This window comes from Hydra vulgaris, chromosome 01 (assembly GCF_038396675.1).
Source record: "Hydra vulgaris chromosome 01, alternate assembly HydraT2T_AEP".
NCBI lineage: Eukaryota > Metazoa > Cnidaria > Hydrozoa > Anthoathecata > Hydridae > Hydra > Hydra vulgaris.
The window spans coordinates 60112447-60184535 of NC_088920.1; the positions used below are offsets into that span (position 1 = coordinate 60112447).

At 29.0% G+C, this 72089-nt stretch overlaps 4 protein-coding genes across 5 annotated transcripts; all 4 read left to right on the forward strand.

Moving 5' to 3' along the window:
• The first annotated feature begins 6921 nt into the window (after positions 1–6921).
• On the forward strand, positions 6922–8918 carry LOC136075486 (uncharacterized). The gene is made up of 2 exons (XM_065788841.1): positions 6922–7176; positions 7274–8918. Exons 1-2 carry the CDS (start codon positions 6980–6982, stop codon positions 8907–8909), a joined length of 1833 nt encoding a protein of 610 aa, XP_065644913.1. The 5' UTR covers positions 6922–6979; the 3' UTR covers positions 8910–8918.
• A 158-nt stretch (positions 8919–9076) lies between these two features.
• LOC136074590 (52 kDa repressor of the inhibitor of the protein kinase-like) lies at positions 9077–10318 on the forward strand. The gene has a single exon (XM_065786925.1). The coding sequence runs from the start codon at positions 9077–9079 to the stop codon at positions 10316–10318; it is 1242 nt and encodes a 413-aa protein (XP_065642997.1).
• A 13996-nt stretch (positions 10319–24314) lies between these two features.
• LOC136075487 (uncharacterized) lies at positions 24315–26244 on the forward strand. Its single transcript, XM_065788844.1, has 2 exons — positions 24315–24767; positions 24915–26244. The coding sequence occupies exons 1-2, from the start codon at positions 24433–24435 to the stop codon at positions 25267–25269; spliced, it is 690 nt and encodes a 229-aa protein (XP_065644916.1). The 5' UTR covers positions 24315–24432; the 3' UTR covers positions 25270–26244.
• A 640-nt stretch (positions 26245–26884) lies between these two features.
• Positions 26885–41853, forward strand: LOC136072813 (uncharacterized). Of its 2 annotated transcripts, XM_065788842.1 has the most exons (6): positions 26885–27086; positions 30296–33574; positions 33644–33712; positions 40392–40697; positions 40890–41012; positions 41240–41853. In XM_065788842.1, exon 2 carries the CDS (start codon positions 31023–31025, stop codon positions 32040–32042), a length of 1020 nt encoding a protein of 339 aa, XP_065644914.1. In that variant the 5' UTR covers positions 26885–27086; positions 30296–31022; the 3' UTR covers positions 32043–33574; positions 33644–33712; positions 40392–40697; positions 40890–41012; positions 41240–41853. The 2 variants fall into 2 exon arrangements, with proteins under 2 accessions (XP_065644914.1, XP_065644915.1); XM_065788843.1 differs by lacking the exons at positions 26885–27086; positions 33644–33712 and having other exon boundaries at positions 29795–33574.
• The last annotated feature ends 30236 nt before the right edge of the window (positions 41854–72089 follow it).

The window sequence follows — 72089 nt, forward strand, 5'->3', positions numbered from 1 at the left end:
TGTTTGCAACACAACTTTGTTATTTGTCTAAAAAATTACTTAAAATGCAACAGGTGTTCATTTATAAACACTCTTAAATGAGCCCATGAGATGCATAGTGGTATAAGTCACTTTTTTCAATATTTTGAGTTATTGCCACCAATGGTTAGCATTTTGTTTATTCAATTACATGGCAGAGTGGTATAAGTCTAATGATATCAATAATGATGCTGGAACTGTTTTTTGTTATGCTCCTCACTAAACAGATGTTTTTGTTCACAGTCATAGTGATATTAGTCAGACTTCTCAAAACTAGATAAGAGTGACTTATACCACTATACATCAAGTATGGCTCAAGTATGCCACTATTCTTTTTGTAAACTTACAAGAAATATTCAACCCCAAAATTTTAAAATTACAAATAAATTTAACCAAAAAATCTATTAACGTAAACTAAATTTTTTGACTTTGATTTTTGACTTTTGAAATTACGAAATTCGCCAAGATTTATTATTTAAAAACAATATTATTTGATTATTTTTACTACCAAGTCCTCTACGTCTTGAACCTAAAAAGAAATGTTTAGCAAAAGTATAGTGTTGTTTTAAATCGTAACGATCGGATGGTTTAACGTAGTAAGATTAATTTTCTTATCTTACAATACAGTTTACACACAAATTATATTTTATGTTTAAGCATTAAGTTTACAAAATGTATAGTTTTTAAATAAAATGTTGACAACTTTGGGTAAAAATTTCATTGAGACACTTTTGCAGAAAAATATGTTTGAGCGATACTATATCAATTAGATCTTTTTTGTAACTTTTAAAGTAAAATTTATTATCGTACAAAAACATTTTTGTAGAATAAAAAGTACCTTATGTACGCAGTATCACACGTCCTCTACGTGAAAACTAATCGTATTTAAGTATTTTTATATTAGTTTATTAACACATTAAAATATATAAAAATTTAAATTCTGTTGTTACTAGTTAGAGTCGAAACTCTAACTATTGCGCCGCAATAAATTAATTTCTAACCGTTGCGCCACGATTTATTGCGCCGCGGCTGCAATGTTTCTCCATATTTGTATAATAAGAGAAGCATTTTTTTTTTCCTTTTTTTTTTCATACTTACTATTATCAAAATTCTGTTTATTTTCTTCATCATATTTGATTTCTAAGAGTGCTTGACACATTGCATTCGCTTTAATTTCAAAATATATTCAAATCGTTTTTTTTATGAATTAATGAATTTTTTAATACCCTCTGGAGGTACATCATCTTTTATAGATGATAATTTAGGAAACTGATTAAAAACTGTATTTAATAGATATGGCGGGAAAAGTTCAAAATGTTTATATGTACCAAAAACCTTCGTTTACTGATTTTCTAGTACCCATGGATAATTGCATTGGTTCAGATGAGTTGCGTCTGAATTATTGTTTGAAGAATTTAAAAGGGTCTTCAAATCATAAAAAATAAATAAAGCAATTGGATCAAATAAATAGAAATGTTATGGTTGATTGTTTATCCAATTATACGATTTGTACGTGAAATCCCAAAATCATTTGAAAAATCACAATATACGTTAGGACTTTATATTGACCTATCAAAAGCTTTTGATACTGTCGATCACCAAATTTTAATTAAATCTTTAATTAAATCAAACATTAAATCTTAAACACTATGGAATAAAAAACAAAGTTTTAAAATGGTTTGAAAGTTATTTGTTAAATCGTAAATAATTTGTTTAGAGTAATGACGGTTATCACACCACGTCTTTCTATAAAATGTGGAGTCCCACAAAGCTCAATTCTTGGACCACTCCTTTTCCAAATTTATATTAATGATTTAAATAAAGCCTTTCAACTAACAAGTATTATGTTTGCAGATGATACTAACTTATTCCTATCTAAAAGTGATATCTTTGAACTCTTTAAAACAAAGAACAAAGAACTTAGAAATTTATTGAGTTGGTTTTAGTGTGATAATTTAACTCTAAATACTAAAAAAAATAAAATGGACCTTATTCCATTCGCTTTCCAAGAAGCGGTTTAGCCATTAAACTTAGCTCAAAGTTTTATTGATCAAATTGAAAAATTTGATCGATAAAAGTTTTATCGATCAAATTAAAAGGGACTCCAAAATAAAATTTTTAGGTGTTTGCCTTGATGAAATTATCACTTGGAATCATCATATCGATTACGTAAGCACTAAAATTTTAAAAAACATGGGACTTTGTATAAAGCATGAATCTAGCTCAATAAAAAAATTTTAATCAAACTATATTATTTCATTTTTACACAGTTATTTGAATTATGCTAATATTGTCTGGGGCAGTACAGAAAAAAGTAAGTTGCAACGTCTTTATCGCCTTCAGAAACATGCAGTTTGTTTAATTTGCTAAACAAATCGCTTTTTTCACAAAATATACGAGATAAATATATAAATGTTTTATGCTTTGTATACATGTGGAAAAAATGACTTGTCCCTATCTGTCTGCAAAGATATTTTTCCTCCGAAATCCATCAACAAATACAATTTGAGAAATACTGATTTTTAAATGAACCTTTTTGTCAAACTTTAATTAACTTTGTATTGCTTACCGGCCTCACACCTTTGAAATAAAACTGTTTTGCCAAATTTTGATTTTAAATTACCCATTACTTTTTGCCTTCTTTTCATTTGTTATTGTTAATAATATGAATTAATAACTTTGTTTTTACTTATTTATATTCATAAAATATTTATCCTTACTCGTTTTTGTTGATTTTTATATTTTTTATTTAACATTTTTTAATATTTTGGTACGTATACGTTTATACAAAATATTGGTGAGTAGATCCGCGTGAGATCTCTTTTTTGACTATATACTATATATACTTTGGAAATTTGTAAAAGTTAAATATTATTGTTGTTACCTTTGTTGAATGCTTGTTTGAACTTATTTAAGGTTCTTACTACAAGATCCTTTGATTTTCTTACAGATACCTTGTTTTATATTTATCATATCATTTATCGAAAATTTGTGAAAATTTATTATTTTTACTTTTAGCAATATATATTTGTAATAGGACCAACTAATGTAAAAAAAATTCATTAAATCTCTTGAAAGTATTTGCCAAATTAAAGGCATCTTTTTTGACAACTATTGATAAAGAGGCGTTTTGTTTAAGTAGCAACATTTGTCATACAATGTTTTGATTTTAAAACATTGTATGACACTATCATTTAATGCTTCAAAATAGGGGTGTACCGGGTTGGATATTTTGAATTCTAGCCGGAAGCGGGTATGCCGGATTCAAGATTGAAAGTAAGGCTTCCAATACCGGACCAAAAATTAAGTACGGTTTTTCGGCATTAGATTTAGTGAAAACCGATATACAGGTATTAATACCGGTATTTACAAATACTCAAAAAAACATTAAATAAAACCCAAAGCTACAAATAAACGCTTCCAAAACTTTATTGTTTAAGTTAAAATAATATATAAAATAAATTCATTTGAAAAAAAAACAAAAAAACAAAACATAAAAAAATCATTTTTTATTAAAATACGCCGGTAAAAAACTATTCAAGGTTTCGTCACGTAGAGATAATCATATTTTCGTACATAACATTCCCGATGAAGAGAAAGCCCGTTCAGCTTCTACGCTCGTTGGGGAATAGTTAAAATATAATCGTATACCAACTTCAAATTGGTACCACATGACTGTCTTCCAAATATAGAAATTTCTTTTTGTATCATTTTTTGTCAAATCGTTAATATTTCGATTTGTTTTTGGTACTGTTTTCATTTTCATCTCATTATTTATGGCCATGCCCAAGTACCCTTATAATGTCAAACACAAAGGTTCGTCTTTGCACATTATGGTATGTTCGTCAAGTGTTTCAGATGACAATTCTGTAGTTTCAGCTTGGACGGATGAGAGTCACTGGATGAGATGCACAACTAATTTTACCATTGCAGTTTTAGTTAGCCGATCAACGATATCTGAACCAAAATTATTTTTGGCTTGATCTCCTTTATGAAGAGATTTTTCGACAAAAGATAAATTTGTGCGTCTTTCTTTCATTCTTTTAAATTAAAGAGGTATTCACATTGTTACTTAATGGTCCTAAAATACACCTCAACTTTAAAACGTTGTTCGCTTTTTTTAATGAGCTTATCTACTTGTAATTGATTTAATTAATTTATCTAATGGGGAGCACAAAAAAGACATTTTTAACAATTTTTAAACATATAAAAATGTCATTTTAATTACCATGCCCACTGGAACAGACTAATCAAAAAGTGTACTGGACTCATATTTATTTAAAGAGGTATGCTAGACAAGCTGGAAAGATATGTTAGACAAGCTGAAAAATTAATACGGAGCCGAAAAGTGTTTTGAATAGTGTTTCTAGTATAACTATTTTAAAGCCGCCATTTTAACAGTAAGTTAAAATGACGGCTTCGCGATTTGAAAATAGGAAGTTTTAAATTGTGGTTTGAAAGCTTTTAAAAGCTGTAATTTGATAAATTACTTTCTTAAAAGTTGGTTCGATTGATTTCTAACAACTGTTTTCCCAAACTTAATTTAAAGTTACCTAAATTCATTTTCACAAAAACTAGATCTAGATTTGTTTAGAAATATGCTCTTCAATTACAAAAGTATAAGTAATAACCCACATTATTAGTATCAAAAGAAGTTCATAAAACTATCTGCTGAATTAAATTTTATATTACGTATATGCATATACAACTTACCTAATTTGCTCAAGTTCAATTCCTATTATATTCTTCTTTTTTTCTCGCCCTCTTTCTTAAGCTATAGATTTATTACGTTTCTAAAAACGTTATTTTGACCAGGAACTTATTTAAAAATTTTAAGATGTCATTTAATTGCATAAGTATTTTTGCGGATATGAAACAGATTACTTGCTTTTGCTATTTGTTGCAGCAATATTTTAAATATAAAAATATAAAATATGTGTTTCTAACTCCGGCAAATATTCTAACAATTGTTAATCTAATCTAGAAATTTATTAATTCTTATAAATAATAATTATAAAATATAAACTAGACATTTATTAATTCAATTCTAATTTAGACATTTTACAATTGTTACTTCAAAATACACAACATAAAAAGTAACTATAAACTAACTATAAATAAGACTTACTAATTTTTTAGAACTTTTTTTATTATTTGATTACTTATGACGTTTTTAAAAATTTTTAATAGGACAATTTTTTTTATAAAGGGAAGTGTGATTAGATAAGTTTAAGCTAAGATATTTACGCGGTATTTTATCAAAAACTATGTTCTCCTGCGTAGAATTATAATTTCTCGCACGTTACTTATGCAATTTAAAGTCATACGTAAATTGGATTGGGGTTGCTAGCAGACTTTCTGAAAGCGTTTGCTTGTGAAACGACAAGATCTGTGTAGATTTTTCCAAGGTTATCTAAAAAAAAATACAAAAAAGATTTGCGCTGTAATAGTTATATAGACATATATTTAACATATATATTTATAACAAAAAGGTAACTAAATATTAAAAAAACTTTGTATCTAAGAAAGCTTTTTTTTATTTCTATCATCTAAGTTCTCTTCGATGATATTTTTTCGCTTAGGTATTTTAACTAATTATTAATAGAATTTAATATTTTAAAATATAAATGTCTCTTGTTTAATACTTTGATTACTCAATTTTTAAAAAGGCTTTCAAAATCTTAGAAAGACTTTTTTTTATCCATTTTTATAATGAAAGTTTTCTTCGCTTATAGCTCTTTAAATATATATTTTCACGCTTATAAGTCTCTAAAAACCGAAACTTGGTTTGGTGAGACTTCGTGTGTGTCAAAACACACAAGAGGTCTCACCGAACAATTTCTGTCCGATGAGAAAAATAACTGAAATACCGGTATATACCGGTACTGAGAGCTCGGTATCGGTATTGAAAAAATAACCGGTATGTCGGGATGCTGGTTTTCGGTATACCGATATTGGATGCTCTAAACCTAAAATCTATTTCATTAATTTGATTCTTATTTCATTTAAATCTAATATGTTCTTTTTATTTGTTTGTTATAAAAAGTTTCTTTAAACTTTTAGTAGTAGTTTCATTTATTTCGCCGTTCAGAATATATACAACGTACAAATATAACAAAAGAAAATGGCTGGAGCAAGAAGAAGGCATCAATTAGCCTTATCACCGAGCCCCATTACAATCGTATTTTACAAGCCCGTAAAATATTTTAAAATCTTTACAAACGTTAAGTATAAGAAGTTAAGAAACAAAAAAGTGCTAAAAATTAAGAATAAACTTAGTTGAGAAAGATATAAAATGTATAAATATCAGGGGCGGATCCAGGGTGTCGCGAATGATGCGCATGCATCAGTCTTTTTTCAACGCTAAATTTAAGTGTATCTCTTTTTCACTTTTTTTTCTTAATAAAAAGTAAAAGTAGAAATTGGAATCTGGTATTCACAAAAAATAAAATACTTGTTTTTAACTCGAAAAAAATTCATTTAAACTCGATTTTATTTTATCTCTATAGTTACTTATGCGTTACTTATACAAAATTCCTGCGTTTTGGAGCAACTGATGCAATTGTTCTTCATTAAATACAAATGCGATTGGTTTAAAAAAAAAAAAGTACGTTTTAACCAATCATATTTGTACTTTTTCACATATTTTTCCGATCACTTTGTAGCAACTGATGCAATTGTACTCTAAATCATTAATGATTGGTTAAAAAACAGTTTAAACCAATCACTATTTAATAAAATAACAATTGCATCAGTTGCTACAAAACTTCCGCAAAAAACTTTACAAAAAAGATAAGAAATGTTATTTATAACCAATCAAATTTGTAGAAAGTTTAGAACAATTGCATCAGTTGCTCCAAATCGTTCAAATTTTACAAAATTCTGATATGCCACCTTATAAACGTTCTTCGCTCGTAACTTTCGTCGTTGGACTTTGCTTGTAAACTAAAGTTAAAAAAAAATGAATTTTTTAGTCTCAAATGCAATTAAGGCTAGACATTTGCCAAATATTCGCAAATATAAAAACCAGTTGACTGAAGAATTGAAAGTTTTAAATAATAAGAGTCCAGTTCAGCCACATAGTCAGGCTTCTGAAAATACTGAAATGGATCGTTTTATACCAAAGCAAGAAGATACTAAAGATTATGTTGCTTTAAGGTAAAACCCTATTATTAAAGTTAATGGTATTTTATATTTTCAGCTAGTATTTAATATAAACTGAGCTTGTTTTAGTATACTTTTTATTTTATTTAAGGTCATCTGAAGATGGAAATTGCCTCTACAGTTCAGCTTCTCTTTTAAGCAATTCGTCTCTGAAGACAGTTAATGTATTGAGGCTTCTAACTTCGATTGAATTGTTTGAAAAAGTTTCCTACTATGCGAGGTACTCCCTTTTTGTTAAACAGGTTGAAAACAATAATTTTTCTAATCTTTCCAGTGTTCTAGTAGCCTGTGTTTCTTTTGAATGTTCAGATCAATTTAAATTAATTAACAGTGAATCAGCTTCTGAAATTATAATAATGGAAGCATTGATCAACTGCCGAGCTAACAAGTTTTCTTTATTTTTATGTCTAATTGCTTTGTCATCAGTTTTAAATATTCCTATTAGATCAATTTATCCTGATTTTGGCTTAGAAAAATTCAAAAAACTTTTTAATACACTTATTTTTCCATTTCGTTCAATTAAAAATCAAGATCAAAATGTTTTAAATATTTTATGGTGTAATACTGATATTATGTCAGTGATGCAAAATAATAACTGGACACCGAACCATTTTGTACCAATTATTAAAAAGCCTAAACTAATTTCTAGCAATAATAAGAATTTGGCTATAAAAAACGATGCTACTTATCCTTTACACTTTTTTAGTCCTCAAACTGAAACAAATAAAAAAAAAAAACTTGATTCTGCAAAACATGTCAAAATTCAATCTAAAATTAACTTTAAAAAAGACAATGCTTTCATAGAGTTGCCTTTTGAACCTTCTGTAGATTCAAAAATAGTTAAGTCATTAGACTCCAACTCAGTTATTATTCCTTCATATAATGAATTAAATTCTTTGTATGATGTTTCAACATATCTTGTTCGAGGTAAACTTTTAATCGCTGGCAAAGATGATTCTTATTTGTTAGATATGGTAAACAAAGTATTTTGTCCTAATTCTATGTTTGTTTTTCCAATATCTTTTAATACAAAAAGATCATTTAAATTTGAATGGCTCAGCCAGTTTTCTTGGTTAGCTTATTCTAGCAAAGAAGATGGAGCTTACTGTCTTCCTTGTACTTTGCTAGGTGCTAGTATTCCAAATAAGTCTGGAGTATTAAATTTAGTTTTCAAGCCCCATCAAGAGTGGGGTAATGCTGTTCGTGATTATAGAAAGCATGAGGAAAATTGTGTTTTACATGAAAAATCTATGCTTTCATTTAATGCATTGCTTTCACGTTGCAATTCCAAAAGTAATGTTATTGAGGTTGATTTAAATAATTCTTGTTTGAAACTTCTTTCTGATAACCGAAAAAAATTAGTTCCAATAATTAAAACAATAATATTTCTTGGTAGAAACGATCTAGCATTTCGTGGACATCGTGATGATAGCAAATATCATCCTGATATTGGGGAATCTTCTACACAAAAAGTTGGAGTTGGTAACTTCATAGAGCTTTTAAATTTTCGTGTTGATGCTGGTGATCAAATATTAGCTAATCATCTTTCTTCAAGTCCAAAAAATGCAACCTATATATCAAAAACTACCCAAAACCAACTTATTGATTCTTGTGGGAAAGCAATTGAGGAAGTTTTAATAAAAAATGTCAAGCATTCAATTTTTTTTCAATTCTTTGTGATGAAGCAGTTGACTGTTCAAATACTGAACAAATGTCACTTGTTTTAAGATATGTAAATTCAAATAATGAGATTTGCGAGGATTTCTTAAGATTTATTGATTGCAAGACTGGTACATCTGGTCTTAGTCTATCTCTAAATGTACTTAATGCACTTCAAGAGTTTGGACTTGATATTCAAAATTGTAGAGGCCAAGGGTATGACGGTGCGGGTTGTATGGCAGGTGAGTATAAAGGAGTTGCTTCTCGAATAAAAGCTCTTAATCATAAAGCTATATTTGTTCATTGTGCAAGCCATAGACTTAGTTTAGTAGTAGCAGCTGCATGCCAAGTTCAAAAAGTAAAAAATCTTCTTGGCCAAGTAAAAGAAATTTCTTATTTTTTTAACTTATCTCCTAAACGTAGTAACTGTCTCAAAAAATATTTAAGTCCAAATCAAGAAAAAATAATAGATACTTGTCGAACAAGATGGGTTCAAAAGCTGAGAGGTGTTGATGTTTTTTTTGATAGTTTTATACCTATTATTCATGCTTTAGAGGAGATGGGGTTAAATGAGTCAAAGGAATATAACAGTGAAACTGCTTCCAAATCCTCTTCTTTTTTAAGATTATTAACAGATTACTCTTTTATTGTAAGTTTAGTTATTACAAAACAATTAATGGATTTTTTTTATGCAATTACTGTAACTCTTCAAACTAAATCTTTTGACATATCCCAGCAGTGTTTTGAAATAACTAATCTAAAAAATCTGTTATTAGAAATTAAAAATAAAATTGATATATATCACACTGAATGGTACGCTATCGCTCTTAGTTTGGCCAAAACTCTTGATATACAAGAAGTGAGACCTAGATTGTGTAATGTCCAGGTTTACCGGGATAATTATCCAACAAATACAGTTTGTGACTATTTTAAACATAGCATTACTTCTCCATTAATTGAACATCTTATTAATGAGCTAGATAATAGGTTTCCAGAAAATGGCATGTTTGTTTATAAAGGTCTAGCAGCAGTTCCTTCAACTGTACTATCCAGAATACAAGTTAAAAAACCATGGAAATCTGATTTTTATGAATTTTTAAATTTCTATTCATCTGATATGCCTCATTTTACTTCAATACATGCTGAGTTAGATTTATGGGAATTATTTTGGAAAAACCAGTTAAATATTCCTTCAACTGTTGCTGGTACTTTAAAGTCCATTGACATGAGAGGTTTTCCAAATATAAGGACAGCATTTATAATTTTAGGAACAATTCCAATAACAACTTGTGAATGTGAAAGAAGTATTTCAGTTATACGTAGGCTAAAAACATACTCCAGAAGTAATATGATTGAGTCTCGCTTTAACTCTTTAGCATTAATGTCCATACATCAAGAAATTTTTCCAGATGTTGAAAGAGTCATTGACATTTTTTCAAAGTCAGGTGTAAGACGTTTAGACTTAGCTTTTATTTAGTAGTGTACTAACTTTTATTTTACTTTTTCCTAATTTGATTTTTACTAATATTGTGTGTGTGTGTGTGTGTGTGTGTGTGTGTGTGTGTGTGTGTGTGTGTGTGTGTGTGTGTGTGTGTGTGTGTGTGTGTGTGTGTGTGTGTATATGTATATGTATCTGTATATATATATATATATATATATATAAATATATATATATATATATAATATATATATATATATATATATATATATATATATATATATATATATATATATATATATATATTTAAAATATAGAACTTCAATAAAAAAATATAACAAAAATTATTATAACAAAAAACAGTTTAAAATTAAAAAAAAAAGAATCCAGAGGGCTAACCTTAGGCAAGATTAATAATATAATATAATATAAGATTAATAATATAAAATAAAGATAAAATCCAGAAATGGAGGAATAACCTTTATTATTATATTCCTAGTTACTTAACCCAATATTACTTAACGTTAATAAATAACCTAATATTACTTTACATGACGTGCCTATCAAGAAAAGGAAAGAATCCAGAAATGGAGGGCTAACCTTAGGCAACATTACTTTACATGACGTGCCTATCAAGAAAAGGAAAGAATCCAGAAATGGAGGGCTAACCTTAGGCAACATTACTTTACATGACGTGCCTATCAAGAAAAGGAAATAATCCAGAAACGGAGGGCTAACCTTGGGCAAAATGACAGTATACAGATGAAGTGCAAAGTTCAATGGTTTACCTTCTCGTTGGTGCACTTTGTTAAGTAAATTAGGCTTAAAGATACATGTCTAATTTATAAACAAAATAGCCAAGGCAACATTTGTTAAAATTTCTGCTAAGAATGGATACTGCAAAAGCAATACAAAATTTAGTTATTATTCATTAATATGAACAGCGACGCCACTCCTAAAAAAAGCTGCCTGAGGCGTGTCCGCCCCATCCTCGCTGCGCCTTTTAATGTTTCTCTACTTTTTATATTGACTATATTTAACCCTAGAAAAATTGTGGGGAGGGTGGGGGTAAATCAACAAAAAAATTTTGCATTACCCATTTAAAATGCTAGATCCGCCCCTGAATATATATGTGTATATATACATACACACATACGCACATGACTCATACACACATACATATATATATATATACATATATATATATATATATATATATATATATATATATATATATATATATATATATATATATATATATATATATACACATGTTGCCTTGTATTGTTGTTTTTATAATAAAATGAATAAAATTCCATCCACAACAACATAAAATATATAAAAGTGTCAAAAGTAAAATAAATATAAGATAATTTACAAAAAGATACTGCATGTTTAGATTAAATGAAATAAGAAAATAAAACTTTTTAAACGTCAAGACTAAATATTCAAAAGTAAACATTTTTAAAGAAGTGTGATAAAGACATTGATATTCTTATTAATAATAGTCGATCTTCTTATTATTTTTAGTTTTTTGGTCGTTAACTTGTTAAAGTTCTTTAAGTTAATGTATCATTATAAATTTATTTTGATAACTTCTAAAAAAGACTGGCAATATTTAGAATATTACATTCCATATTTACTAAATGATATTTTAAATTAGCTTTGAATTGCGGAAGTGTTTGTTTTTTATTATGAACAATCTGTTTAAAACTTTTCCATAAAAAAGGTCCCCGATACTGAATGGAATAAAAACATAACTTTAGATTAAATTTTGGAGTTACAAAATTGTTTCCATAAAATCTGGTGGGGTATTTATGGCTTATTTTACTAAAATATTGATTAAATATTGTTGGAGATAGTTCGTGTTTTATTTTATACCTGAATTGTAAGACTAGATATATATTAATTTTGTACACGTTTATTGATCCAATCGAATGGCTCGCAAGGCTCGCAACTCGCAACTTCAAGAAATCCTTACATATGTGATTACTGCAAATAAAATTAGTCGAAGCTACAGCTAAAATCATTTTATTTTTTTGCTTGGGGATCGTCTATAAATAACGTAACGCAAACTTCATAATAAACAAAACAAAAATGATCAAAAGTTTTTCCTCACAGACTCCTAATTTAAATAAAAAATCGAAATAACCCATTAAGTTTAATGAAACTCGCCGCGTAAAAAAGCCTAATATCTCCTACTTCTGCTTTTTAAATATATTTTGCGTTCTGTAATTTATGGACAATCCCTTGTTGTATTTCCTGTGGAGACTTGCTCAAAGTGGTGATATTTTGATATAAAAATAAAAAGAATTTATTGGTTTTAGTACATCGACTTTAGTGCATCTCATAGCCTCCTCCTATAAAGAAGTACTGCTACATCCATCATCTTATAACCTGCTGCTGCAAGGGAGTGTTGTTACATTGACTATCTTACAGCCTACTGCTACAAGGGAGTGCTGCTACATCGACTGAGGGTTAAGGGCATAGGGAAGCAATCCTTTTTTTCTTTTTTTCTTTCAATTACAATTTTAATGTTTGAAGACCCTCCACTGAAAAGAGAGCGCAACAATCGAAAAAATAAAATTATTTTGGACGGCTTAACTGTAGCTTTACTTAAAATTACATTGTGTTTGTTAAGAATTAATTAACTTGTATTTTTTTTACCTAAATTTACCTATAATTCTACATTGCCCTATAGGACACATGTCTTAAAAAAAATGTAAAAAATAAATTCCGACATTCCGGCCTGAAATATTATAATTCCGGCACATCCATATTTCAAACTAATTAAATCATTGACAGTCAATGAAATTTTGTACGCCAAAGTAGTCTTATAAAATTTTCATTATTATTCTGGCACAGCTGCTGAAACATTCCATCATTTTTTGCATTTAGTTTTATTTACAACTCGAATTACTTTACTTAATGATGAATGTAAAACTTTAACCAAAATTTTTTCTAAAAATATGTTGCCTATGCACCACATAATGAATAAATGAAAAATTAGATTTTTCAGCTTTCAAAAAAGCTACAAACCCACGATAGCGACCTATTGTTGCTGGTACATTAGAAGGGCAAGCAACAATATTAAAAAGATTATTTTATTTTCTTTATTTTGTAATTTAGGTGTCCCAAGAAGACCTAACAGTTTTGTCACAGAGCACCGCGGAAGTGCATTTAACAATGAAGTTCACGCCACCTTCCTTACCGTGACGCGAATATTTATACAGAGATCATTTCGAACCTGGATCTTCTGCTTCTAAGGCAAGCGCTCTAACCACTACGCCACGGCCACACATTTTTTTATAAAGTATGATTTCACACTACTAGGATATAAATATGAATACTCCACTTGTATCCATAATAAAGTTTATTGCGAATAGCATTTCATATTGCAATATATTACATTTATCAAAATAAGACAAATATGGCATCATTAAAATATTATTGTCTGCTTTGGTAGACTCATCCACTTGCAAAGAAAATAAACATTGTTGGAAAATATTTATCAGTTAATTTTCCACGTTAACTGCCATTGCTTCAATTCTACGATTTATTGTAGTATCACTTAATGGCTATGTAACGTAATATTGAAGTGTTTAGTTGAACCTCTAACATTTGTCACAAGTAAAATTACTTTTTTCATAATTGAAACATTTCTCATGCAACCACTCTTGACATTAACAGCACTTAATCCAATCTTCTATTATGGTCACAATATTTCTCCTCACAAGTAGGACATCTTATAACAGCATCTCTTGCACATCCTCATCACAGATGGTTTGTCCTGGATTTTATAGACTTACGCCTATAGAAACTTAGCTTGAGTTTATTAACATCCTTTTTAGCTTCACGAGCATCTTTATTTTTGTTTTTTAAACTTTTTTGTTTCTCTTTCTGCTTTTTTTATTTGTTTTAACAGTTTTTTGATGGGTATACTTGTAAGAATGCTTGAGCTCTTTTTTCGCTTATTCATTTTTTCTCACGTTCATATGCTTTTGGTAATGATATGAAATTAAAATCACTAACCAACTTTTTTGCTACTTTGGAATTATCATTTGCTTATTCCAAAGCAGATGGTTTTCTACTACTGGGTCTGACAAATAGCATTATTGTTTCATTGCCATAAAAGTTTGATTGCCAACAACATCATGTTCAGTAGTTTTTGCAACAGCAAAGTCATGTTTGCTAAACAATTGTGGATTTTCAAAGCTTGTTCTCACATTTAAACCCATTAACAGCATTTTCAAGCTGCTGTAAAGTTGTGTTGCTCAAAAGACCATCAATTTTTTGGACCCTTGCAGTAAGTATCTGCACAATACACCTAAATCTAAAGCTTATGACTAGTGGAGTTAAACTAAAGAAGAATTATTATATACTTATTATATACATTGTTTTTAGCCGAAAGTCAAGGGAATGTATTGTGCATAGATGTTATCGTTACCCTGGAATTTAAATATTATTAAGCTTTTAAATTGTACATCTACAATGGGTAAATTCATTGAAAGTTGTAGAGTAAAGCTTCTAAGTTGAGAATTTACACTAATTGAATTCATTGAAAATCATGCTAAAAATTGTGGGATGCAACAAGAGTTAAATATCTTTGAAACATCACATAGAAAGTCACCATGTGATTGCATTGGTGGAACAGTTAAAAATATGTTTAAAGTGCTGATCATCATATCGACTTTTAAATTCTAAATGCTGCAGTAATTTTACAATTTTTCTAAATACAATATATTTGGCATTCACTTCTAATTTTTAAAGGGCGAAACAATTTTTTCAAACTGCAACTGTTTAGCTCCCCAAATCAATAATTCAAAAACTTACAAGAAGTTTCAATAAATTTATTACCATCAGTTCAAAGCAGGAATAAATCTGCTAATATAATACGCTTGACTGCATTAACTTTGGTACCAGAAAATAAAGACGCCCTTATAAAAACTCACGCATCCTAATATAAATAACACTTTGTCACACTGGCCAAGTAAGATTGTCGTTGGTTTCATAAGCTCGTATCCTGGTTATGATATAAAAATCATTATCTTTAAGGGCGCATTTACCAAAATAGACATGGTTTGTCCAAAATCCAATCCTCGTTTTATCATTTTTTCGTTTAAAGCGTTGTTTTGAACAAAAAGTTGACTTACTAACAGGAGCAAATAATGGTTTTTCAAAAAATAATTTTTTATAAAATTTTTAATAAACTCTAAAATTATTATGTTGAATTTTAAAAATTATTGAATATTTAGTTAAAAGTTATAAAAACGAAATTAGAAAAGTCAGTTTTTGCAAAGGGTATTTTCACAATAATAAGGACTTTTATCATATTTTAGGCAGAAAATGTGACGGTAGAGTGCACTGTTTTTTCCTTTTTTTACTAAATTTTAAAAGTAAGGATAGTTTATTTTAGTGAAGATTTTTATGAGGATTTTAGGACAAAAAAATGTCTTGCTGGGGAAAACGCTTAGTTTGGAATGAGAAAATGACTAAAATATGACTAATTAAAGAAAAAAAACTATAAACAAATAAAAAATGTTTTATAAATTTTTGAAAAACTCTGTTTCACTTTATGAAAATTTCATATTTGGTTAAAAGTCATAAAAATAGCCAAAATAGTGGGTCTTGTTTAAGTTGTTTTTCGGGAAATTTGTCGTTTTTTCATGCTTAGACACTGAATATTACCGTAGGGTGCACCGTATTTTCCTGTTTTCTTTTATTGAGGTTTAAAAATAAGGGTAGTTGATTTTTGTGATGAATTTTATGAGCAATTTGAATCTTCAAATAAAAAATAGTCTGAAAATGTCTCGCGCGGAGAGTCCGCTTTTTTATACAAAAAATGACTTCAATATGACTTTTATTATGAGGAAGAATTATAAATACCATATATGTATGCACACACACACACACACACACACACACACACACACACACACACACACACACACACACACACACACACACACACACACACACACACACACTCACACACACATATATATTTATACTTTAAATAAGTTTAGTATTCAATATGCTGAACTTAAATAAAACTTTTAACTTAGTTAACAAAAAATCGCCAAAACAGCTTAACCCGAGTTTTATAAGTGATTTTAGAAAATAATATTTTCCTTAAAACAGTAGGTGTTAAAACATTAGCTGCTAAAGTTGTTAAAATTTTAACCTTTGTTGTCTAATATCTTTGTTGTCTAATATCTTTGTCTTATATCTTTGTTGTCTAAATCTTTCACAACTATTTTTAAATAATTTTTCACAACTATTTATAAATAATCTTTCACAACTACTTATAAATAATCTTTCCCAACTACTTATAAATAAGTGACAAGTATGACAATAAAAAATTTCTTTGATTATAAAAGTGAATTATTAAGGTCATATATTATCAAGAAAAATTGATTATATATAAACTAAAATAAATATTAAAAGTTGTGAGCAAATCATGGGAACCTTTTTTAAAAAGAGTTATATCAAATACAAGAAACACGAAAAAACCTCCCTACCTTAATTCGTTGATACGTGAAAGGAGTTGCTACCCTCTGAACTTCCTATATACACACTTCGATAGGCAGTTCTATAAAAACTCCAGAGTTATTTAATAAAAGAAACTGTAAAAAATGTTGCATTTTCCGTTATTACCCAGTGGCAAAAGGCGAACGCTAATTTTAAAGCTTCTATTTTTTATATATATTAATAAACATTATTAATATATATAAATATATAAACTTGAAAAGTTTCATTTTTAATACCTGTGAACAAAGAAGAAACTAAAATAATAGTTAATATTAAATCTCGATAAAATATTTGATATTTTAAATTGTAAGTGTCAAATTTATGATTGTTAAGAGGAAGCAAAGTTATCTGTAAACAACAAGCACACATTACATGCAACTTCTCTATGGAGAATAAAATTCCTATAATACATATTTTTATATTAAAACTGAAAGAGATAAAGTTGGTGCTAAATAATAACTTCAAATATCTTCTAAAGGTATGTCTCAACACAACAGACAAATTTTCAAACTATTCTAAAACGAAAACGTTTTTAAAGAAAAAGTGTAGAGAGTATTACAGCAAATAAGACGTTCAATCAATGATTTTTTAATGACTGAAGATGAACTTACTTATGAAGAATTCAACACAAAACATAGTACTTCAAGTTATTCAAAAGTAAAAAATTTTAAACATAGCACTAAAAGTATTTAAAATGACGCCAGGAACCAGGTGGCAAGTTTTTGTTTCATTTAACACAAAAAAAAATCAAATAATAAAAAAAAAACACTCGAACATAGCTGCTAATCAATTTTAGTTAAATGGACGATTCAAAATGGCGTTTACAAATCGATACAAGCATTAGGAGGTAATTTAACAAATTTTAATACTGGATGGGAAGGAGGAGTCATACAATTTGTTGCATCAAAAAATAATACAAGGTTAAACTGGCTTATATGCGCTTTCATACTAATGAACCCTCAAGCATCTAATAGTTAAACTAAACCTAGGAAAACTGCTGGATACGGTTACAGATCCGGATGCAAACAAAAACTTTGAAAAAGTAACTTTAGGTGAATTACTTATTAAACTGCCAGACAAGATATATAAAAATTTCTTAGCTGATCACGTTTACGGAAACAGAATCGTAATAGCAATAAGATTTAGAGTGTTACCTGAAAATTTAATAAACCTTGAATTAGGTCTTGTTTCTCATTCCAAATGGGTTACAACAGAAAATCGTTTCTATAGATTAGGGGTTTCAATTCACTTTTTAATAAAAAAAAAACATTAGAAACTTGGGTTTAATTTTGAACTTATAGTTGTTGTGTATTTTTCTTGCTGGTTTCAAATAAAGTTAAAATTTTCCGACGTAATTACGCCAATTCGTACTTATGCCAATTAGCATTTATACTAGTTTTTGTAACTGCTTTGCACTTATGCCACTTCACACATATGCCAATGTTTGCAAATTTATTCGGCGCACTTTTTACTTATGCCAGTTGTACAACTGTTTCGCACTTATGCCAATTCGCACTTATGCAATTGTTGCAAAATCTTTTAGCGCTCTAATACCAATTTGCAATTAGGGTAGATTAGGGTATTATGAGCACCTTAAGCAAAAATTGGAATAATTTCAAAAATAATTAGGCTGGATCCAAAATTTTTGCGAATAAACAATATTTAGGGATCCCTTCTCATGATCCACTTAGATATTTGGGCACCCGAAATTTTTTCTTAAAAACACAAAGGTTTTAAAAAAGTCAAAAAAGTGCTCATATTACCCAGACCACTTGGTAATATGGTTTGGTAATATAGTACCCAGACCACTTGGTTTGGTAATATGGTACCCAGACCACTTGGTAATAATACTTTAAATTAGCTCACAAAAAAACAATAATTTTGTAAAAAAATTCCATCCTGACAATTAGAACTAATTTTTGGAATATAATGATTCGTTATTAACAAAACTTATCATTAAAAAATCAAATTTTAAGCCACTTTTGTTGAAACAATACTACTATGTTTTCCGCAAGAAAAAAAAAAAAATTAGTTCGTTTTTTTTAATTTTATCAACTCAAACCTTTGAACGATAAAAATTCGACTTTTTTGGATTTAAATTACAGAAAAATATTTAGTATTGTTAAAATATTAAAAAACTTTACTATATTTTATTTTTATTCAAAAAACAATTAAAACCACTACTTTTTAGGACTTTAAACTTGGTAATTTCAATGAAAATCACTGGGTAATTTGAGCATGCTCATATTACACAAAAATGACATCTTTAAATAAAATCAAAACAAAATATTTCTATGCATTGTTTTTTAAGCCAAAAAGGATTGGATTTTTAGCTAACATATTTTTCTTTATGAAAAAATTTATTTCATTATTTTAGCACCAAAATTTCGCGGCACAGATGCATTCATGCGCGATGATATTATGCGCGATGATATTATTATAAAATCTTTTTGGTATTTGTTAAAGTAATTTATTTTCTATAACAAAAAATTTAATCTAAAAGAAAAAAAAAGGAAAACTGCGACCCCTCCCCCTCCCATAGTGAACGATAAAACCCGCCCCTGGTTCGCCCATATGTAAATTTGAAATAAACTTTATCAAAAGTTATTTTACTTCTCTATAACTCATTGTTTTATTAACTGCGTCATCTTTTATCTATAAGTAAATATTATCAATATTATTGGCATATATCATCAACAATATTATACCAACAATCTACAAAACGTAAAAAAAAAAAAAAAAAAAATACAAACTGTATAAAACACGCATGTAAAATTATGTATGAGAAAAGAAGGAGAGCATACTAAACTTTAAATGAGAGATATAAAAATGATAAAGCAAAAAAAACTAAAACGCAATTTTAATCTTGCGGAATAATATTTTTAAAAATTTAAAATTCAAATAAATTTTACTAATTAATCTTAGTAGTTACAAATTTTTATCTTTAATGTATTAACTATTAAATGTTTGTATATATTTCTAAATCTTTAAATATTTAAATTTGCAAAATAGTTGTTGCGAAAGACCTTTGCTATTGTTAAAAAAAATTACTATCTTATTATACTAGTAGTTTATTTTTATAGCTATATATTCTTGTGGTTTCTTGTAACTTTTTTTTGACAATTTTATTATACTAAGAGACTGAATAAAATGTTTAAGGTATTATTGCATTTCTTTTTCCCATTTCTTCTTTGAATCCTAGTCTGTTTTTAAAAGTAATTTATTTATTGATATTTGCAATGTAAAACTCATCTGTAGTTTATTTTGTTTTATCAGCAGCGAAATATTTTTTTTTTTTTTTTCTCTGTTTTAATATAATATAAGATTTTACAACTTCGTAATATAAAATTTCAATAAATAAAATAAGTAAAACAGATAGGGGCTCAAAGAAGATGAGGATGACAGTACGTTATCGCAATCTTTTCATAGAGCCCCTATAACAAGATTTCAAAAAAATATCGTAATATGTTACAATATGCGTAATAAAATTTCAATAAAATATCGTAATAAAACGCGTAATTCGCAAATAAAATTGATAAGCAACCAACAAAAGTATCATTAACCAAAAACGTTTCTTATATTTTAAAAATTTCTTTTTTTGTTAAAAACTTGAATGAACTTAACGAATTTACCGTACCTTTGAATCCTTTTTGAAAAGTATTCCATACTTTTGGACCTCGATATAGAATGCTGTACTCTGAATATTTGTTTATTATCCGAGGCAGTTTGTATGTGTTGAACATATTCGCTCTAAGATTATAGCTATCATTTTTATTTATTTTAAACTTGTTATTAAAGCTTATAGGAGAGATATTGTGATTATAACGATACATGAAAATTAAATGCTGGTAGATATTTATTTCAAACACATTCATCATTTTCATATCTTTCATTAAGGGCTTAGCGTCTTCACGCCTATTTTTTGAGTAAATGATTCTGCAGGCATGTTTTTGAAGACTATAAATTTTTTTAATCTTTGCCGCTTGAGTACTTGCCCATGAAATGTTTGCATAGCTGATGAGGCTATGAATTAGCCCAAAGTAGATTAATTTAAGACTATTTTTATTGGCGTAGGAGCGAACTCGATACATCAAACCTATTATTTTGGTGATTTTTGACTGGATATATATTATATGTGGAAGCCAGGATAATTTTTCATCAACAATGATTCCTAAGAATCTTATATTGGATTGCTTATTTACTAGTTTATCATTTAGAGATAGGTTAGGAAACTTGAGAGGAAGATTTTCTTCTTGTGTTTTTTTGTGAAATAGTATATACTTTGTTTTCTCAGCGTTAAGTGAGAGTTTGTTTGCCTTAAACCAGTTGTTTACTTTACACAATTCAATATTCATGTCTGCATATAATTTCTTGATATCATTGTTGGTGAGAAATAAGTTTGTGTCATCTGCAAACATGACCGAGTTCATTTTTAAAGATGCATTACAAAAGTCATTTATATATATTAGAAAAAAAGTGGACCAAGAATCGATCCTTGTGGGACTCCACATATGACATTTAATACTCCAGATTGGATATTATTTACATATTGTTTTCTGTTTGTAAGATAGCTTTTAATCCATTTATCCAAATCCTTTTAATCCAAATATATTTGTTGTTAATAAAAAAAATCAATAACAAAAAGATAATTTTATTGTAAACTACATCAAGAGTTTTTTTATGAATTCATTAAGGATGATGATTATGATGAAGGATTATGAATTCATTAATGTCATTAAGGTCATAAACCTTGAATCAAAACATCGAAACTAGAGAAAAATACAAAAAAAAAATAGACATGATAAATATGTTCAATAACAGGGTAGTTTTATCACGGGTTAAAAAACTTCTCTTAAAAGATTATTTATTGCTTTCTTAACTAATAAATATTTAATGTTTTCCTCAATCATTAGATTATTATTAATTGTAGTGCCAATTAGTGACACATTATAATTAGTGACACATTATAATTAGTGACACAATATAATAAGTGACACAATATAATTAGTGACACAATATAATTAGTGACACATTATAATTAGTGACACATTATAATTAGTGACACATTATAATTAGTGACACATTATAATTAGTGACACAATATAATTAGTGACACATTATAATTAGTGACACAATACAATTAGTGACACATTATAATTAGTGACACATTATAGTTAGAGGCAAAAACTCTTATATTGTTTATTTTTAGAGATTGATTTTTTGAGAGCAAAAAATGTTGTAAACTGAAGTCACTAGCATTAAAATTTTAGTATTTTTTTTCAAAAAGCTTTATGAAATATTGTTTTAGTAATCTTTAAAACTGTTACCGTTATCTTCAAAGCAATATTACGATATTATACAAATATTTTCTATTGCTACTGTTTTGTTAAACAAGTTATATGATTAATAAGTTTTGGTTTTCCTTATTTGCAGCTTTATGAAACGCATTCAGTTTATTTAGTTTACCTTTTGTTAAAGTAAATTTTAGTATGTAATAAATTTTTATATACACCCTGATATGGCAGGCAATAAAGATTATTATCATCAGCTAACCTTTTGGCATCATAACTGTTAGGATGCTAAAAATGATCTAGTTGTAAAGGTATCAAAAAACACAATCAAATTTAATAAAAATAATTGGTAGATATCAAATGACACAATGGAAATTATAAAAAACAGTTGAGGGTATTAAAGGTATTAAAAAGCACATTTGAACGGTTATGTTAAATTTGTATATTAAGTTTGGCAACTGCACAAATGAGAGATTGTGCAATTGCACAAATAAGATATGTTAAATTTATATATTAGGTTGCGCAATTGCAAGATTCGAGCAAATAGATTTATTTTTTCAAATTAGAAATCTTTCTTAAAGTTTTTCCAAAAAAAAACAATCTTTTTGGAAAAAAGTTAACTTGTTGTTAAGTGAGAAAAATGATAATATAGGCATTTATACGGATACAAAGCTCTTTATTTGCTTTAGTTCCATTTTACAGCAGATTTTAATGATTTTTTTAGTTCTGTCAAGCTAATGCTATAACGCACAAAAATACTGATATCTAAAGTCATGCAGTTTGATGGTCTGTGCACTGTAATTCATTTTTTCACAGAGTATTTAGCATTTATTGTTTAAAAACTAAGGGTTTTTAAAAGTGCGTTTTGTCCATAAAGTGTTTCAAGCCATATAAAATTCAGTTTTGACTAGAGTGTTACAAGTCATCTAATACAGCATATTGCATAATATACAGCATATTGCATAATATAGTTTTAGTACATAAAACACAGTTTCCGTTAGACTTTAGATTATATTGTTAATACTGTTTAAATTAAATTATTTAATTTTAAAACCTTTTCGTGGTATTTGTTTTCCAATCGGACCTTTTTTATAAAGAATACCCGAGTTAAGTTAATGTAATCTACAAATAGAGTGCTCGATAAACAGAGCAATAATAAATCAATAAACACACTTATCGAAATTTATTCTACAGTCTGTTTCAACTTTTATAGACTATATATATATATATATATATATATATATATATATATATATATATATATATATATATATATATATATATATATATATATATATATATATATATATATATATATACGTATATATGTATACATATTTACATACAGTCGTCCCCCGGTTAACGAACTTAATTCGGAGTACGAACTAGTTCGTTATCCGAAAAGTTCGTTAACCGAAACGCGTTTTCCCATAGGCCGCCATTAAAAAATTTTTAATTAGTGGATTTTGCCGAAATAATGGGGGAAAAAATTCAAAAAATTGTTCAACTTGATAAATAAAATAGGCAAAGGTGAAATGATTGAAACCTGAGATTTATGCACTTTTAAAAATTGAAACAAATTGAAATTGTGCATGAAAATTGCTTGTCAAAGTTTTAGAAAAAACTAAAAATTGAACATGAACATTGCTTATCAAAAAATGAAAATTCAACAAGAAAATTGCTTGTCAAATTTTTACCAAAAAATTGAGAATTGAACTTGAAAAATGCTTGTCAAAATTTTACGAAAAAATTGAAAATTGAACATGAAAAATCCGCACAACCATTCACCTCCCAGGCTTCCATGACACTCACAAAACTGAGGGGGAAATGCTGGACGGCGCGCCCGACCTTCACGCGCGTGTGCACGCCATTTGGCGGTCCCGGTTCGTCAACCGAGTTCCGGTTCGTTAACCGGGGGAGGATTTTGGGCAAACTTTCGGTTCGTTAACCGAAAGTTTGTTAACAGGGGGGTTCGTTAACCGGAGGACGACTGTATCTTTATATTTTTTTTTTCACACACTTTACTTTGGGTAACAATAATTTTGGTCTGTATTGCAGTTTTACATTTTAATTATAACTACGTAAAAACCAACTTCTACCCCATTTGCTCAGAGCCATGACTAGGTTACCTTAGACACGCCAATTGGGAAAGGAGGAGGGTGCAGCAAAATTAGGTAGCCCAATTGGAAGGGGTGTTTTGCAAAGTAAAGGAGTTTTTTCTTTCTTTTATAGTAAAACCTATTGGAAAAAGTTTTAAGACGTTAGGGCACCAATGGCAAGTTTGTTAAGTTAAAAAAATTGGTAATTTTTAAAATTTTTATCTTAGTGTTAATGAAAATAATGCAAACAAGCAATAGTTTTGGAAAAATATCTCATCGCGAAGTTTTTCTTGTTAGAAAAAGAATTGGAACAATACCTAATACACAATTGTCAACTAAAAAAACTGTATTTCAATATTACCATTACAGAGATCTTATGCTAAGAGCTGATTTTCCAAACATTTCCTCAGTTAGTATAGCTTCATATTCTCTTGATGATTTCTTTACTGCACAATGTGCTGAAATAGGCGGTTGGCTCCAAAAAAGTTTACCATGCTTTGTTTATGAGGTGAAGAAAATATTGCAAAAAGCAGGAATTCCTTTTATTAATACTGACAAGCATATTAGGTTTTTATAAATTTAAAATAATTTTAATTTTTAGTTTAATACAACTTAAAATTTATTTTATATAAGTAGCGATTATAAAGTCATACAATTTTATATATTTATAATAAATTACATTTATTTTAATGCATTTTTCTACATTTGTTTTAGAGAAAAGATTGTTGACTTAGAAAAGAAGAGAAAAGATTTAAACAAACACAGGAACCGTTTAAGTACAAATTTAGTTTTAAAAAGAGAACAGTTTTCAAGAATGCTAGAGGAGGTATTTGATGTAAGTCAAAAGAATTGTGAAGGTATTATTATGAAAGATAAAACTAAAGATATAAAAACTAGAAGAGAAGATGCAGATTTTCTTAACGACCAGAAAGGAGCGCGTGTTCAGAAAATGTTGGGTAAAGATAAAATTTCACAAAAATTTTATAAAAAACAAAACAAAAAGAGAAATGATAATAAGAAATCAAAGAACAAAAGAGTCCGTAAAAAAGCAGAAAGAGTTTGTTACTAAGAAATATGAAAACACAACAAAAATTTTTAATACTTTAGATGATAACCAAGATGAAGAGTATCTACAGCCTTCTAGAAAAATTAGAAAATCTAATGTTGTTCCTCTTATCGTTCCAAAAAATATAGGAAAAGATTTGGCTCCAACAGCATCACGATATGGAATAAGTTCGACTGCACTGAGTGCAACTCTTGTTTCTCTTATAAATAATAGTTCTAGAACGACAGATGATTTTTCTATTTCTAAACGAAGTATTTTGAGGCAGAAAAAATTAAGTATAAGAAACACTGCCTGTAATATTAAAGACAACTTTATTACATTGGCTTAGGGTAAAAGTCTTAGTGTGCATTTTGACTCAAAAATTATGTTAAAAATGAAAGAACTTGGTAAAGAAAAAGTTGAAAGAATAGCTGTACTAATCAGTTTACCAGATCTCTCAGAATCCCAACTTTTGGGTATTTTAATAGTGAAAGATGGCACTGCTGAGTCTCTTGGGAAAGCAATTAAAAAAACTTTACAAGACTGGGAGCTATTTGAATATGTTGATTGACTTTCCTTTGACACCACAGTTACAAATACTGGTTGGCTAAAAGGAGTCTGTACTCTTATTGAGCAGTGGAGAGGAAAAGCTTTAATTTGAATGACTTGTCGTCATCACGTTTATAAATTACATATTAAGGAAAATATTGAAAAAATCATATAATATTTTTATATTTATTTATATATTTAATTATCAATATTTCTTGATGAATTAAATGCTTTATTAATAAAATTTATTTAAATGATTTGAAATAAATATATTTTAGCACTTTTCAAATGTTCTTACTGGTGGTAAAACTAGCGGACCAAAGACTGAGTTACTTTATAGGCTGAAGGGTAATTGGAAATCGATTCTTGAAAAGAAGATAAATTATGATAACCTAAAGAGATTTGACTCAGAAAAATTTTTTTTTTTTTTGGAAAAGCAGGTTGGTTTAATTGTCCTATTTAGATTAATGTGTTTAATTATAAGTTTTAATAATAAAGTTTTTTGAAATTTAGGCTTCTGAATCATTAACATTCCTTCAAAATTGCCTAGATAATGATATATTTCCAAGAAATGACTACCAGTATTTTATACAATTAGCAGTTCTTTGGTTAGGTGACAAAGTAACAAAATTTCAATTTAGATTTCCGATGGCTTCGCATCATGCCAGGTTTATGGCACAGGGAGTTTATTATTTAACATATGATCTTCTTCAGCCACAATTCAGTAACATATGTCCTAACATAGTATCATTGCAAGAAGGAAAGCTGATTTATGAAATTGCTTCATTTATAGCACTATTTTATGTTCCATGGTTTGTTAAAGCTCCTATCCCTGCCATAGCACCTTCTGTAGATCTAAAAGCTATTAATGAAATGATACGATATTCTGAATTCAGTTTCAAACCAGCAGAAGCCGTACTGAAATCACTTAAAAAGTACAATTGGTATTTAAATGAAAGCTTTGTGGTTATGCCCAGTGAAATATAAAACCACGTCCCACATGGGTTCCACGTGGATTCCGTGTGGGATTGATGGGATTTGCGTGGGACGGATTTTCCCATGTGGTATCCGTATGGAAATTTGTCACCTTAAACCCATGTGGGAACCATATGGTATTTACACACATGGGAAATCCCACGTGGGTTTTCTGTGGGATTTGCATGGGAATTAATTTGAAAGCTGGAAACTAAAAAACAAACTAAAAAAAAAATTTTAAAATCGACATTGCATTGCGTTACGTTTATATTGTGTGAAAATATTTTATACTAATATAGAGAGTGGCAAGCAAGTATGTAAGTACCACGAATAATGTTTATCTTTCTTTATAGAAATAAGATTAAGATTTGTGCAAATAGACGTATTATTAGGATAATATAATAGTTATTTGAATGTAGATCTTGAGTAAATTATTTGCAAACAATTAACTGATGCAAGTTGATATGTTGTCAAAAACCAATCTTGCATGCATGGGACACTGCAGTGTCCCACAAAGAAATGCAGGTTTGAAAGTCAAAGAATTCCCAATTTTCTTTATTAAAAAAAGAAAAAAAAATGATGGAGATGGGTTTCTGTAACTTTTTTTTTGCTCCAAAACTTTAACCTTTAGATATAATAAGGTCCTTAAGACTTGAGGGACTTACGAACTATATTGAGGAACAAAAACAGTATATTTACAGAAACTTCAATTTTTAATCTGGAGTACCACAGTGTTATTGAGAATAAAGCCTCTGGGTCCAGTTTTCAAAGTAATATGATCTAAAGTAATGTTTAAATAAAATAATATGCTTTAAAATGCATATAGTTATACATATAACTCCTGATAGTTAACTATATTTATAACTAGTTATACATATAATTTGTTATAAAAACTTATTTTTTAAGGTTATGCTTGAAGAAATTAGTACCAATTAATTCAAATTCAAGATTTAGTTAAAGTTCAAGTTAAAGTTCTTATTTATTCATTGTTTTTGTTAATTTTATATTTATTTGTTCAAATTTATCAGGTAGTACTATTTTTTATTACAGTAAGAATGTTTATCATTGTTGAACCTGATTTTATTAGTAACTTAATTTTATTTTCAACATATTTTGACAACACCCTTTATATTTTAAATGATGACAGCTTAACTTTTCTATTGATGTTAAATTTATTACGTTTCAATAACTCAGATTGAATCTTAACTGAATTATTCTAAGCTTTGTAGGGTTTGTTGTATATCAAATGGTGTTGTAAATAAAGTAAAAATAATGTATATATATATATATATATATATATATATATATATATATATATATATATATATACATATATATATATATATATATATATATATATATATATATATATATATATATATATATATATATATATATATATATATATATGTATATATATATATATATATATATATATATATATATATATATATATATATATATATATATATATATATATATATATATACAACATTAAAACAATAAAATTGATACAAAATTTCACTTTAAAACAAATGCCTTTTACATTCTGATGATAATAGCATTAGGAAACTAGTATTTATGTATTATTATTATACTATAATTAGTTTTTTAATTCATTTTATAAAATAGAGACTGACAACTGATAATTAATGGAAGTAAATACAAATTATAAAAATCACGTAAACTTCATTTATTATTACTAAATACTATATTAATGTTAGTCTACAAAGTTAAAATCAATTTAGAGCATTGTTATTAGTTCTTTTGCGATTCGCACTTCCACTTCTGTCTCTCAAATTTATAAAATAGGTGGTCAAAGTTTGCTCAATAGGTAGGTTCTCAGCATAACAATGCTTTTTTCTTACACTTTCTAAAGAGAAATATGGCAAATTGATTACTTATTTTACCTAAGTTGTAGGGTCATCTATGCATAATGATGTCAGATGATGACCTGGTTTATTAAACACCTTCACCCTTTATCAAACTCAGTCAATTTTTTGCGATCTCCTATTGAAAATGATGTCAGTTTTTGTTATCATATTATGATGGTATATCTGAATTGTTAATATAATATAAAAAATGCATATACCATCAATTTTTTTCTGGTTTAATTATACATGTATTCTCAACAGTACTTAAAGTAACAAAAACAAATATAAATTGTTCTTTCAGATAAGCAAGCTAATTTCTGAGTTTGAATTGTTTTTCCTATGATCCTCTTCAGTTTTAAGCAACAAAAGCAAGAAGTTTTTAGACCACATTGTTGGTGTAAATACCTCTAAAACCTGCTCATAGCTAGCATAAATTTTTTTTACTTTTTTTTGAAAATGTAATATTTTACTTTTTTTTTTTAATTCAATTTTTTAATTGACATTATTTTGGTCTCAACATCTCCTCCCCATTGTCAATTATTGTTAAACTCACACTGCCCCTCTATCTACTGGCATCATTTATGGATGATCCCATAGCCTAAATACTATATATATATATATATATATATATATATATATATATATATATATATATATATATATATATATATATATATATATATATATATATTTATATATATATATGTATATATATATATGTATATATATATATATATATATTTATATATATATATATATATATGTATATATATATATATATATATATGTATATATATGTATATATATGTATATATATATATATATTTTTTTTTTTACTTTATTTACAACACCATTTGATATACAACAAACCCTTACGAAGCTTAAAATAAATCAGTTAAAATTCGATCTGAGTTATTGAAACGTAATAAATTTAACATTAATAGAAAAGTAAAGCGGTCATCATTTAAAATGTAAAGGGTGTTGTCAAAATATGTTGATATTAAAATTAAGTTACTAATGAAATCTTGTTCAACAATGATAAATATTCTTACTGTAGTAAGAATTAGTACTAGTTAACAAATTTGAACAAATAAATATAAAATAGTGAAAAAACAATGAACAAATAACTTGAACTTGAACTAAATCTTGAATTTGAATTAATTGGTACTAATTTGTTCAAGCATAACCTTAAAAAATAAGTTTATATATAATGCCAAAAAAAAGACAACAATTTTTTATGAACCTAATTATATATAAAGTTAAAAGTTTTGGAGCCTAAAAAAAGTTACAGAAACCTCCCTATCTTCCCCTATTTTAATTTTTTTTTTAATAAAGAAAATTTGACTTTCAAACCAGCATTTCTTTGTGGGACACTGCAGTGTCCCATGCATGCATGCTTGGTTTTTGACAACATTTGAACTTGCATCAGTCAATTGTTTGCAGATAATATACTCAAGAACTATATTCAAATATCATATGAACATGTTAGAGAATGTTCATATGATATTTGAACATCACAAATTTAATAATATTGTTGTGATATGTTATATAAATAGTAGCATAATAGATTATGATATGAAAATAAGATAGGATATGAAGGCAATGATCAAAGAATAAATTTACTTATAGACATTCAGATGTTTGTTTTTTAGTTTCAGAATATTATATGTTATGTGTGACCGCTGCCTTCTATAATAACAGGCCTCGACATCGCATTGAAGGCCAATTCCTAATACTGTGTTTACATTTTCATCTTTTAATAAATCTTTAAAATGTGATTGGTTTATAAATTAGATAGTGCAACATCAAGACAATAACGTTGAAAGGTTCAAGGCATTAACATTGTAAGGTAATAATATTGTCAAACTAACGATAAGTTTTTTTAATAATTAAAATGCCTTAAAAATGCCTTTAATATGCTGTGTATCTGTTTGCAAGTCGAACTATCTCAACTACAACAAAAATATTAATACTCAACTACAACAAAAATATCAATATATAAATTCCCGAAGAATCTAGAGGAGAGAAAAAGATGTAGTGAAGCTATCCCAAGAACTGGTTTCATTGTTACAGACTATAAAGAAGTATGTCAACTGCATTGGCCAAATGAAGCACTTTATGAAAGCAAATATGGGAAGCAACGACCTTTAAACCCACCATCTGTTTTTAAAAATATTCCGCCTAGTTGTTTAGCCACACCAGCAAGTAAAGTTAGATACTGTAACTTCAAGCGGTTTTTGAAGCATTTTACCAGATGAATTAAATGATTTTCTAAAAGAGGATGAACTTATATTTGACGATATTCAATCTTTGTTAAGTGATAATAACAATGTTATTGTTTTCCAGCCTAATAAAAAAAGTTTACACATACAATCAAAAATGTACAATTTTGGTGTTCCATTATTTATTTTAGTAATTTTCAATGTAGCTAACCATAATGGCGCAACTTGTAATATTTCATCTTTAGCTGTAAGCAAATTAAAGTTAATAAAAACAAAATCAGCTTTATTTGAAGCATTTAGATTTTTAAAAAATAAAGAAAGTTTGCTTCAGTCAAATATTCTATTCGAACACCTTAATGCTATGAGAAAAGTTAATGTTGGTGAAGTTTTATATACTTCAGATATTATATGTAGAGCATATGAGTATTTTGCTATGCGACGAAGTTTATATGATTGTTTGTGTATTGACTACAAGTTGCCAAGTATAAGGACTTTAACACGATTGACTTCAAAAATAAGCTCAATGGAGGACCTAAGTTTCATAAATAGTATTTTTATGAATTTAAATCCATTGAAAAGAACTTCTATACTACTAATTGATGAGGTCTATGTCAAAGCTTCATTACTTTACCTAAGAGGTGCTTTGTTTGGTCAAGCAGTAAACTACCCTGAAAAGTTAGCTAAAACATTTTTATCATTTATGATTAAATGTCTTTTTGGAGGTCCAGAATTTATATGTAGAGCTCAACCTGTTGCAAATCTTTCCTCTGAATTTCAGTTTGCTCAATGTCAACAAATTGTTGATACGATAAATAATATTGAAAATAGTAAGACACTGGTAATAATTACTGATGGTAACCCTGTAAATCAAAGATTTTTAGGAATGTTTAAAACAGTTGATAGTAAACCATGGTTAACAACATCAGGTATATATTTATTGTATGATTATTTGCATCTCTTAAAATTTATACGAAACAATTGGTTGACAAAAAAGACTGGCACACTTCAATTTTTGAACAATAAAGAATTGGCTTTGGCTAAGTGGAGTGATTTAGAAACTTTATATAAAACTGAGTGCAATAGTCTTTTTAAACTCTCTAAACTTACAGCTAAATCAGTTTATCCAAAACCAATAGAGAGACAATCTGTAAAGTTTTGTTTGTCTGTTTTTTGCTAAGAAACAGTAGCTGCATTAAGAACGCATCCAGAGATTGAAAATAAAGCATTTGAAGGTACTGCTGTATTTATTGAAAAAATAATTTTTTTTCGAATGTTGTTAATGTCAAAGCACCTGGTGCTGGCATTCGGTTTAGAAATAAATTATGCGGAGAAATCCACTCAGTTGGTGATCAACAGTTACAACTGCTACGAGATATTGCTGAACTGTCAAATTTTATGAAACCTACAGGTAAGCGTGTAAAACAGCTTACGCTAGATACTAGCAATGCAATAGCGCATTCATGTTATGGCTTTATTGATCTCGTAGAAACTTTGTTGAGTAATGGAGCAAAGTATGTCTTATTAGGATGGTTTTCAACAGATCCACTTAAAAAAGCTTTTTCTAAGCTTCGCCAAGGATCTGGAGGTACTTACTTTATAAACGCTAAATCTGTAATTGAAAAAATTAATATTCAACATACTAAATTGACATTCCTGTTGATGGTATCGATGGTCATACTTATGACATGTTTTAGAGATATTTCTACTGATGAAAAAGAACTTCTGGATAATATACATGATCTTGAAAGCTCAGTTAATAAATCTACATTAGTGGCTATAGTTTACATAGCTGGCTATGTGCAAAAAAGTGAAATAAAAATTTATGATGATTCTACCAATTATTATTATAAATATGGAAGTTATCTGTAAAGCCTAAACAGAGGCGGACTTGAAATTCCTTCTGATACTCTTTTCTAATGGTCAATATTTTGCTTTTTTTTTCTAGGTGCTACTGACCCTTTACGCATAACATTTTGTGTTACTCAGTCTCAGTTCATTTCTGCTAAATATAAATTTAAAATCACAAAAAAACAATGCAGGGTATATTCTAATATTCTGCTAAAGAATTACTCACTAATTACCACTCCCAAAATACTAAAGCTATCATAATTTATGTGAATATTAGTTTTGTAATTTATTTTGCTATTTACTTGTTATGTTTTTTATTTTCTCATTAGCCTATATGTCTCTCAATATGTTTGGATTTGTAAATATTTACCCTGTTGAAATATATTGATAAAACTTTTTTTTTGCTTGAATCAACTTTTGTTGGTGTTTTTTATTGTTGGTGATTTTTATTGTTACCATTTTTAGCAAAAAAAAATTAAAAATACAGTTATCTTTCCAATATATTGATATATACTTTGTTATGGTTCTGCTTGTTATTGATACTATTTAATATTACATAAATATTCTTAATGAAATTTGAAATACGAAAAGCATGATTATCTTTTAATAATTTTTTGGTTTTCTTTTTATATTTCCGTTTTTACTAGAGATTATTATTAGAAAACATAGACTGCCATTACACCCTACCTAATATAAAAATATTAATATGAGTAAAAGTGAAAGTTTAATCGGCCTTCAGTTTTTACGGCATTTTGCGCGATGTCAAGGCCTGTTATTATAGAAGGCCGTGTGTGTGACGAAAAAGTAAGGATACTTTTGCATCCAGTGGCTATTGCACCCAACGTCTACATCATTGAAAAAGTAGGTTTTTACATTTTTGTTTTTGTTTTTTTGTTTAACTACTTATCATAATTGATCACTTTTTTTCAGGATTCTCTTCATGGGTTCAAGCTCATTACGCATAATATGTGTTCAATTACCCATAATACGTCAGTCATTGTAAGTAATAAATTAGGAAATAATTATTTGTGAAATATTGTTGTCATTAATGAACTATATATATTTATCACACCTATAACTGAAGCCACACCACACTAACTATATATTAAACGAATCATTCCACTCCAAATATTCTACTAGAGCCCTGTTACATACACCATCTGATAACTACTTAAAAAACGAATAATTCTACTCCAACTCTGTGACATACACCCATACACATCCCTCTATAAAAAATAAGTGAAAACACTGAAATTATATCTAAATGCACACACATGTTATTGTTAATGTATCATTGTCACACTGTTAAAATACTATAATAATGCTAATAAAGAGTTATTAAGCTAATGAGAAATAAAAAAACACAAATTCACATTATTACTAGACACCAAATAACTTAATTCTGATAACCAGCTTCCAACTACTAATACTGTTTTAAAACTAAAAACTCATACTAAAGACACAAGTCACCATAAATATAAGTAAACACTATCTCAACCATACTACACATACAGTTTGTTTAATTGACAAGAGGCTACCTGCTACCTATTTTATAAAACGAATAATTCTTCTCCACTTCAGATACTCCTGTTAACATAACAGTCACATGACATTTTCACAGTTACTCTTATAACTTTTACATAATTTCATATAATCTTAGATTATAAGTTGTAAAATATATATATATGTATGTGTATGTGTATGTGTATGTATGTATATATGTATGTATATGTGTATCTATGTGTGTATGTATATATATATATATATAGATTATTAGTTGGAGAATAGATATATAAGAGTTACTATATTAGTGGAATTCTGTTTAAGTTTTCCAGATTATCTAGTTGCAATAAACTGTTATTTTAAAATACATGTTACTGGACTTCTAGTATTCACGTCCAACTTACGTTACAACAGTTTAAATGACTTTCAACCAATTTTATACTTACACCTCATACCATCAAGACATTTTATTACAGTAGAGACACACAAGTACACAGCATTGACTGTCTACATCACATACACATCTACTAGACACAAAACAGTTCACAACTCTTACTGACCCTCGTTATACTGCAACAAAGCACTGCACTTATCGACACTCATTTCAACAAAAGTGACTTACAATTGTATGCAAGTTGTACTGAGCCCCACAAAGTGTCCTCTGGTCCCAGTGTCAATTCAGAAGTCTGTGGCAATCGTCCTGACAGGATACTCTGAGAATAGTCCTTTTGGGATAACACAATGGGATACCTTGACGAAACACCCTGGTGTATACCCAGAGTGGAACTTCTTTTGGGATGCCTGTCTCGGGCGAGAGTTAGAGATCTTCTTGTGTTCACACTGTACCATAAGGCACGAATCCATACTGTACTCAAGACATCCATGACACACTTAAATCGATAATGTATGTTTACCACCCAAATAATACAGACCACATGATAACTACTTGTAAAACAAATAATTCTGCTCCATCACTGATACTGTCTACACATAACACTCACGTATCTCGACTATTGTGTATTGTTATTGTTTATTTTTACAACATTATACTTATTATTTTTTAGTAATTTTCTACTCTGAGGCTCTTTGTTTTCCACTGGACATCTGTCCTTTTGTACTTTTATCTCACTCTGCTCAACTCTGTTTAACTTATTATTCATCCCTAAGGCGTTCACTGCTCGGTGCAGCTTCACTAAAATGCTTTGCATTTACAACAAAAATTTATTTTCCGCGTGGACTGCGGAGCAACGACTATCTTCCTGACTACCACATGCATACTAGGTAAATTTATTTACCTAACAAAACCTACAAAGAAGAAAACCAACTACATTAACAAAAACATGCTTATGCACATACACCTCACATCCTGAGTTAACACTTTACTTTTCTCTTTTTAATTTATTTTGATTTTCTTCTATAATTATTCTCTATAACATATTTTTATTAATAAATATTCACTGTATACGACACAAAGTCAGCCACGCTATACGTACAGTCTGTTCAACTGACTAGAGGTGACCTGCTAACTGTTTTTAAAAAACGAATAATTCTACTCGACTTCAGATACTCCTTGTTTCATTACAGTCACGTGACATATTCACAGTTAATCTTATAACTAAAACAAAATTCTATACAATCCAAGATTATGAGTTGTAAAATATATATACAGATTATTAGTTTGTTAAATATAAACACAAGTTATTGTGACTATAGTGGTATATTTTTATTTCAATTTTCCAGATTATCAAGTTGCAATAGTTAGTTATTTTTTTTTTTTTTTTTTTTTTTTTTTTTTTTAAAATACATGTTGTAAAATTCATGTTATATAAAATACGTTACACCATTTTTAATGACTTTCAACCAATTTCATACTTACAGCTTATACCATCAAGACACTTTATTACAGTAGAGACACACAAGTACACAGCATTGACTGTCCACATTACATACACATCTTTAAAACTCAAAACAGTTCACAAATCTCACTGACACTCGTGATACTGCAACAAAACACTGCACTTATCGACACTCATGTCAATAAAAGTGACTTACAATTATATACAAGTTGTACTGAGCCCCACGAAGTGTCCTCTGGTCCCAGTGTCAATTCAGAGGTCTGTGGCAATCGTCCTGACAGGATACTCTGAGAATAGTCCTTTTGGGATAACACAATGGGATACCTTGACGAGATACCCTGGTGTATACCCAGAGTGGAACTTCTTTTGGGATGGCTGTCTCGGGCGAGAGTTGGAGGTCCTCTTGTGTTCATACTGTACCATAGGGCACAAATCCATACTGTACTCGAGACGTCCATGACATACTTAAATCGATAATGTATGTTTACCACCCTAATAATACAGACCACATGATAACTACTTGTAAAACGAATAATTCTACTCCATCACTGATACTGTCTACACATTACACTTACGTATCTCGACTATTGTGTATTGTTATTGTTTATTTTTACAACATTATACTTATCATTTTTTAGTAATTTTCTACTCTGAGGCTCTTTGTTTTCCACTGGACATCTGTCCTTTTGTACTTTTATCTCACTCTGCTCAACTCTGTTTAACTTATTATTCATCCCTAAGGCGTTCACTGCTCGGTGCAGCTTCACTAAAATGCTTTGCATTTACAACAAATACTACAATATAAAATATAAAATTATTTGTGTTACTTAAAACGAAACTTTATATAAAGTTTCGTTTTAAGTAACACAAATAATTTTGATAGTATTTCATAAAACGATTGTCATGATTTTATTAAATATTAGTTCAGCATCTGCCGGCAAGAGGCATTAACATTATTATCAACTAAATAACATTAATAGTTTATAATATGATTTTAAATAAAAATGAATGAAAGATATAAAATGATACAAATGAGATATAAAATGCAATCATTTTTCATATAAAGTGCAATCATTTTTCTTTTTCAATGTCGGTAACGACTGAAGTTCTTATTTAACCATTATATAAAATTAATGTAACTAAGAACATTTTCTCCTTTTTTTTCATTCATTTTTCTCGTAACCTTTTCCCTCAATATCTGAAGTCATAGCAATGAATGAGTTATTTTTAAATAAATTTCAAATTAACAATTGCGAATTTGAACATTTTTTATATTACTAAATTATAAGAGAATCGTCAAACATCAGCACTTCAAAATGGAGGCGACTAAAAAGAGACAAACAACACTTTCATTTTTAACACAAGCAGGATCGGAATTAAAACCACCTGTTGAAAAGAAGAAAAAACTCAATAGTAGAAAATTACAGCTAACAACAGCTCAAAAATGGGTAAACACTACTCTTGCAAAATATAATGCAAATGAATGGCTAGAGATATTATATAATTTAAAAAGAAGCTATATTTATTATCAGTTTCGATCCTACTCCAATAGGAAAGACCGAGATATGCGTTGAGTGTTCTTTTCTTTCTATTTCTTATCTTGAATACGGAACATCTGAAGGAGTTTTTAATAAAATTAGTCAATCCCTTGAATCAGAAGGTATCGAAAATTTTAAAACTAAATTAGTTGGTTTTGGTGCTGATGGCGCAGCTATAAATAGAGGAAGTAGAACAAGTGTAAATGTATTACTTCAGAAAGAAATTCCATGGGTAACTTTTGGTTAGTGTGTTGCACATCGCCTTGAGTTAGCGGTAAAAGATAAAATTTGCACAAATAAAAGCGTTTAATGATGTCAATAACATCATTTTGAAAATGTATAACATTTATAAAAATCCCTAAAAAAGTTACGACAGTTAGGAAAGCCTATTGCTATCCTTGAAGAGGGTAATTCAATTGACATTGCAGGTATTCGCCCCAAAAAAGCATCAGGTATATTGGATTTTTTTTTTCAATTTTAACTATAAAAAATACTTTATAAAACAATATACTTTATTAGATGCTGGTTTTTTATACAACAAAAGTTCTTTATAAAACAGTATTTTGAGCGATAATAAAACTTTTTATAAAATAAAATACTTGTGCAATAATAAATAGGAACACGATGGATTGCACATAAAATTCAAGCACTTGAGATGATCTTAGACAAATATGGAGTATATATGAAACATCTCGAAAACATGACTGCAGATTTCAGTTTTACTCAAGCAGAAAGAGCAAAGTTTAAAGAGTATCATCAGAAGTGGAATCATGGACGAATACCTCTTTATATAGCATTATTCATAGAAGTTTTATCGCCAGCAAACTTGTTATCTTTATCTTTTCAATTCCGTAGCATCATCTAGATTTATTAAAAAAACTAAAAAACAGTTAAGTCGCTTGAAGAAAAAAGAATTTGCGGATTTACCAACAGTCAAACGTTTCCTTGCAAAAGTAAAAAACAACACTGGAAAGTATTCATTCCAGGATGTTGAGCTTCATGACTTTACAAACGCACTAACTTTAGTTAAGAATTCGAAATCAATGATTGTAGCGTTAATTGCCGAATCCATAGAAGAGCGTTTGGGAACACAAAATACGGTTCTTGATATGTATGGAATGTTTATCCTAAACACTGGTGGCTGGTTTCAAAATAACACCAATAATTCATTTGCTGATGATAACATCGAAAAATTGTATGACTTTTATAATATGCCGTTACGTTATGCTGGCTTCACTGGGAGTGTAAATAATATGTTTGATGCTTGGCATAACTTAGTTGATTACACTGTCAAATATTTGGCACCAGATAAAACTGAGTACCGTAAAGTATGGTACCAAATTTTTTCGAGTTCTATGAAAAAAGTTTGGAGTCCAGTTCTACTTCTTGTTGAACTGCTGTTCGTATTGCCTATTTCGAATGGAAAGGTTGAGCGTCTTTTTTCTTTTATTAATAGAATTAAAACTGACACAAGAAATCGCTTAACTGAAAAACGGCTCAATAATTTAATTCGGGTGTGCACTGATGAAACAAATAGTAAAGAATTTGATGTGAATCCTGCCATTGAATTATGGGCCGAAGATACGTTGCAAAGGCCTACACAAGAAAGTCAAAAAATTTATTCAAAAAAAGAAAAGAAAAAAACAACTATAAAAATATTAGTTAATTTAGAATCGCCATCAGACGAGTCTTTAGATTTAAAATCGTCTTTCGATGAAACTTTGGTTAATAAATCAGATGAAACGTATCTTTAAAAAAACATTTTTAAGTTATATAAAACTTTGTTTTTTGTAACTTAGGCATTTATTATAGTAGTATTACATAAAACGATACTTGATTAAGTATTTAGTTTAAATTTTTTTGATATAACATAAAAATGTGTATTTTTTATTATTTAAAAAAATAGAATACAATTAAAAAAGGAATACGAGTTCGTTCATTTTAAAGTATCAAGTTATTTTTTTATTTACAAAGTTTCGTCATACAGAATAATTGCTGCGATAAAAATTTAAAACAAAAAAAAAATTAAAATTTTGACCGCCCAAAAAAATAACTGACCGTCAATTTTATGTATTAGCCGGTCAGTTTGACCGCTCGCCTTTGATTTCTTATTTTCCACGCTGTATATATATATATATATATATTAATATATATATATATATATATATATATATATATATATATATATATATATATATATATATATATATATATATATATATATATATAACGATTTTTAAATAATTTTAACAAAAATTTAAATTGTCACATCTACATTTTTATTCAATAATGCTAAATTGTTTGAAAAAAAATTTTTAAGTCTCATTATTACTATATGCAATACCTGTAAAAGATTATTCTATCGATTTCAGCACTATTTTTTCATTTTTTTTTTGTTTCTTTAGTATTTTTCTTAAGATTACGTTTCTTTGCAAAGTTTAAATAATATTTTTTTGATTTTCACACACTTTACTTTACATTGCAAAACCTAATCAGACGTAAACAAAACTACTTCATGATCAAGAAAACTTGTTTATACATTAAAAATTAATCATCAAAATAAAAATCAATTGAGTTATTTCGGTGTTTTTTAAAATTACTTAACTTAAAATCTTGCAAATTTTAACCGACTATGGTGGTATGCAATTAAAAAATTGCATACCACCATAGTCGGTTAAACTTTTATTTTCACCATAGTCAAACAATTTGTTTAAAAAAAAAATTCTAAAATTCATTTTTTTATACTAAATTCGATTTTATATTGAGTCCTTACTATTTCAGCATTAAACGGACGAAGCGACTCAGTATCTTTTCAATCAGTTAAAGAAAGCAACAAGTATCTTCGTCATCAAGATTTTATTCTCAAGTTACATTAGGTCGACCTTTACTCTGACCTTTTCAAAAGTGATGCTTTATTCATTACTTGCTATAATAAGTATTATTTTGGCTATGTTTCACTTGAGTCCACAAACTACCCTGGGTATTTTCTTAGACATCAAGACTTTACAGTGAAGGTATAAAAAGAACACCCTCAAGAAGAACTTTTCAGAAGAGATGCAAGTTTTAGGCTTGTACAGCTAGGAATTTGTAAGTTTTATTTTTTAGAAATATTTTTTTAGCCAACAGCATAAATCTGTTTTAATAAATCTAAAATCGTCAAAAAAATTATTTCATATTTTATTTATATTTATATTAAAAATTGTTAAAAAAATGTAAATTAAATATTTGTTTCGATAAAAAAAGAACAATTTTGAAGTATTGTTAACTGCATTTCAACAGCATATATAGGACAACAATATTTACTGCAGTCCAATAACTACCTGCGATATCGAATTGGAGTTCGAAACGATAATACAGCAGCTATTATTTTAAATTCCTTGGACCAATTTCGCGTTGTTAAAGGTATAGTTATTAGTAGTTATATAATAAAATAACAAAATTAAAAAGTAGTAACAAATATAAGAAATATAAGAAATAAAAAAAATTACTAATAAAAAAAACAAACAAAATAATAATATATTATGGTATTATTTTTTGAACTTTGTAAAACATGTTTTGCACATCTATACCTTTATTTTGTTTTTAGATTTTTGTTGAAATTCTTACTATTATATTTTCTATTCTTTTAGCACTTAACGGGCGAGAAGACTCAGCTTCTCTGCAGTCGGTAATTAAGTATCTACGTCATCAAAATTTTATTCTTAAGTAGATCTTTATCCCGAGCTTTTTAAAAATGATGCTTCTTTTATTATGCGTAAAAATTATTACTACCCAAACTAAGTTTCTTTTGAATCTACAAGTTATCCTGGATATTTTCTACGACATCAAGACTTCACCATAAAATTACAGCAAGAATAATCGTTTGATAAACTTTTCAAAAAAGATGCTTGCTTTTCGCTTTTATCAATTAGTTCAACTTTGATGGAGTTATATTGATTAGAGTTTGGTTGCATTGGCTTTTTTTTATAAATGCGTGTTCATGGTGTAGGATGCATTCTCGCTTTGTTTCCTGCTGCAATAATCCTGAATATAAATAATTATTTGGGAAAATAAATCGCATTTTATTTAGGCAGTATATTTATATGATGTATTTAAAATGGTTTATTTTGAAAATAAATTATTATACAGCAGTTAAAACATATTTTATATAGGAATTATTTTTTTATTTTGGTGCTGTTTTATATAAAAAGTGCTTATAAAATGGTGTGATAATTCATTAAATAAAAACATTAAAAAAAAAAAATTTAAAGTTGTTGTTACTTTTCAGTTATTAAAATTCTTTTTCATTTTTATTTTACTTTTTTGATTTTTTGCGTCTGTCATTTTTTTTTAACAACAGTTGCTAAATAATTTTGAACATAAGAAGCAAAAATGATTTGCTTGTTAATGAAAGAATAGTTAACTCGAATAAAAAAGTTTAATGAAGAGATATGTTTTCAATGGTGTGGCGGAATAGTGTCATATAATTTTGATTGTCGCAAATTCTTAATGTCGCAAACTTTGTTGTCGAAAATGTAAAATAGGAATAGTGTCGCAAATTGTCGCATTATTGATCGTCAAATAACAGAATAAGGAATAATGTCGCAAAGGAGTTTAATGAATAGTGTTGAAAACAAAAAAAAAAGGAATAGTGTCGAAAATGAATTTAGTGAATAGTGTCAAAAATTGTAAGAAGGAATAAAGTCCTGAAATTGTAAGAAGGAATAAAGTCCTGAAATTGTAAGAAGGAATAAAGTCCTGAAGGAGTTGAATGAATAGTAACAAAAATAAAATAATAATAACTATCTGTGTTTAGATAGCATGTCTGATATCATACTGAAATAGTCTGCTGCCAGGGGCTTCGGTACATACATCGACTATCAAGTAGCCTGGCCCGTAAGAAAGTGCTGCTTCATCGACTGAGGGTTTGACATGGGGCAGCAATCTTTTCTTTCATTATTCTCTGTTTTTTTCTGTAAAAGTTGTATTCTTTAAAGATAAGCAAAACGAGTAAGCAATTGCTGAAATTAACTGTTTGGGACACTATTCCGTTTTTACTATTTGCGACACTATTCCTTTTTTTAGTTTTCAACACTATTCATTAAATTCATTTGTGACACTATTCCTTATTTTGCGACATTAGGCCTTTTTAGTATATTCGACACTATTCTGAAATTCATTTTGCGACACTATTCTTGTCACCCTTTTCAATGTGTAAACAATACAGCTTGAATAAAGCAAAACCAAAAAAATAGTTTAACTTTTTATTCAAAAAAATTACTTTTATTTGAAAAAAAAAGTCATAAACCGAACATCCAAGAGATAAAGAAAACAGTTAATAAGATATTGATTTCAAGAGAAGTTTGAAAATACTTTATGTTACTAGAAGTTATAGCTATCGAAAATTTAATTATATATATATATATATATATATATATATATATATATATATATATATATATATATATATATATATATATATTTAAACAACTTTAAAAAGTATTCTACACAATAGAGTGCTCAATGTTCTTAAAAGAATAGAGCAATTATATATTAGTAGAAAATTAGTAGTAAAAAATTTTACTACTAAAAGTAGTAGTTAAGACATTTGCAACTTCCTGTAATTTAATTTTTGGTATAAATTGAAGTTTTATTAATTTGATCATCCATTTCTGATGAATCTTTGTTGATGAAACACAGTGTTAAATGGAAAAAAATTTTTTAAGTGATTTTCTACTAATATATATATATATATATATATATATATATATATATATATATATATATATATATATATATATATATATATATATATATATATATATATATATATATATATATATATATATATATATATATATATATATATATATATATATATACATACATACATATATATATATATATATATATATATATATATATATATATATATATATATATATATATATATATATATATATATATTAGTAGAAAATCACTTAAAAATTTTTTTTCTATTTAACACTATATATATGTTTAAATTTTAAAACACCTTTAAGTTTTATGTTACTGCAACCATCAGGTGAAATTAACATTTCATTTGATAATTGCAAAACTCAAAGCTATATATATACATATATATATATATATATATATATATATATATATATATATATATATATATATATATATATATATATATATATATATATATATATATATATACAGTCGTCCCCCGGTTAACGAACCCCCCTGTTAGCGAACTTTCGGTTAACGAACCGAAAGTTTGCCCAAAATCCTCCCCCGGTTAACGAACCGGAACTCGGTTAACGAACCGGGACCGCCAAATGGCGTGCACACGCGCGTGAAGGTCGGGCGCGCCGTCCAGCATTTCCCCCTCAGTTTTGTGAGTGTCATGGAAGCCTGGGAGGTGAATGGTTGTGCTGGGTGTGTTTTTGTTGTTTCATTTTTTTCTTTTCTTGTTTCACTAATATTTTTCATGCATTTTTGTGCTTTTTTCTAGGTTTTTTTCCCACTTGCGATTTTTTCGATTTTGCGATTTTTCAAAATGTCGAACCCTGCGAAAAAAAGCAGAAAAGTTTTCACTCTTTAAGAGAAAAAAACAATCATTCAAAGAGTGCAAAAAGGTGAAAAGCAAAGTGACCTGGCTAAGGAGTTTGGTGTGAATAAATCAACCATTGGCACCATCATCAGCTCGAAGGAAAAAATCTTGGCTGCTGCTCAAACTGCTACAAAAGGATCCACAAAAATTGTCAGCAAAAAGCAAAGGCACCCAGTCATGGATGAAATGGAGCAGCTCCTGATCCTCTGGATGGAGGACATGCAGATGAGAGGGGATCCTGTGTCTGGTGAGCACATTTGCATGAAAGCAAGGAAGATCTTTATTTCATTATTTCGGCAAAATCCACCAATTAAAAATTTTTTAATGGCGGCCTATGGGAAAACGCGTTTCGGTTAACGAACTTTTCGGATAACGAACTAGTTCGTACTCCGAATTAAGTTCGTTAACCGGGGGACGACTGTATAGCTTTGAGTTTTGCAATTATCAAATGAAATGTTAATTTCACCTGATGGTTGCAGTAACATGAAACTTAAAGGTGTTTTAAAATTTAAACAAAAAAACAACTAAAATAACAGTTTATGTAGCAACATGGTCGTTCATACTCACTTAATAAACGACAGGTTATTGTACGCAAGCGCAGTTTGATTATACAAGTTTTTGGACTTTCAAAATGGCTTCGGGCCTTCCCTACAAAGTTTGTTTTTAGTTAGCAACCAATTTTTTATTACCAATAGCGTTTTTTATCATTTTCTACGAAGATAACAAGTTTTTGGGCTATCAGTAGTGTTTTGGTAACTTAATTTAGTTATAAAGTAAGTAAAATAAATAGAGAACATAATTTTATGAATGATGCAGATTTACTTTAAAAAATTTTTTTCTTTAATTTGTTTATAGATTTGTAAGAATTTTTACTTTTTTTTGAGCGGTGAAACTTAAAACTTTTTATAATTTTTTTTATATGAATCTTTTCTTTTTATCATTTTTAACTGATGTTAGCACTCAATATTTTTTCTTGTTCAAAAATCACATCTCACCATTGCACCGTGGGACGAAATCCCGATTTCGTGGCCAAAAGTCAAATTTTTGAGTTTTATATTTTCGTCTTTTTACTTTCAGTTCTTGTTTACAGATAGTCCTAGAACAAAATTCCGAACAGGGTAGGTATATACCTGCTCTAGGGTGGCCTGACATCAGTTGACATTTAGCTATTGTTCGGTACGCACTAAACAAGTGGACACGTCGAAAAATTCTTGCCAGTTTAGAAGTGCTGTTAAACTAAAAAAACTATTTCAATTGGACTTCGGCGAAAAAGAGTCACTTACTGGAGGTATGTAGTATATATGGTTATGCACAGTTATTGCTAATTTTAACTTTTTTAATATTTAAATTGCGCGACAAGCAAACATAAAAAAGTGTAAATTTTTTTTATCTAAAATCGATTTTCTAATGTAGTTTTAAAAATTTAATCGCGGTTATCCGCTTTCTTTCGACAAGGAATTGATAGTGTATAGTGTTAAATATAACATATTAAAAAACTGGCTGCCATTGAGTGCCATTTTAATAGTGAGACTAGTTTTTATGGAGAAATGCATGATGCGACATTAATCTATTAACATAGATAAATAATTACATTTAAATACAATAATTTATTATTTTAAATATATGCCTTACAAGTTACTTCTCGTTCTGTTTTATGATAATCTCAAAATTTTATAAAGCAATCCTCAAAGAACTCTTAGCAATTATTACTTTATCTTTTTTACAGAGTCTTCCAAACCTTCAAATATAGAATTATCAAGGAAAGGTATATTCTTTATGGGGAAAGACAGTTTTAAAAATGAATATAAATTCATCTTTGATGTTTTGACAGATGCAATTTTCAAAAAAACGGAACATGTGGTACAAGTAAGCGAGGATGAAATGTCATTATCACGGTTATTTGCAAATTTTCGATCGAGATGGAGAGCAGCAGGAAGATGGGAAAAAATTTTCTGAGAAAATGAAGAATGGTTGAAGGGTACCGTACAATTTTCAAATTTATGCAATACTGAATGCACAACACCTGAGAAGATTGTGAAAAACGATAATAAAAAAGGAGTATGTGGGCGACCTTCGCAATCCTTTGCTTCATCTAATGATAGATATTTCGCCGAAGAGGCGAAAGACTCAAGAAGTACGTTCTACTTTTTCTACAGAGGAATTGGCATATGCTGCTCAAATGAGTTTAAGGACTTCTGGTCAAGTACATGGTGCTCAAGTTGTTAAAGATGTCACGTTAATAACCCCAACGAGAGCATCAAAATATATATCCACTGTTCGTTCACAAAATGTAGTACTTCTAACCCCAGACGAAGCAGTTTCTTTAATGATCGAGAAAGGAGAATCAAAGCACTGTTATCAACTATCGAGAAATGTAGCTAAAGCACATAAATGCAAATTATACCCGTCATACCTTGAAGAAGAAAAAGCAAAAAAACGTTGTTACCCATCAGTTGTATACACAACTGCTAGTGAGTCGTGCGCACAAATTGAACTACAGGCTTTACTTGATCATACCACATAGAATTATACAACTTCAGGCTGATGTCATTGATATTCTAAATCCGGAAGTTCCGCAAAAATTAGTACTTCACTGTAAATTTTTATACTTCTCTTGTACCTTTACATTTAATACACAGCAGTCACGAGATGGGTGAAGCAACTATTGCGTGGAAAAATCCTAGACCATCATCTCCGCGATTCTGCAGACCAATAAGATTGCAGTTTGTACATGAATATGTACAGCCAACATTAAAAAAAGTTACCGACATTGAACTGCAGATTGAGGGTCTTGGACAATATGCTAATGAACAAAATTGAAAATCCTTTTCAGTAACTTATTGTATGTCCTTTACAATGATAGGCGGTAAAGCCTTTAATGCAGTAACTGACACCACTTCTGCGCAATGCTGCTTCATATGGAAAGCTTCCTCTAAAAAATTTAATGACATCAACAACATTTTAAAAATGGGCATAGCTACAGATAATTTAAGATTTGGCATATCTACATTGCATACATGGATTCGCCTACATCTGTTCAAAAAGCTAGATGCGGTAGTGGTGTAGTAATAAGAGCGCTCGCTTTGTAAGCAAGAGGTTCGGAGTTCGACTCCCACCACGTCCCTGGAAGTACCGCGCTCAACTTAGTTTCTCCGCGCAGCGGCCTTGCTCGGCTAGGTTCGTGTTTCGGAGTTAAAGAGTTGAGAGAGGGTTGCACCACGAATAACAAATAAATAATAATAAAATAAAAAAACACAAAAAAATGAGTACCCTCCTCGACTGCAGTGGCCCCCCTCGGGCCTTGGGGAGGTGAATAATCTGAAAAAAAAAAAAAAAAGTGTTGATCCATGGAGCAGAAATTGTAAAATATGCCCTTTTACCGATTGGACAACTTTCTGAAGATGCCCAAGAGTCACGCAATAAGGACATTAAAAACTTCAAATTACATCATTCAAGTTAATGTTTAAGAGAATTGAAAATGAGAGACATTTTTAATAGGCTCTTATTAACAGTAGATCCATTTCTCTCGAGCATCAGGATATTGACCCAGAGACCGGCGAAATCTCTACATCAAGAAGCTATATAATTGTTAAAGCAACCTGAAGTCACCAGACAAGAAACAAGGAACGATTCCGATTTAGATACAAGTGGTTCAACATCAGATTTTGAATCGAATGATTCGAACATTGATAAAAATGACATACGTGATTTTTGTTACTAGGATTAAATAAACAATTTTTTTATACATATGTGACTTCATCTTTTACCAATTTAAAAAAAATAATAAAATTAAGATTACAAATTTCTGTTTTATTATTAATAGTATAAATTTGGAAATAATTTTACAATATTTTTGCTCTAATTTAACTCCTGAATCATGAGCAATGACCTCGAAAACCGAACTACATGAGGTTTCATATTTTCAACTTACGAACAGTTTTGGCCGCCGTATTGTAGCTGCCATTTCGCCCCACTGTGCATTGCCATAAAGTCACACCATTTTAGTTAGTGATCTATGTAATGTTTTTTTGTAAAATAAATAATTTTCAATGTAAAAAAGTTAACTAAGTTTTTTTATTATAATTTTAAATAGCATCTTTAATTTTGAATGCAGTTTATTATTGAATTATTATTTTACTTTAGTTAATAAATAGAAACACTATTTAATAGATAAAGCTAAGCTTGTAGGTTATTCACTAGACTTACCTAAAAACTTTTCTTTTTCTTAGATGGAGATCCATAACAAGAATTTTAATATTCGATAAAATAATAACGCTGAAAATAAATTACGCTGTTGGAACAAACCAACAAAACAAAAATGAAAAAGTGTTCAACGTCATATTGTCAGATGAGATAGAAAATGTTCATCCGAATAAATTTTGCTATGTTATAACACCATAAACAATATTATCAAAAGACTCACATCGACAACACTTTATTTAAGTACGATTTCGAAACCTCATTATGATGAATGCTATTGTTGTCAGCAGGTTTAAAAACTCAGTAAAAGTCTAAGTTTTGCAAAATAACTTAAACAAGATAAAAACCTTATTGATTGTCTTGGTATCGGTGAAAAAGTCTGGTAATTTTCAATGTTTGCGTACATTTAAAAAGCATCGTGACAGCACACGATTCAGTAATAGATATAGATGAATTAAAAAATGAATTTAATCCTCATTTACAACCGTGTCAATGTAAATTATGTGGTAAAATACCAAAAAAATCAGTAACTCTAAAAAAATGCCAACACTTGTTAACTTGTAAACACAATGCGTAAATATGTTAACTGTTGAGTGTAAATATAAAAAAAAGTTCAATGAAAGAATACCATACCAGAATTACATACTAGGTTTACATACCAGGTTTACATACTAGGTTTACATACCAGGTTTACACACTAGGTTTACAGACCAGGTTTACATTCTTGGTTTACATACCAGGTTTACATACCAGATTTACATACCAGGTTTACATACCAGGTTTACATACCAGGTTTACATACCAGGTTTACATACCAGATTTACATACCAGGTTTACATGCCATGTTTACATACCAGGTATATATCCCAGGCGCGGATTTAGGGTATAACCGTTGATGCTAAGGCTACACCTTAAAATAATCAACGAAATAAAAAATAATATAATATTTAAACATATTTTAAAGTAAAAATAATATAAATGATCAAGATTAGTTTATTTTTATTTACTTATACTTATTTCCCAGTCTTTTTATGACCAGGTATTTTCAAATAAATCAAACGCCTTTATTATTTTCTTAGTAAGTTGGTAATTATGGCGGATATGTTTTGAAAAAATAATGTTCCAAATTCTTTTGATACTTTTCACATTCATAACATAAAATGGAGCGAAAAAAAATTCTTTGCAAAACCAAATGGTTAAAATATCTGACCAGTTTAATTTCATCGTTAAACTTTTGGCTTGAAGATGCCCTGATATAAATGTTTAATACCATACTTTAAAATGGTTCAAGATTTTGTAGCGGTGTATACATATACTGCACCGGACCACACTGGACCTCAACGGACCACATCGGACCAAACACGAGTAATTTATATTTGAGATTTATATATACAAAAAAAATTTATTAAATTGAAAAAAATAATTTAATTTAAAATTAAAAATAGGGACAAGCGCTGTTGAGTATTCATGCTTCGACTGACTAATATAGGCATATTTCGCACCACTAAAATTGTTTTTTATACTCCGTGGTGTATACGGTGTTGGTCCGGTGTGGTCCGGTGCAATATTCGCATACACCCGTTTTGTAGCTTTAAGGTATATTTTTTAACTATGTTTTCACAAACTATATTTGTTATAAAAGATAACATGCTTTTTACAACTGTAACTATGTTTATCTATATACATCTATTTCTGTGCTTATTGTTATAAAAATTCTTATAACATTTAACTAAAACACTGTGTTGTGTGCGGCCGTGGCGCAGTGGTTAGAACGCTTGCTTTATAAGCAGGAGATCCGGGTTCGAAACGAGCTCTGGACATATTTTCGCGTCACGGTAAGGAAGGAGGCGTGAACTTCCTGGTTAAATGCACTTCCGCGGTGCTCTGTGACAAGACCGTTAGGACTTCTTGGGGCACCTAAAAAAAAACAAAAAAAAAAACACACTTATTTTATTAAACAGTTTAAAATACTAGTAATAATAGTTTTGCCACAGATCTATATAAACAATTTTTATTGTTTTTTGCTATAAATGTAAATGATTAAAGTATGACATTTTAAATTCTTCCGAAAAAATTGTAATTTTCAAATTGAAGCTTTTAATAAAGAGGATCTTATAAGTTGATTCTATTGTCATCAGAATCAACTATAATACAATCTAGGAGACTCTCCTATAATATAAGAGAGTCCTTAAAAAAAAGGTGAAGGAAATATTTTATAACTACTTATTTTTGGAATTTATGCAGGTGACACTTTATAATTTATGCAGGTGACACTATCTTATAAGATCATTTAATATCAGCCCGTAAAAATGTCACAAATAATTCTTGAAAAAATACTTTTCAATTTTAGCTGATAATGCATCTAATAAAGCCAATCTTAAACAGCAGTCTATCGTTATAAGGTAAATAGACAATTGCTATAATACTTGTAAAGATTTCTTAAGGTTTGTTGACTGTCCTTAATTATTTAAACGTGCCCTTAGTCGAAAAATACAGGCATGTTTAAATAATTGTCTTCCTATTGGTAAAGTAACGCTAACCAATATCTGTTGTACTTGATGGGTTCAAAAACAGAAAAGTCTAGGCATTTTTTTTTAGCAAAAGACTCTTCATAGTTGATGTTTAAATTTTATTTCAATGTATCTTTAGTTTTAACAAAAACTTGATGGATTAAATTTTTTAGATTATAATTAGACCAGATAAGCAATCTCAAATTTCAGAACTTGGTATTGAACTTGGTATTGATTTTGGTATTGATTTTGGTATTGATATTTTGGTATTGATATTGGTATTGAACTTGGTATTGATTTATATCACTACAACTGGTTTAATATTGCTTTTGTATAGCTATGGGTTTAAACGTAAAAGAAAACAAAAAACTAGAAAATGTGGAAAGCAAATCAATCATGATAATCACTCATCATCTGATTATTGTAAGCTTTCAATCACTTTACCTCTACTGGACCATCTTTTTAATAATCTTATTAACTATAAAAGATTTCAAACAGAAAGCATGTTGGTTTATATGGGACATTTCCAGTTCCAACCGCCATGTTAAGTTACCTGAAAACTAACTAAGATTGGAAAATATACTTTCAGGAATTTCTGGATATCTATCATTCCTATCTTTGCACCCAACCTTGGATGTTGGATGATTGAATGGCCTAGCCTTAACGTCAATTTATACAAAAATGGTTGCAAATAAAGACAGGGTAAACAACATTTTTTCAGCTTCTGGAGAGGAATATTTAAAGTTGCTATTTAAGCCTTAAATAATTGGCTATGATTGAATAATAGTTGTTATCTCTTATATTTACAATCATTTTTTTGTTAAATTGTTTTTATAATTTTCTCTTAGAGCATTTTATTTTTTATTTGTTTTAAATGTTTAATAAATTAACTTATTTTCTATTTTGTGTACATTTCAAAATCTTTGATATCTAAAATGTAAAATGTTTTAAAAAGTGTTCTAAACTAAATACAATGTAAACGACTAACTAAAAAATTTAAATATATGTGTAAATTTTGTTAGTGTATGGTACAAAAAAGTGCTCGATAATCATAAAAAAAAAGATAGAAAAGATAGAAGCAAGAATAGGAAAGAATTTAGAAATGGAGAGCTAACCTTAGGCAGTATTACAACTTACATATGGAGTGCAAAGTCCTATGGCTTACCTTCTAGTTGATGCACTTGGTTAAGTTAGACATTGTATGTTCAACTTACGATCCGAATAGCCAAGACAAATTTTATATTTTACCATTAGTTATTTTTCTAGAATCCATTAAGAATAAATGAATAATATATGTGTACAAAAAGTGAAAACTAAACTAGGTTAAAAAAGCAGAAGCTCTTCAACCCTTCAATTAAAAACGCTCAGATATAAAAACTGTCTGGCAGCGTCTACATGACGTAAAAATCGGACGTCTTTTTGATGTAGATATACCGACTTATTAAATAGCTGCAGTTATGACGTAATTTTTACAAATTTTAGCAACACCAATATAAAATCCTAGATCCGCCCCTGCATACTAGCCTTTAATGAGTATCAGTGTCGATAAATTAATATCACAAACAGCCCCATTGTTATAGCCAACAATATATTCGTTAGCTTCTAATTTGGCTTCATCGTCATCATCTTTATTGGTTTCAGTATAATCGTCAACATCAATAATATCATACTTATTTAATAAGAGATTCTGCAATTTTCATTCCCACATTGGATAATAATATTCCAAGAATAGTTGGCGATACTGTACTCTATGCTCTTAAGCAAAAGATTGTGAACAAGTAGTTGAGTTAAAAAGCGGAGTATCTAGAGTTTTAACTTTTAAATTTATCATAACTATAAATTAAATAGGTGTTATTTTTCATGGAGCTTTTTTTTTTAACCAGTTTTGCTTTTACTTAGTCCAAAAGCATATGTAAGCAGTAACCAAGCATCAAATACAACTAAAGTCAGAAATGCTTTAATCAAAATACACATTAATGTTATGTCTAGTACATCCAACGATGCAATTTTCTCTTTTACAATCAAAGCTGCTAAATTCATTTACAAAAGCAGATAGAAAAGCATTTACAAAAGTAGATACAAAAGATTAACATTGGATAATCTAAATACTGGAAGAGTAGTAGTTAGTGTAACCAAAATGGTAGCAATGAAGGCGAATCCATGCATATTTTATTTCAATATTTAATATTTTATTCTGCTGAGAAAGAAGTGTGAATTTGTCAATAAAAATATTTTGATTGGCATGGTTTTACCTTAGTCATAAAATATATAAAACAAAAGAAGTCTCCTCAAGAAAGAAAATAAAAACGGCTATTTTTATAGCCACAAACATAATTAAAACATAAAATAATTTTTGTGTTATGGGCAATACATAAATATAACCCCAGTTATTTCAATTGTTGTTGTCTTTTTCTTACACACACACAGATTAGATATTGACTGTTTATATATACATTCAAAATGTTGAATATGAACAGTACCGTGTCCCAGCTTTTTATTTTTGAAAAAAATATGTCATTAGAGCATTAAAATCTTAAAAAATTATTTATTTGGTATTATTAAAAAGCTCCTTAAATTCGCTTGTTACCCAACCCTCCAATTGAGGTGTGTGAATTAGCCTAGGCACGGTCTGTATATGTATCTAGATGTGTAAATACCCAAATAATTTAAAGAAAACGATTTTAATAGTTAAGTAAACAAATCTTACTATTTAACTAAGCAAAAAATACACATAAAAAATGAGGTAGTTTTAGTAGCTGACATTACAAAAACTTTTCAGCCAGGATTTTTAAATCCGAAATCAATAGGTTTAACAGAGTTGGAGCGGGAAGATGTAGTGACAGCTCTGCCGATTGAATGGGAAAATAAAATCTTAAATTTTTTTAAATTTAGCTTTATTCTATTTTGCAAAACGAAAAGATAAATATGAGTATGAATATCTTACAGTTTCCACACTTTATATACTCCTTAACAAACCAAAAAAAAATAATACTCTATAAATTTCATAAATGGACACCAATCTATTGTGAAAGTATGAAAACAGTAAATGATAAGGACTGGGAAAACCTTTTTGTTAAAGAAGGAAAACCTTTTTGTTAAACTTAAATAACAAAAGAAGCTCAAATAACAAAGCAAGTGAAATATTTTAATAAAATATTTCACTTGCTTAATAAAGGGTTGAGAAATGATAAAATACGCCCGCAATGTAAAAAACATGCCAAAAACTATTTCATATGATGTTTAAATGCGAAAAAGTGCAACCTTTGATACTTTTTTCACTAGATATTCTTGATCAACATCATCCCATAAATTATCCTCATTTTAACACTTGAATTTATTTTGTTTGGATACAGCGCAAACGCGGGTTGTAGTGAGTTTGGCAATATTTTATTAGAAACTCTTGTCACGGAAATATTTTGTAACAAGATGAAGTGTCATTTTAAAAATAAAGTTTTTACTGTGAAATACTTATTAAGAAAATTTGAATGTAAAATTAGATATTTTCTCAAGAATGAACTAATGATGATTATAAATCAAAACGAAGAAAATAAATATAAGATAAAATAAGAAACATTTTTATTAAAGGTTCTTTAAATTGGTTTGCTGATATACAAAATTGTACTGACTAAAAAAAAAATATTCTGATACATACTTCTTTTTTGGATTTCGCTTTTTGTTTTTAACTTTTTTGTTTTTCTTATCTTTTTTTTTTACTTTTTGTTTTTTTTTAACGATTTTGATATTTATTTAAATTCTTTATTGTATTTTCGTATTAGAAATATTTCTGATTCTTACGAGTCCCTAGGACATCTTTGTAAATCGGAGTATATTATTTATTTTATACTGCTTTTATTATTTTATTTTTACGTTTACAAACTTGTAACATTATGAGATGGGCGTCAATAAGGCAAATAGATGGATGATGAAATAAATTACAATACAAAAAAAAAAAAAAGTTCATATCAAGTGAAAGAAAAGATTATAAAAAATTGTTGTAAAATACAAGAAAACTAGATTCACTGCTTGTTAGAATTTAAAACGCAAAAGCAAATTTAAATGTTTCAATGAACCATATTCATAATAACATTTTATGACTATGCATAAAAATACAGTTATTGGTATTCTTCGTTGCCACGATAGCGTGCAATCGCTAGCGATCATTATTCTTTTATAATTAAACGACCTAAAGGGTCGTCCATAAAGTACGTACGCCAAAAATTTCGAAAAGTTGACCCCTCCCCCCCTGTTGCCATGCGTACTTTTTAGCCGCCTCCCCCCTTTGAAAAGTACGTACGCTTTTGAAGTACCCCCCCTTCCTTCTCTTCTTTCTTTATGAGTTAAAAGGTTAAAATTTATAAAAAGAAATCATTATTTAAGAAATTTAAATATTAGGGATCGTCCATAAAGTACGCCGGGCATGAGTAAAAATAAAGTCATCAAAAAGATATTCTTTACATTTCAAAACGTTCCATTTAATTAAAATAATTGCTCAATACTTATCAAAAACAATATGAAGTATAAAAACAATTTTGGAATTTCTTCATTTTTCAATTTTTATTTAATTAGCGCGATAAAAGTCTTGCTAAAGGTAACAAGTTTAAAAGTTTGAAAGTATTGTTAAACTTTAAATATTAATTTTTGAAATTGTTATGTAAATATTATTTTTTTATAATTTTATAAACTTTATTTTGTAAAAGATGTTGTATAATAAAAATAAGATTCTATAAATTATTTCAAAACTTAACAAACAACCCCCGTTTGCATTTATTGTACCTTGGAAATTTAAGTTGTGCTTTAAATAGTCAGTTAAAAATTAGTTTGAAGGCAGAATTATTAAAATGAATATTAATGAAAAGTACAAAATTGTTTACCAACAAGTAGCGAAAACTATGCCACAAAAAAGTAAACAGGAGCAACAGAAAGAAGCTAATAAATTGTGGTAAAAAGTTAAGCATAAAGAATTGACGTAGGAATCAGTTTTAAAAGAACTCACGAAAAACAATGGAAAGTAAAAGTCAGTTGATGTCTTTTTGGTCTAATGTTAAAACATCAAATAATCAATCTATTGCAGTGAAGCTTCCTCTCATAAACCACTTATCAGATGAGGGACCAGAAGCTTTGTTAACATCCGATGAAGCAGACAAAATAGATTTTGTAATCGATAAAACACTAGCTACTTCTTCTTAAAAATATATTCAAAAAAGTCAAAAATCACAAACAAAAGTACCAATTGATTAGCCGGCAAAACCTTATACTCCACAACAAGAGTAAATTCAAGCTAAAAACCTTATACTCCACAACAAGAGTAAATTCAAGCTAAAAACCTTATACTCCACAACAAGAGTAAATTCAAGCTAAAAACCTTATACTCCACAACAAGAGTAAATTCAAGCTAAAAACCTTATACTCCACAACAAGAGTAAATTCAAGCTAAAAACCTTATACTCCACAACAAGAGTAAATTCAAGCTAAAAACCTTATACTCCACAACAAGAGTAAATTCAAGCTAAAAATTCGCAGTTAAAAGAGCAGCAAAAATAAAACCCGTCTTAAAAAATGAAACACGAAGCAATCAATCAAAGACAACGCAGAGCAAGTTTGAAAAGAACACTTAATGATATTGTTGATGACAAGCCCTACTTAAAATCAAAACTTTCTGAGTTCCATAGAAAAAAAAAAGGTAGACCAGCTGTAATTGAAGATCAGCCAGATCTTCTTAATGCCATCGTTAACATGGCACCAATAGGAGCCGCTGCTAGTGATCGACGAAGATCGCAGGAGTTACGTTCATGTAAGACACTTGATGACTTAAATTAAAGCTTATTAAAACTGGGTTATTATTTACCGCGATATGCAACTTCTTTAAGACTGATGCCTTAGCGATCAAACCTACTTGAGAAAATACGTCACATTAAGACAGCTCTTGTGAAATTGATCAGGACTGCCTATACAGCTCGTGATAGGCATATCGATGCTGGATTTACATTTGCGTGCATGCAATACATGGATAAAATTTGTTCAACGTTTGATGCAGATTCATGCTTTTATTTAAGTCTAGACGACAAAGTCATTGTACCATTAGGATTAGCAGCTGCAACAAAACAATCACCATTTTTGATGCGTCTTGATTTTCAAGTACGTTAGCCAGGTCATGCTTTTTTAGTGGCTTCCAGACATAAGTTTATACCGTCTGTTTACGTAGCTTGTATTATTGATCCAAAAAAACTTGCTGACGCAGTGTCAGAATATGACACTATATTAGATCTATACTCATGGCCGTGATTTGGAGCGTCTTGTTTCAATTGAAAATTTTAAGCTTTACATTTGTACTCCAGAAGGTCAGGTAAAACCTATATTTTTTGTTGCATGTGATGGAGGCCCTGATGAAAATCCAAGGTTTCCTAAACCATTGCAAGTTGCAATTGCAAGATTTATAAAATGGGATTTGGATGTCTATCTAACAGGAACTCATGCACCTCATTATTCAGCATATAACAGGGTTGAACGGCGTATGGCTCCGCTGAGTCGAGAGTTAGAAGGATCGGTTTTGCCACATGATCATTATGGGACACATCTAAATGCATCTGGAAAAACAATTGACGTTGATTTATAAAAATTTTTTTTGCTAAAGCTGCAGAAACTCTAGCTGAGGTATGATATGATATAGTAATTGATAACTATTCTGTTATTGCTGAATATGTTGAACCTTTCCAACTGTCACCAATACCAGAGCAAGAATCAAAATGGCTAGGTAGAGTAGATTCAATGATAAAAATTCATTGATTGGGTAGTTGTAATTTAATGGTTAGGGTAGATTCAAACTAGCGCATATTGGGGCAATGGTCATTAGGTTGCTTAGGTTACTGCGTGGTGTTTACTGTATTTTGTTTTTACTGTACTGTATTTTTACATTGTTTTTCTGCTGTTTTTTCATTGAACAATTGCAGTTACTAAATACTTTAAAACTAGCCCAGTAAACACTCAAACGTCTATTAAACTTCGAAACGATGTTTAGACAAAAGGTTTAGATTTGGTCGATTATCCATCTAGAATAAAATCTAGATTAACATTTAAACAATCTTCCATGAAACCTCGATATTCAAGCCTATGTTACGTATATAAAGCGGTATGATTTTGCTTAATTTACGTTTAGATCTAGTCCAATACACTAATATATAAAGCGTTTAGATTTAATCTAAGTAAACGTATATTAAACTTTTAGATCTTTTTAATAGTTTCTTTGATTTAGTTAACGTAGTTATAATATTTATAAGTTTAAAACTTATACAATTTAAAATTACGTTATAAATTTTAACCTTACATAAGTAATGAGACCTATATTGGACTTGAATTTTATAAATAAGATATAGTTATAAAAGTATAAAAGAACTGTATAATAGGTTTTATTTTTTATAGTGTTTATAACTATACATGTTCAAAAATTTTTATACTATACTATTTATATTTCACTTTTATACTATAAAACTATATAAAACTATAAACTTATATAAAACCTTTTCATTTAGTGGACAACATGATATATTTATTGATTACCTCAAAAAATAATATTGCTCTATACTTGATTATGCTTCAATACGTCTCAAAAAATGTAATCCCCAAGGCTTGGCTTTTTTGTGATTTTTTGTGAATTTCTAACGTCATTATCAAGTTTTTTAAATCTTATATAGCAGAAAATAAAAGTTTACATAAAGATAAAGTTAAAGATTACTAATAAAATTTAATAAACTAATAAATAGAGTAAACTGGGGTAAGAGTAAATGGTTTAGCTTCTGATTCAATTATTTGTTTAAAGAAAACATATTTTATGTTTAGCTTTTATTTATTTTTTTTTGTTTTAAACAGAATTTTTTATATTATATAAATATTTAAAAATTAGGAAAAAAAATTTTGAAAATCTTTAAAAAGACTGATTTTTATAAGGAAAAAAAACGTTTACTTTTCCCCTTATAACTTTTTAAGATAGTAAGAAAATTAAAACAAAATCAGGATATTTAGAAAATCAAGCAAAGTTAATTAAAAATAAAATGAAAACTAATCTTATTAGAAGTTAACTTTACAAATAAATATATTAATCAACTACACGAAAAAAAAACTGTTTATTAATTAAAAAAAAGTGTTGCTTTATCGGCAGAAGCAAATTTGCGGCATTTTTTCATCCAAAAAAACTCTTCACCAATTTTGTATTTTTTGGGTAAACACGATCGACAAACACAAGACTTGCAACTAAAAGTTTCACATTGGTACCACATTTTGTTTTGAGTTGGCAATGCTTCTTCCTTAACTCTGCGACACTTTATTATTACGCAACACATTATTTTTGCAACACGTTATTTTTGGCCTCATCATTTTACTTTAGTTTCTCTTTAGTTTTACCTCAGATGTACTTAGACACTGGCCTTCAACTCTCGAAATGCTGACTCTTTTGGTTTTTTTTTTTGCGTGTCAATATGGTGGCGCTGATAAACATTTTTCAAATTGTCTTCGAGTCTTCTGTGAAGTATTGCAACATTTGATACGTTTGAGCAAGAGTCACTGGTGTTGTTGTTAAAACTTGAAGTTGACGAACCGTTGGAGTTTGATGCTGATTGATTTTAGATGTTGGTCTAGGCTGAGATGAGGATGATGAAGCAGGCTCGGTTGAGGATGATAAAACAGATTTGCATGAAGATGATGAAACAGGCTAAGATGGTACTTGAAATGTTTGAGCAATTTGTAATTTTGATTGATCAATTTTGTTAATATCAAGTGGGAACAAACCAGTGTTTTGAAATCCAGCGATTGTTTGTGTTCGTGTAAATGCGTTACCGGAGCTAAAAAGTTTTGCTTGTAGTTGAAGGAAATTTTATTTAGTTGTTGAAATTTTTAGCTGCATAAAATTCTGTAAGTAAGTTGCGCCAAACTCATTTAACGTGACAATACACACCTACGTCTAACGGTTAAAGTATGTGGGACGAATGAGCCAGTAAACATATCAGCCTAATGTTATTGTCAATGCAAATACGTACAACATCGTAAGTAACATGTGTGACGTGTCCAACCAAAATTAAAATGTGAATACCTGAAATTTAAAAAAATATTTGATTAGTTGATTAATTGATTAAACAACTCAATTTAAGTAGACCAAACTAATTACCTGAAATTAATTTGATTGCTGGTATGAGTACTTTAGTGAGCCATTGAAAAAATTGTTTCTCTTCAATCCAACCCCACTTGGATTTTGTAAATACAGTATTTGGTGGTCCTCCTACACACCAGTCTTTTTACAGACATGATATTGATTTGTAAATTACGAATAGTGGCAGAATGGTATCGTTGACACAATTACCGACTGTGTAATTTATTATTTTGTTGTTGCCATCGAATTTTAAAGGACGTTTAGCACCGAGCCTGCAAATTATATGCTGTTTACTTTGATCTTATGAAAATCCAATATTGTCAAAATTCCGCAAATCGCATGTAGTGTTTGACAAGGCAAAATTAAATTTTTTATATAATTTTTACACCTTTAGATAGAGCACAAAATTCTCTACAAAAACGGTGACTCGCATTTTTAAAGATTTTTTGTTTTAGCTTTCAATAAATGCCAAATAGAGAAAATTGCTAAGCCTTCCACTTTATTTTTTGTTTACTCTTACCCCAATTTACTCTATATATTTTGGATCACTGTGTTTTCAGGTTTATGCATCATCAAAAATATTCCTAGTATACCGCCTACCGCTTCTTCATCATGCACCGGTTTTTGCGCAAAATCATCATCTACATTTGTCTCCTGATCGTCTTCTTTAGATTTTGATCTTTATTAATCACACCATTTTCATTGTTCTTGAAGATGTCTTTTTTCGTTCATCTAACCCGCGATGAGGTTTCTTTTAAATATGGCAATAGACATATTTGTAAAGTTGTATATTATAGATTCTAAAAGTATAATAATTAATAAAATTAACAGCAACTCAATATGATTCATTTGTTTTGTATTCTGTCTAATTTTATAACCGCAAAAAACAAGGGTAAAATAGTTAGCATTTTAAATGTACTTTTAAAAATCAAAATTGGAATTTTCAACAACAACTTTGCATAAAACGGATTATCAAAATGAGTTTTGAAAATCCGTTTTATGTAAAGTTGTTGAAAATCCGTCCAAAGTTTTTCCTAAATTTTGACAGTTTTCCTTAAGTTATCTAAATTTAAAAAACGAACTCTTTCTAAAAACTTTTTTATTATCCGCGTACTTTGGTATTAATTATAGCCATAGAAAATGATAATAGTAAAATTGTGTAAAGTGCAAACTACCAAACATGTTCATTTTTGACATTAAAAAATGAGTAAAAAGTCTCGACAAAATTTATGCAATGGTTTTTTACCAGATCAGTTCCCTTAATTTTTTTAACTAATGTAACTAAAATAAACTAAAATGCTGCAAAAATAAACAAAAAAAAAACTTAATAAACCTTTTGATTTTAGCAAAGATGAATAAATCATTCTATCGTTTACAAAATAAATTCAAACTGGTCAGTTGTTTATAAAACTTATGAAAAAAATTCTTGAAGCAGGATTTTCATAACAAGAGACAAGCAACTCACGTTGTTCAACTGCGTCTGTGAACTGCAATGTGGCCATCAATAGTTTCTATAATATCGGAGTCGATTGATTTGTTGGCATTTAGGAAGGTAGCTGACATTGGTTGTCGCTAAAAGAACTTTTTAACTTCCATGATTTAAAACGACGCACATGAAATTTGTTTATTGTTTATTTATCAGTCGTTTTGCTTTCAGTTGATGTCATGCACCGGTTTTTGCGCAAAATCATCATCTACATTTGTCTCCTGATCGTCTTCTTTAGATTTTGATCTTTATTAAAAAAAAATTGATTTTGAAAAAAAGATTTTGATCTTTAGTAAAAAAAAATTGCGCCAACTTACCCCACTACGGGGTAAGTTGGCGCAAGCTATAAATATGATTATTAATGTACTGTTAAGTGCAAAATTAATAGAAATTTTTTACTAATAATTTTGGCAACAACTTTATGCCAAAACAAAAGATTGCTTTTGCCTGGTACCAAATATTAGTACGTATAACAGCCAAAACAGTGTGAAAAATATTAACTGTGAAAAAAAACTAAAAAAAAAAATTTTTTTTAATTTTTTTGTAAGAATAAATTTTTTCAAAATTGCTAAAAATTAAAAAATTACTTTTATAAACATATATATTTTTTCCATAGTTAATGTTATGACCCAACTTACCCCGTGAAAATTTCGCCAACTTACCCCGAAAGCCTTTTTTTCAATAAACAGCCTATAGATCTTGAAAAACAGTAACTTTTAAAAAATGTCTGACTGGATATAGTACACCAATTGAGACTGGAACTTTTACAATAATTTTTTTTTTCATACAACTAACTACTTTTTTTGTAAAGTATAAAAGAAGCGATGTTCCAAAAGTTGCGTTTTTGTCCAAAAATCGCATAAATCTTAATATCTTCCATGCGCATGCGCTAATCCTAACAATACTATAGTGAATGATGAAATGGTTAATTAAGAAGGATTGTGTCATTTTTGTCACTTTCTGATGAAAGGCTTTGAAGATAAATGCAGTTCGTAAACTTACCCTTGCGGCCAACTAGCCCCGCTCTCCCCTATAGACATTAGAAAGTAGACATTCAAAAAAAAATTAAAAAACGCATAATATTAAAAAAATATAGACGTTAAATAATAATAAAAAATTGTTTATTCATGCCACCAACATAACAGGTTACATCGATTAAATATTTCAATATTTAATATTTTATCATATTATTATAAATAAATATTTTTATTGAAGTCATTAATACTCATGAATCTTATTATTTATTACTTTATTCAAGTAGAATAAGCAAATAAATTGTATAGGTTCTTTTCTCTAAATTAAAAATAAAATTAGATTGTTTAGAGTAATTTAGAATCTAATGTTGTTACATCAGTCAAAAACAGTTAAAAATTGACAAAAGATTGACGACCTACATTCAGTTGTAGTAATTCTAATTAAATATATAAAATAAATGGAGGACTTTTGAAATAGTGAAAATTATTTTTCATTGGCTAAATAAAATCTAACCGCGTTTTCAAGATTCACTTCCTCACATCAACTAAAAGCAAAACGACTGATAAATAAACAATAAAAAAATTGCGCCAACTTACCCCGTGGTGGGGTAAGTTGGCGCAATTTTTTTTTTGAGGGCCCGAAAAAGCTTCAAGATTTTTTTTTTTGTAAATGAATGCAAATTTTATAAGTTGCCCAAATTCATACTCTTTAAGACTACACTATAGTATTTTCAAAAAATGTACCGTTAGGGCTACAGAGCAAAGAGTAAAAACCGAGCCAACTAGCCCCGGTCTTCCTTACTTTTGTCTTTTTCAACTTCGTCTTATTTATGCATATTTAAACCGCGTGGTCTAAGCTGTCATGTGAGTTTTATGACTATTGGCTATAATACTATATTATAATATAATATACAGTGGCGTAGCTACCATATAGCAAGAGTAGGCAATGATTAGGGGCCCACACAGACTGGGGGCTTTTGCCAGGGGCTCTTTTCCCTAAGTTACTTCAATTTTTTTCGAAAATTATGTCAAAATTGGATTTAAGTGATTAACGTCCGTAACTGTAGCCTCTGCATCTTGCTTAAATTAGATTGTAAATTATTGACATCCGTAACCGTAGCCACTGTATCTTGTTAATAACTTTTAATTTGAATTAACTTTTTGCACTTACATTTGAATAGTTTTTGCGTATGGTGTTTGATCATTTGTAGACAGACTTTGTAAACTTAAAAAAAATAAATGTATCTAACCTCTACTTAAATATGGATGGTTTAAAAAAAATCAAAAATAATGAGTGGAGCATATTAAAGAAAACTTTAAAAACAAAAAGAAGAAGAATTGAAAAAATTACCAAAACTTGATTTCTTTTGCACAGAAAGAGAAGAGAGTGTTGCAAATACGTCAACGGCAGACAACAATGATGGATTGGTGGAGTGGGGCATAATAATGACATTAAATTAGCAGATGCTTTAGAAGAGAGTCAAGAGACAAATAGGAAAGTATTACCAGAAGTGCAAAGTGTCAATATTATTCAAACGAAAGAGATGATGTAATTATTAGAACTGATCATAGGCAATATCAAATTCAAAACATTTCTGATGAAAAAAAGGAGATCATTAATAAATCGTTTACCCCATAGACCAAAAGGACCGTTTCCTAAAGATCCTGCCCAACAAAATAAATGCTTTAGTGAAACTTATTATTGTGCTATGGCGAAATATGGTCCACTACCACACATGTGGCTCTGCTATTCCACTGTTTTAAACGCTGCATATTGTAAACCTTGTTGATTGTTCTCAAATATCAAAAGTCAATGGCGTTCTGGTATAAGAGATTGGAAAAATTTATCATTCATAATATTAGACAAAAAGCTAAAAATTCTCTACGATTTTGTGGCCATCGAGAAGGATTTTTGGACAACTAATGGAAATTTTTTATCACAAGTTCAATTACTTGCCAATGATGATGATGTTATGAAGTAGATACTAGACATGCCATCTTGTTCAATAAGATATTTATGTCCAACAGTTCAGAATTAACTATTTGAATGTTCGGGAGAAAAACTGGTAAAGGAATAGACATCTACGATTAATGCAACACCATTTTATACTCTGATGCTGGACACAACACAAGACATAACAAACGTTGATCAGTTAAGTATTACTATACGACATGTCCACATTATTTTAGAACAATAATAAACTACCAACAAATTTCGAAATTAGTGAAACCTTTTCAGGATTTTTAGAATTAAAGGACCATTCACCAGAAGGTATGACTGATTAAGTAATGCAGGTTTTGAAGGAAATAAATATTCACATAGAAAAATCTTATGGGCAGGGTTACAATGGTGCCAATGTCATGAGTGATGTGTACAATGGTGTACAAACAAGAATTAAACGGATCCAACAAAATGCAGAGTATGTGCATTGAGCCAGTCATAATCTCGATATATTAATTAATGACTGCGTTAATAACTGCCGTGAAGTATTATCATACTTGCCACTCTTCAGAATATATATTTCTTTTTTGGAAACAGCATAAAGAGATGGGATCTTCTATCTTCATTCACTCGCGAGTCAGAAATCACTTTAAAAAAGCTGAAACTGACTCACAGGGCCGTTAGATTACAGTCTTTCATAGCTGTTAAAGTTCGCTATATTGATATATTGAAAGCTTTGACTGAAGTCAATCTGAGATCTAACAAAAAAGGATAAGAGAGATAAGGCTATCCAAATACAAAAAAAGATGGCGACATTTGAATTTGTTTATATTAGTGTATTTTTATATAAGGTGATATGAAAAACTTATTTTATGCATTCAAACACTTCAGAAGAAAGACATTGACTTAGATGATGCTGTTCTTATATTAAATTGTGTTAGTGAAAATATTCAAGACTATAGACGATCGTATGAACAACTGAAATTAGAAGCTGAAGAGCAAGCCAAAAAGTGGGGAATTGACACTAATTTTCGGGCAAATAAACAACCACGCAAATAAAAACATTTTGATGAGTTAGCCTCAGGTTATCGCGTTGACGACAAGGAACAGTTATTCAAAGTTGAAGTATTTTATTTTGTTTTGGACAAAATAAATGCTCAGATTAAGCAGCGTTTTATAGGGATGCAAACAATTACAAACTGTTTTGAATTTCTTAAACCCAAAAACATTGTTAGTTTACCAGAGGCAGAGCATATAAAGTTATGCGCTAACCTCAAAAACAAATAACCCAAAAGTGATATCCTATGAGTTTTAAATTCAGTTTCTACACGCAATTTTTCTAATAAAAAAAGAATTAAATGAAAAAATGTATATAAAAACCTTTTCAGAATTGCTTCTTACAAAGTACAACTGCTTAGAAAGTGAATTTTCTGAAATCATAACTGCGTTCGTGTTGTTCTTTAACCTTCCAGTTGCAGTAGCCACTGTTGAACGGTCATTTAGCAAATTAAAAACTATAAATGTAAACAAAAAAAATTCTATTGGCCAAAGCAGGTTACGGGATCTTGCAATACTCGCTATTGAACATAAAAGACAGCAAAACTAGATTATACAGATTTTGTCAATGATTCTGCAAACGCAAAAGTGAGAAAGATGAGCTTCTAATTAACAATAATCTAAACTTGTTACTTTTAAGTTGTAATATTGTATTTTCATGAACGAGTACACAAACTTTTCACAACACACATTCACGCTCACAAACTTTTCACTTACACGCTCACAAAACTTTTCAGCGTATTTAGTCATTTATTTTAATTTTAATTGTTAATTCATTCAAATATTTTATTGATTTTCAACAAGAACCAAATGAAAAACTGCAAATATAAAATTACAAACACAATTTTACTTTTATAAATTACATTATGCCGAGCAAGATCATGTGGGTGGGGACTATGGGCGCACCACAGATTTAATTGATTATGTTATGATACGTTTAACTAATATTGACTAATATAAGTCGATGTTCTTGACGTTAGATCGACGTTTTGTTAACATATTTATTAAAAATATTTTGAAATGTACATTTCAAATCAAGCGTCGTTTTTCGGTCTATAATATGTCGCTAAACGTTTAGTAATTTTTTGACCGATTTTGACGAAATATTGACCAATTTTAAACCAATCTGCGTTAACTGAAAGTACTCCAAGTAAAAAAAGACGGGGTGACCTTTTAAAGTCTAAATATATATAGCAATGATACAGTGGTATTTTAAAAATACTGAAACCACCCCGTTATGCTTTTTTCCAATTCCGAGCACTGCTTATAAAGTAAAAAGTAAAAACAAAGTTTTCATAGATTAAAATACTTCATAATGTAAATTGTTTTTTATTAATCCTGTAACTGAAAATGAAATATCTGGTCTCATTACAAATACGCTCAAAACTGAAAAAAGTCTTGGTCCTAATAGCGTACCCACATTCCTCCTTAAACTAGTCCCACACATTATTTTAAAGCCTCACTCTACTGTTATAAATAATCATTTAAAAGTGGTATTTTCCCAGGTATTTTTAAAGTTGCCAAAGTTATTCCAATATTTAAAAAAGGCTCTTTACTAGATCTCACCAATTATCGACCCATCTCCTTGCTTTCTAATATAGATAAATTATTTGAAAAGGCAATGCATATTAGGCTCTATGCTTTTTTAGAAAAATTTAAATGAAAATCTAGCCTTGTAAAATGTTCTAATGGTGTTCCACAGGGTTCAGTATTGGGACCACTGCTTTTCCTTCTTTATATTAACGATCTTCATACGTTCATTAAGTTTGCTACTGTTTACCACTTTGCTGATGATACTAATTTAATGCTAATTAATAAATCCTTAAAAAAAATTAACAAACACATTAACCATGATCTTGCCAATCTAGTTCAGTGGCTTCGCTCCATCAAACTTTTTCTAAACTCTATTAAAACTGAACTTATTATCTTTAAATCAAATAAAACAAAAATCTATAAACATATGAACTTTAGATTAAGTGGCAAATTGAACCTAGTAACTCAATTAAGTATCTTGGTAAAAAAATTGATTCAAATTTTTCCTTTTTATCCCACTGTGAAGACTTGAGCAATGAAACTTAGTAGATCTAATGGTATGTTGGCCAAAGTTCGCAATTATGTTAATCTTGAGACACTTTTGAACATATACCATGCTATTTTCATGCAATTATAATAGTAATTATAATAACAAGAATAACTAAAATAATAAGTCACTTGTTTTTATAAACACGATAGCTAAATATACGTATAAATTAGTTATAAACATTTGACTAATGAAACGTAACAACTAACAAGGACATAAAGCAGTTATTTAAAGTGAAAATAATAAAATAGGAATAATAATACTAAAGTTAAAAATAATAGTAAATGTGGCTACAATAAATATTTAGAATTAAAAGAAATAATACTATAACAAAAAACATAACAAAAATATGATAAAAATTAAAGATAAAATAAAGAAAAACAAAAAAGCATTAAAAAAATGAGAAAGTTTAATTTTTTTACATGCATACACAAACATAAATATAAAGATATATATATATACATTGTTACCAACATGCTTAGATCCGAACATACTTGCACATAAATAGTATTTATTTGCAAATATGTGTGTATCTATTAAATATATTTAATCAGAGCCGGATCCAGCTTTTCTTGGTCCCTGAGATAGCCAACCCCTAGACATGGAGCAAACTCCAAACACCCACATACCTATGTCAAACAAGGACGCTTTGCAAAAAACCGCGACGATTGGAGGTTGGGAACAAAAAAGCCCCAAATTTTGTGCCCCCCGCCCTAAACGTGAGAGCAACAAGCCGATGAAATACCCCTTGTACTGTTCTCAACTAGACCAATACCCATCGACAAATCCCAAAGTAAAATTTTTTAGCCCTCAAAAATTATGACCATATAAAGTTTAAACCCCCCTCAATTTGAGGGGGTTTGAACTTTATATGGTCATTATCCCCCGAACGCCGAAAGACAATACCACGAAACCCAAAACTCATTGACGAAAATAAGTCCAGCCGAGAACAGTACAAAAAATACCCCATCAACCCATCGCTCTCACTCCTCGAAAAGGGGGGGGGGCGCAAAATTAGGGCCCCCTTGTTCCCAGCCTCCAATCACCGCAACCCCTTGCAAAGCATCCTTATTTGACATAAGAATAAACACACAAATGTTTGGAGCTTGCTCCATGTCCGGAAGTTAGCTATCCCAAAGACCAAAAAAAGCTGGATCCGGCTCTGTATTTAATAAATATATGTGCATTTAATACATGTATGTAAAACAAACGCGCGCGTTCATACACTCAAACAACATAAAATAAAAAAATTCATACCGATGCAAACAATGCACTTTTTAAATTATTCTGAAAATATCGGTTTATGACTTCGAATGAAGTATATATCGGTTCTTTTGAAATCTTGTGGTGGGATAGAGAAGCTTAGTCTATTTTTAAGGATGTCTAATTCGTCTTCTGAAAGCATAAATGAACAAAGATTCTTTACAATATCTGAAGTATTAAAAGGTAAACTATGACCATTTGTTAAATTCTTTAATTTCTTTTAGTGTATTTTTAAAAAATTTTCATTTTCTTTTTTGATGTTATTTTTTAAAGCTCTTGTTAAAATAAGCCAATCAACAGTTGATAGGTGAAATTTAAAATTACGTTCAATTAAAGTAACCTCATTATAAATTTGTTGTAATATATATATATATATATATATATATATATATATATATATATATATATATATATATATATATATATATATATATAAATATATATATATATATATATATATATATATATACATATATATATATAAATATATAAATATATATATATATATATATATATATATATATATATATATATATATATATATATATATATATATATATATATATATATATGCAGTATTCAACAAAACATTTGCAACCAACAGCGAACAGTGCTAAAAAGTATTCCTAATTTTACATGTCTTAAAAACGAAACGAGCTATACTACCACAGCAAACGGTTCAGGAGTCTGGAGTCATAGCATGCCATGACATGAGCAATCAGCTGACAGGTAACAGCACACAGGCAGAATTTCGTTGACAAGTGCCATTTTGCAGCGGACAAAACAAGTGCAACTTTTTTGGTTTGTTTCATTTTCTTAAGTCTGGTCCGTGTCAACGTCACGGAAGATTTTTAATAATTAAAGCAAGTAACCAGAAGTTTCCAGAAGTTTCCAGAAGCATGCTGAAGCTTCCAGAAGTTTCCAGAAGAAGCATCTGGAAGTATCCAATTGCGTCCAGAAGTATCCAGAAACATTCAGAAGCATCCAGAAGCATCCAGAAGCATCGAAAAGAAGCATCTAGAATCTTCCAGAACAGGTTCACACAGGTTCATTTTACTATATAAGAGACATGTAAATCGACATGTAATTCAGTCAGTATATGAAAGTCAATCAGTCAGTATTATCAAGACAGTTTATCGAAGTGAGTTTTATCAAAGTGTTTTATCAAAGAACATCAATACAAGAAGTGAAATACAACAAGTGTTTCATTACATCAATAGAGTCCGCATCCAACCAAGACGTTGTGTTCAACAGAGCATTATTGTATCATCACAAGGTAAATGTAACACGGTAAGCCTTGAGAAGCGTGATTATTGGCTCCCAACAGTCTTGGATTGGAACTAAAAAAAGAAAACTATTGGCGAATACGTAAGTGGAATGTCACAAAAACGTATTTGTGATAAATATCGCGTGAAAAAATGGACCGTATCAAGACTATGTTCCAAATATCGTTCTACGGGGAAGTTGGCAGCAGATAACGAAGTTGGAAGACCGCATTCCACCACTTCTAGAGAGGATTCTATGATCGTCAGATCCGTCAAGAAGGATCCCTGGATATCATCAGTCGAGATACAAAAGCAATTAGAGCTGCCTGTATCGGACCGAACAATTAGACAACGTGCTGTTAAAGCCGGATTGTTTTCTCGACGCCCTGCAAAGAAACCGCTGATTTCACTAAAAAACGAGAAGAAAAGACTCCTTTTTACTACATCTCATATTGACTGGGTTGTGCGGAAACGGCGAACTGTCCTGTTCAGTAATGAATCGAACTTTAACATCATTTGGGAGCGATGGCATTTTCCGTGTATGTCGACCGGCCTGAAAACGCCTCGATTTACGTTACTGCCATAAGACCGTGAAGCATGGTGGAGGTAATGTAATGGCCTGGGGGTGTTTTTCTGCTAACAGGTCTAACGTTTCGATGTAATGGTCTAGGTCCAATACATCGAAGCGATGGAATAATGGACCGTTTCATGTATAAAAATATCCTGAAAGATGTTATGTTACCTCATGCTGAATGGAATATGCCAATAAAATGGGTTTTTCAGCAAGACAACGATCCGAAACACACCGCAAAAGTAGTCAAGCAGTGGTTTCAAGACAACCACCTATCGGTGATGGATTGACCGCCTCAATCTCCAGATCTCAACCCTATCGAGAACCTGTGGGAGATCGTCAACCGCGGAATTAATCGTTAAGGTGTTCGTAATAAGGATCAACTGTTTGAACAAATCCATAAGGCCTGGGCAGCGATTCCACAAAGTTTCATTGAACACCTGATCGAATCTATGCCTCGAAGATGCAAGGCTGTGATCGACGACAAATGATTCGCCACGAAATACTGATAGCGAAATACAGCTTGGTCAACATTATGTCGAGTTGCACTTGTTTTGTCCAGAAGGAAATCAATTTTTTTAAATACTTTTGATTAATTTATTAATTTTTGTGTACAAATAATGAATTTTGTGATGAATAAAACTTGAAGAACTTTGTCTTTAAACAGTTACATAGTTATTTCTCTAAATTGAAAAAAATGAAGCACTTTTATTTAAAGAAACTAAATTAGCATTATTTGGTTGCACTCGTTTTGTCCGATACTGTATATATATATACATATATATATATATAAATATATATATATATATATATATATATATATATATATATATATATATATATACATATATATATATATATATATATATATATATATATATATACTATATATATATATATATATATATATATATATATATATATATATATATATATATATATATATATATATATATATATATATGTATATATATATATATATATAACACAATTGTCGCATCGAAAATTAATTAAAATTAAATATAAAAATGTAGTTATCTAATTTATGTAAATTTAATATTATATTAAAGGAAGAACTTTTTTTTGTATAACATTATATTGTAGCATTATAAAAAAATATATTTTATTTTTACATATCTTTAAATTTACATAAATTAGATAGTTTCCTATTTTAATATAATTTTAATAAATTTTCGATACGACACTTGTGTTCCGAGCTGATGATATATATATAGACTATGGGTTATATATATATATATATATATATATATATATATATATATATATATATATATATATATATATATATATATATATATACCTGGGAACCTGAGATCAAAGATACTCGAAAATTCCGCTTACCCTAAAGTTGAGGTAAAATTAACTTTTTTTAATTACTATTTTATGCTAAAT

Bases quoted from the DNA above. Each gene is read 5' to 3' on its own strand.
- LOC136074590 (XM_065786925.1), top strand. From the start codon at position 9,077: ATGGCAGGTGAGTATAAAGGAGTTGCTTCTCGAATAAAAGCTCTTAAT.
- LOC136075487 (XM_065788844.1), top strand. From the start codon at position 24,433: ATGAAAATAATGCAAACAAGCAATAGTTTTGGAAAAATATCTCATCGC. The intron at 24,768-24,914 runs GTTTTTATAAAT...CATTTGTTTTAG, and splicing joins AATACTGACAAGCATATTAG to AGAAAAGATTGTTGACTTAG.
- LOC136072813 (XM_065788842.1), top strand. From the start codon at position 31,023: ATGTACAATTTTGGTGTTCCATTATTTATTTTAGTAATTTTCAATGTA.
- LOC136075486 (XM_065788841.1), top strand. From the start codon at position 6,980: ATGAATTTTTTAGTCTCAAATGCAATTAAGGCTAGACATTTGCCAAAT. The intron at 7,177-7,273 runs GTAAAACCCTAT...ATTTTATTTAAG, and splicing joins AAAGATTATGTTGCTTTAAG to GTCATCTGAAGATGGAAATT.